The sequence below is a fragment of the Cololabis saira genome, chromosome 4 (genome assembly GCF_033807715.1).
Source record: "Cololabis saira isolate AMF1-May2022 chromosome 4, fColSai1.1, whole genome shotgun sequence".
Taxonomy (NCBI): Eukaryota; Metazoa; Chordata; class Actinopteri; order Beloniformes; family Belonidae; genus Cololabis; species Cololabis saira.
The window spans coordinates 815648-887736 of NC_084590.1; the positions used below are offsets into that span (position 1 = coordinate 815648).

Here is a 72089-nt window from a genome sequence, read left to right on the forward strand (position 1 = left end):
CATGTCCACTTCAAGTTTTATAAATGCTTTACGGAGATTCTTTGCAATTCGTGGGCCTTCAAAACAGCTTCGCTCTGACAGAGGCACGAACTTTATTGGAGCATGCAAAGAATTAAAAATCAACACCAGCGACCCAGAGCTGTCAAGTTACCTTGACAACCAGGGCTGCACCTGGTCCTTCAACGCCCCTCATTCATCCCACATGGGAGGATGTTGGGAAAGACTGATAGGAGTAGCACGTCGTATTCTGGATGGAATGTTGCTACGACCTGACACCAACCGACTCACACACGAAGTGCTGGTAACACTGATGGCAGAAGTCATGGCCATTCTAAATGCCAGGCCGTTGACCCCAGTGTCAACTGACCCAGACAATCCCACAATATTGACACCTGCAATGATTCTCACTCAAAAGATAATTCCTGTTACAGCTCCTCCAGGTGACTTTGATCAAAAAGATCTTCACAAAATTCAATGGAAACAAGTGCAGTCTCTGGCAGAGAGCTTCTGGAAAAGATGGAGACAGGAGTATCTGGTGACACTCCAGAAACGTCACAAATGGACTGACGACAAGCCAAACATTCAAGTGGATGATGTGGTTCTGATGAAGGACGGTCAGGTTAAAAGGAACGACTGGCCAATTGGACTTGTGGTGAAAACATTCCCTAGCAAAGACAACAAGGTCCGCAAGGTTGAAGTTAAAGTTGTGAGACAAGGAACAACAAAAACCTTCATCAGGCCCATCTCAGAGCTAGTGTTTCTTATGTCTAAGAGCTCATAAAGTGTTAGACATTTTGATGAGTAACAGAAGTGTTTTTACATATTGATTGATTGTATGCTATGCAGATATGTTTAATCTGACAGTTTGGTTGATTAGCATTTAAGTAACTGAGATGTTTATTGTGGTATGATAATATACCAGGCGAGGAGTGTTCCGCCCTCTGGCGTTTGTTTTAGTTCCTAGCCGGACCCGTTTAGTGACGGACCAAAATAACGGCAACAGCTGGCAGTTAGAAAGTCTAACTAACGGGTCTAACGGGTCTGCTTCATAACAGCGCTGGTGAAATCTTTGTGTGTTTTTTCTCGCCAAGCATTAAGATATTTGTGTTATTTATTTGTTTACCTTTGGTAATGCAGTTTATTACATTTGGAACTGAGTTTTGTTTATGAGCAGAAGTTGCGGTAATTCACCTGTTGTCCTGCCGACGCTATTTTCCGTTTGTCCAGTAGAGGGCAGTGGCGCTATGCCATACATCTGTTTTATTTATACATGTTTTTGACTGTGAAACAGATTTTATTGTTGTAAACAGCAACACATTACTACATTTTGTAATGTCTATTTCCTTTTGTCATTTCAGTTTTACAGAAAAGATTGTAATAGAAGAATTAAGAAATAAAACTGAGGAAAGCAAAACAAAACACTATCCTCAACGCAACTCTTGGATTCTTCATCATTATTATCTGGCTGTTGACTATCTGTCTAGTTATTCAGAACATAGCGAGGGCAGAATAACATCTATCATTACCGGTCTGAAGGACTCATGAGCGCGCAGCGCTTGTCCAGAGCGCGCAGCGCTCGTTCACATTGCCCCGGGGCATGATGGGAGGCCCCAGAGCATCATGGGAGGTGACTCAACTGCGCATGCTCTATGGGCCCGTGTACCAGGAAGTAAACCAGGAAGTCAGAAATTTTTTCGGCGGATGCGCTGGCTGAGCAAACTCCATTGAAATGAATGGGCGGCCATTTTCGATCCTGTATCCAGTTATATAATACATCCATGGTCCGAACCCGGGGGCTCCGGGGGGCCGGTGTTGTGCCGGATTCAGCCCCCCTGCCGTGAAAAGCCCCCCCTCGTCATACTTTCCCACAATCACAGTCACAGATAACAAAAATCGGATAAATGGTTATTGATGTCATTAATTAATAGCCTGCTTATTGTGTTGTCTTCCATAATATTTGTAAATATATACTTAGGAGTTTATATTCAATGATAAGTAGACCAAGAAAAAAAACACACTGACACTTCAATATATTTATATATACACACTCACATGAACACATACTTAGGAGTTTATATTATATGTATTTACAAATGTTATGGTTGGTTTGCGCGCGCAGCTCTCGCGGGGGGAGGGGCTGATGTTCAGCGCGGCCGCCATCTTGGTCGAGGCGCCGCATTGACTGCCTGAGAACGTCGGGCGTGGCCGCCATCTTGGATCGGTATCACTTTCACTCTAGTGCGTTCAGTTCTATTGTGGAAGGAGGTGTCTGCATAAGTAAAATAACTATAACTTGCTTAATTTTCAACCGATTTTCACGCGGTTTGCTTTGTTACAAACGGCAGACATGTAGCTATGATACAGGATGCTTGATGTACGTTAAATATGCAAGCTTTCATGCTAAAATACGTTCTGCAGGTAGTCACACTTCAGGTATACACACACACATATATATATATATATATATATATATATATATATATATATATATATATATATATATATTTATATATATATATTTATATATATATATATATATATATATATATATATATATATATATATATATATATATATATATATATATATATATATATGTATGTATGTGTATATATATATATATATATATATATATATATATATATATATATATATATATATATATATATATATATATACATGCACACACACACACACACACAATATACAAAATACAGTATAGCATATTAATGAATGTATTAATATATTTGAATAACAGACATAACAAACTTTAAAACAAAAACATAACGGAAAAAAAAGAAAAATTTGGAAGGAGTGTGTGTGTGAGGAATTGTATATTAGTGTTATAAATTATATAATAATGCAATCGCTATGATATATAATTTTACAATATAATACAGTCAAAAATATATGAAATGAAGCAACATACAATATAATAATACAATATGCTATATTACTGGGTATGCTAATATGATATAACAACATGTAATATAATATGGTATACTAGATTAATATAATATCATACATTCTGGACCATGAGATACAGCTGTACTGTATGATCGTCGTTCATTTGAGTGATCTGATTTTAACTACTATCCTCTCATCTGTACCGCCATGATTGTCTCTGTATGTGTCTTTCTTTCTTTCTTTCTTTCTTTCTTTCTTTCTTTCTTTCTTTCTTTCTTTCTTTCTTTCTTTCTTTCTTTCTTTCTTTCTTTCTTTCTTTCTTTCTTTCTTCCTTCCTTCCTTCTGACGAAAGGAGGTCCTTTTTGCCCCCCTAAACGGCCCAAAAAGTCACCAAATCTTGCACACAAGCCAGGCCTGGCGAAAAATGTGATATTTCATGGTTTGCATTAATGGGTGTGGTAAAATGGCTCAACAGCGCCCCCTTGAAAACTTTGTGCCTCAAGCCCCACAATACGGTTTGACGTACATGCACGAAAATCGCTACACACCTGTATCATGGCGCAACTTAAACAAAAGTCTCTTGGGGTCATGCCCGAAACCGAACAGGATGTCGGCCATTTTCAATTAATCGTGTCACTTTGGCCTAATTTATGCCATTCCTTCGGCAGTTAATACCGCCCGAACCGTAACGTGCACCCAGGTGTGTTGTACATCAAAATGTGCGTCTCCATTTTCCGACACCACGCATTACTTTTCTCTTTCAAAAGCATTACCGTGGCGACGCTAGACGGCAAAAAGCGCGCCCACCCTTCATCTGATTGGTTCAGACAGAAAAAACGTTGCGCCTCAAGCCCCATAATACGGTTTGACGTACATGAACAAAAATCGGTACACACCTGTATCATGTCGCAACTTAAAGAAAAGCCAGGCCTGTCGATACATTTGATATTTCATGGTTTGCATTAATGGCTCAACGGCTCAACAGCGCCCACTAGAATACTTTTCTCTGCCATAACTTTTGAATGGTTTGACATAAAGAGTTGTGGGTTGTGTCATGGGACTCGGTATAGAGTCCTTGACCATAATTGGCGAAAATTAGCCCCGCCCCTTCTTCTGATTGGTTGTCCCGATTTTCTGCTATGACTTTTGAATGGTTTGACATAGAGAGTCGTGGGTGGTGTCATCAGATTCTGTATGGAGTCCTTGACCTTCATTGGCCTGAATTAGCCCCGCCCCTTCTTCTGATTGGTTGTCCCTTTTTTCTGCTATAACTTTTGAATGGTTTTACATAGGAAGTCGTGGGTGGTGTCATTTCTGATATGCTTATGGGGGCGGTGGCCATGAGTGCGAGGGCCCGTTCATCGCTGCTTGCAGCTTTAATTATTATTATTATTATTATTATTATTATTCTCACCGTAAATAAATTGCCTTTTTGGAGGCCTTAAAATGCTCGATAACTCACCAAATTTTGCACACGCTTCCAGAGTCGCGTAAAATTACGTATTTTATGGGCGACAGGCATGGGTCCACAAGAATGGGCTCTATAGCGCCACCTATTTTATGTTTTTTGACGAGCCCCACAATATGGTTTGACTTACAGCAATGACCTTTATGTGAGTATTATATTAGACAAAGAGCTACAAAAAAGTCTTTTGGACCCATGGTCTAAGTTACACAGGAAGTCCGGCATTTTGAACAGAAAATGTCATTTTTCATGAATTCTGATCATTTCTAGGCCTCGTACTTTAACGAACTCCTCCTAGAGATTTTATCGAATTGGCTCACAACTTGGTTTGTACAATCTATACACATGGCCGACGCTAAATTGCGAAGCTTTTAAGTTTCTGCCAGAGGGCGTGACCGTAGTGATCCGGCGAAGTTTGAAGTAATTTTTAAGCTTCGCCATCAAACATCAATTGGCTGTAATTCAGCAATACATGATTTGATGTGGTCGAAAACGTATGTGCATGATTGTAGGTTGAGCCTGAACCCATCTATGGTGGAATATTCAGGATCGGTTGTAGCGCCACCTGTTGGCACCAGGAATTGTCATGTCTTCTAGTTTGCATCTGTGCTCCAAACGAGATCAGTTTCTTGATCTCAAAGTTGGTGAGATAATAGGTAAGGCATTGACGATGAGTGACAGAGAAAACTGTAAGTTTGTGTCAAAGGGCGTTGCCGTTGGAGGTTGTCAAATTTCGGGGTCTCGCCATGAACATAAAAGTTGTTGTAACTTAAACATAATTGGTCAGAATGAACCCAAATTCAATACATTTAATCGGGCTTGCATTCTGAACAAGTGGATATGACAATCTTAGATGAACTCCATAGCGCCACCTTTTGGTCAGGTATACATTTTTCATCAAATTATGTGCTTTAGTTGCTGTTTGGTTTATCCAATCTTAATAAAATTGACACATTTGATTGGCAGTAGGTTCCTTGTTGACCGTGTCGCGTATCGTGGTCGTAATTTGAAAGGAATTGGCATTTTTATGTCACTCTGTATTTCTGGTAAAATATTAATTAAAAATCTGAGATTTTGTGTAAGGAAAATTAAATGGCAGTTTCAGATAGCTTACAACAGGACTAAAAAATCATACACTGGAACATATTATTTTCGAACAACTTCGTCACTCTAAAAATTAAAAAAATGAACTAATAACATAAAAAGCTATGTCTTTGTCACAAAATGTCAAAATTGACATCCGACTTCATAGATATGTTGTTTACTATAATGAGAAAATATATTGTGAATTTCATAAGCCTGAGTGGGACCGGTGATTTTCTATTAATATTTATGTTAAATTCACTGGATTCTTAACTCTGACTGACTGCCTGCAGCGGGTGACAGCCAGAGGAGCAGAGTAGAGAAAGGAGGGGTGCTCCCGCGGGGGACGGAGGGAGGGGTGGGGGGTGGGGGGGGGTGGGGCTTGTTATGCGCGCGCATCTCCCGCGGGGGGGCGGGGCATTGGAGCTGACGTTCAGCGCGGCCGCCATCTTGGATAAGGTACCGACGGCCATCTTGGAGAGGCTGGCAGAGATTTAGTTATGAAACAGGACGCTGTCACACATTAAAAATACGTACTTTTATGCTGAAAGACTTTGTATTATGCTCTTTTACAAAGACATGGTATGGAATATTGATAAATGTATAAATTAATTAATTGTATAAAGAAACAAGTTTGATTGTTCATTTGAATTTATTTGAAGGAGAGAGGGGTGTGTTGTTGTATTTATTTATATATATTTATTTATTTATTTGAGAGTGAGAGTGAACTTTGTAATATTATAAGTCCTCTTGGCTTACTATTCCTATCCATTTTTCATTGACTGTTTTTTGTTTTTTTTTATAGCAAAAGGTGCAAATAAAAATATACACCGTCGGAATTCGGAAACTGATGATTATTTCTTCATCCACTGCATCTTTCATCCACTGGTGCGTTCAGGGACAATTGGAATTTACTCAATTTGGCGAGAATTGACCATTGTGGTTTCTCCTGTTTACTGGTGTGATGAGTGATATCTAAATATTGTAATCTTTAAAGGAGCTTGAGGCTCCTTTTAAGAAATGAGACTCTATAGCGCCACTCTTCGCCACGACGGACGTTGGGGGTACTGCAGCCAACAGCGAAGCCGGCACGGGAGAACGGGGAGAACGCGCATGCAGCGTCATGTGACGTCACATCCGCAGGACAGCGCGGGAAATTCCGGGCACAATTGCAGCACATTTTGCAGCACACAGCCTGTTCAAGGCAACGGAGAGATACACTAGAGGGCTCATTCTTTTTGGTTTGGAACGCTTCATCTGACATTATTACTAGAAAACTCAAAACGTATACACATTTTTTTCATAAATCCTGCCTCAATCCTGCCTCATGCTCCTTTAATTACCAACTTCATCTAATTAATGTTTTTCATCTAACCTCAGTAGTGTGAGATATTGTTTCAATGGGAAACTGCACACAAACTCAGCGGCGGTTGGTGTTGTTTTTCCTATGGGCAAGCCAGGCCTGGTGATAAATTAGATTTTTCATGGTTTGCATTAATGGGCGTGGCCTAACGGCTCAACAGCGCCCACTAGAATACTTTTCTCTGCCATAACTTTTGAAAGGTTTGACATAAAGAGTCGTGGGTGGTATCATGGGACTCGGTATTGAGTCCTTGACCATAATTGGCGAAAATTAGCCCCGCCCCTTCTTCTGATTGGTTGTCCCGATTTTCTGCTATAACTTTTGAATGGTTTGACATAGGAAGTTGTGGGTGGTGTCATGGGACTCGGTATTGAGTCCTTGACCATAATTGGTGAAAATTAGCCCCGCCCCTTCTTCTGATTGGTTGTCCCGATTTTCTGCTATAACTTTTGAATGGTTTGACATAGAGAGTCGTGGGTGGTGTCATCACATTCTGTATGGAGTCCTTGACCTTCATTGGCCTGAATTAGCCCCGCCCCTTCTTCTGATTGGTTGTCCCTTTTTTCTGCTATAACTTTTGAATGGTTTGACATAGGAAGTCGTGGGTGGTGTCATTTTTGATATGCTTATGGGGGGCGGTGGCCGTGAGTGCGAGGGCCCGTTCATCGCTGCTTGCAGCTTTAATTATTATTATTATTATTATTATTATTCTCGCCGTAAATAAATTGCCTTTTTGGAGGCCTTAAAATGCTCAAAAACTCACCAAATCTTGCACACGCTTCCAGAGTCGCGTAAAATTACGTATTTTATGGGCGACAGGCATGGGTCCACAAGAATGGGCTCTATAGCGCCACCTATTTTATGTTTTTTGACGAGCCCCACAATATGGTTTGACTTACAGCAATGACCTTTATGTGTGTATTATATTAGACAAAGAGCTACAAAAAAGTCTTTTGGACCCATGGTCTAAGTTACACAGGAAGTCCGGCATTTTGAACAGAAAATGTCATTTTTCATGAATTCTGATCATTTCTAGGCCTCGTACTTTAACGAACTCCTCCTAGAGATTTTATCGAATTGGCTCACAACTTGGTTTGTACAATCTAGACACATGGCCGACGCTAAATTGCGAAGCTTTTAAGTTTTCACCAGAGGGCTTGACCGTAGTCATTCGGCGAAGTTTGAGGTCATTTTTAAGCCTCGCCATGAAACATCAATTGGCTGTAATTCAGCAATACATTATTTTATGTGGCCGAAAACGTATGTGCATGATTGTAGGCTGAGCCTGAAGACATATGTGGTGGAATATTCAGGATCGGTTGTAGCGCCACCTGTTGGCACCAGGAATTGTCATGTCTTCTAGTATGCATCTGTGCTCCAAGCGAGATGAGATTAATGATCTCAAAGTTGGTCAGATAATAGGTAAGACATTGACGATGACTGACAGAGAAAACTGTACGTTCTTATTGAAGGGCGTGGCCGTTAGAGGTAGTAAAATTTCGGTGTCTCGCCATGAACATAAAAGTTGTTGTAACTTAAACATAATTGGTCAGAATTAACCCAAAATCAATACATGTAATCAGGCTTCCATTCTGAACAAGTGGATATGACAATCTTGGATGAACTCCATAGCGCCACCTTTTGGTCAGGTATACATTTTTCATCAAATTATGTGCTGTAATGGCTGTTTCGTTCATCCAATCTTAATACAATCGACACATATGATTGTCAGTAGGTCCCTTGTTGACCTTGTCGCGTATCGTGGTCGTAATTTGAAAGGAATTGGCATTTTTATGTCACTCTGTATTTCTGGTAAAATATTAATTAAAAATCAGAGATTTTGTGTAAGGAAAATTAAATGGCAGTTTCAGATAGCTTACAACAGGACTAAAAAATCATACACTGGAACATATTGTTTTTGAAGAACTCTGTCACTGTAAAAATTTAAAAAATTAACTAATAACATAAAAAGCTATGTCTTTGTCACAAAATGTCAAAATTGACATCCGACTTCATAGATATGTTGTTTACTGTAATGTGAAAATATTGTGTGAATTTCAATAAAGTCCTTCAAATACGTGATTTTAAATGAATATTTATGTCGAATGAATCATTGCCACCCTGTCTCAGACTGTCACACACGTGAACGCGCAAACTTGCAGCTCTGAGTTGGGGAAGAGAAAGGGGAGGGGGCGCGCTCCCGCGCGGCTCGCGCAGGGGGACGGGGGGGGGCGGGGCGCTTATGCGCGCGCACCTCCCTGTGCATCAGTGTTGAGACGCCGTTAGTTTTGCGGCAACTAATACTCTAACCAGGCCCGGACTGGCCATAGGGAGAACCGGGAGTATTCCCGATGCGCCGGTCTAGGATGCCGCCTGCGTCTCTCTCTTTTTTTTTTTTTTTTTTTTTTTTTTACACAGGCGGCTGGTGCGCCGCAGCGCCGGCTATTTGACTTTTTTTCTAAGTTAGAGAGTCAGGCCAGGCCAATCAGAGGCCACTCAGGCCAGTAGCTTGTGAGTTGGGCAAGATAGTTGGTTTGTTTCAAATTAACACCCGCCCCAACAGTATCACCGAACAGACAGCGCGCCGTCGCCGCGTGTGCGTGTGCGTGTGCGCGAGTGGACCGGGAGACGAGTCCAGAGGCAAATAATGCACACCCAGCCGGGTAAAAAAGAAAAAGAGAAAAGGCGGCACCGAGAGGGAGAGAGAAAAAAAAGGCGCTGGAGGAAGACACGGCCAAATGTCAGCAAAGATGCGTCCGCACGTAAGTTGCAGTTCACTTTCAGGCTACACAGTGTAAATATGTAGCCTATAAGCCCTGGCCTTTAAATGAAAATAAGGATTGAGATTTTAAAATTATTGATTTATAAGACACTTAATTAATCAGTACTGGAGTTGAGGGGGGATGAGGGGGGGATGGCATCCCCCCCTGAAATAAAAACGGTCCAAATCATCCCCCCAGTAAAACTGCCGACATGCAGCTCGCTTTTTTCATATCTCTACCGACACAGAGACCACTTAAATAAAACCACACTGATTTTGAGTCAAACCCGTCTTTTTAAATTCAATTTTTATACAGAAAATAATTACAGTGCATGTATTACACCTTATTTCACAGCAGCTTTGCAATTGTATTATATTATTATCGGCTTTCAGCCGAGATCTGGTCGGGACCGCGCAGCGCCGCGGAGGAGGTGCATTCAGGGACCGGTCGGAATTCTAAATTTGACCGATTATCCTCCTGGTGCGTTCAGGGACAACTGGAATTTACTGTATTTGGCGAGAATTGCTTCATTTGCTTAAACATTATTTAAAGGTGACCTATTATGGCATTTAATGTATATTTTAAACAGGCATTGAATGTCTTAAAAACAAGCTTTTGAATGTTTTTTCTACATAAATGAGAAATTCAGCCTCTGGGCCATGTCTTTATTTTTACCGTTTCTAACCTTCTCTATGAGGGATTCTGAGGGGAGGGGGGGCTATGTTAATGAGGCTCTGTGCTGATTGGCTGCCTGAATGACGTGTAGGAGGGGAGCTTTAAGCCTGAATCACAGTTGTGGCTCAATGATGTATAAGGCCTTTGAGTTATTTATCTCAAAATTAATAGATTTCCTTAACAAAATTTATATTTTAATAAGTATCAGTAATTAAATTAACTTTTCAAGAAAGATAGACTCATATGTCCTTTACTTTTTGAAAACCATTTTGAAATACATTTTATCTATAATGGAAGTGTCACCCTCATAAAGCCATTTATGCATACTATACCAATGATTTATATTTCTTTTAGATTTATATTATACCAAAACTGATAGACATTAAATTTTGAATTTGGTACAAAATTGCGATTCGTTGGTTACCCCACATGACGGGTGGTCGGCCCAAATGATGAGAAACAGCAGACAGTTTGATTTGAGACAAATTTAAAGACAAATATTAAAGAATCAGCATAACTATGTCATTGTATGTTCCTATGTTTTTCATAATAGGTCTTCTTTAAAGAGGGATAACCTTCATTTATAGTTAGAAGGAGAACCATGAACATTTTCAATATTTTTTGCAAGACGTGGAACCACATTTATAAAGAAATCATGGAATTTATTAGCAATTTGTGTATGCTCTGTTATCTTATGCACCATCCTGAAATGTAGACTGGGCTGGAATAGATGATTTTTTTTCTTGTTGAGTGATTCTTTCAATATTATCCATAGATCATTTATTTATTTCTAATAAGGTGGTTGTATTTATTCCTATAATTTTTGTATGCAGCACAATTTAAAGGACTAGGACTTTGTAAATGCCTTTTATGAAGCTTGTTTTTCTTTAAAGCAGATTTCCTAAGTTCTATAGTAAACCATGGTTTGTTAAGGTTTTCAGAGCTTCCTTTATCGTCCTTTATCGGTACACACCTGTATCATAGCACAACTTAAAAAAAAAGTCTCCTGGCGCCATGGCCGAAACCCAACAGGAAGTCGGCCAGTTTGAATTAATCATGTCATTTTGGCGCAATTTATGCCATCCCTTCAGCCGCTTCTTCGCCCGAACCGTAACGTGCACCCAGGTGTGTTATACATCAAAATGTGCGTCTCCATCCTGCAATAACGTGCATAACTTTTCTCAGTCAAAAGCGTTACCGTGGCGATGATAGACGCCAAAAAGCGCGCCCCCACTTCATCTGATTGGTCCATACAGATAAAACTTCGTGCCTCAAGTCCCACAATACGGTTTGACGTACATGCACGAAAATCGGTACACACCTGTATCATGTCGCAACTTAAAGGAAAGTCTCTTGGCGCCATGGCCGAAACCGAACAGGAAGTCAGCCATTTTGAACATTTTGAATTAATCGTGTAATTTTGGCGCAATTTATGCCATTTCTTCGGTCATTAATACGGCCCGAACCGTAACGTGCACCCAGGTGTGTTATACATCAAAACGTGCGTCTCCATCCTCCGACACCACGCATTACTTTTCTCTTTCAAAAGCATTACCGTGGCGACGCTAGACGGCAAAAAGCGCGCCCACCCTTCATCTGATTGGTTCAGACAGAAAAAACTTTGCGCCTCAAGCCCCATAATACGGTTTGACGTACATGAACAAAAATCGGTACACACCTGTATCATGTCGCAACTTAAAGAAAAGCCAGGCCTGTCGATACATTTGATATTTCATGGTTTGCATTAATGAGCGTGGCCTAACGGCTCAACAGCGCCCACTAGAATACTTTTCTTTGCCATAACTTTTGAAAGGTTTGACATGTGGGTGGTGTCATGGGACTCGGTATTGAGTCCTTGACCATAATTGGCGAAGATTAGCCCCGCCCCTTCTTCTGATTGGTTGTCCCTATTTCCTGATATAACATTTGAATGTTTTGACATAGAGAGTCGTGGGTGGTGTCATGGGACTCTGTAATGAGTCCTTGAGCTTCTTTGGCCTTAATTAGCCCCGCCCCTTCTTCTGATTGGTTGTCCCTATTTCCTGCTATAACATTTGAATGTTTTGACATAGAGAGTCGTGGGTGGTGTCATGGGATTCTGTAATGAGTCCTTGAGCTTCTTTGACCTTAATTAGCCCCGCCCCTTCTTCTGATTGGTTGTCCCTTTTTTCTGCTATAACTTTGGAATGGTTTGACATAGAGAGTCGTGGGTGGTGTCATCAGATTCTGTATGGAGTCCTTGACCTTCATTGGCCTGAATTAGCCCCGCCCCTTCTTCTGATTGGTTGTCCCTTTTTTCTGCTATAACTTTTGAATGGTTTGACATAGGAAGTCGTGGGTGGTGTCATTTCTGATATGCTTATGGGGGGTGGTGGCCGTGAGTGCGAGGGCCCGTTCATCGCTGCTTGCAGCTTTAATTATTATTATTATTATTGTATTATTATACTATTATTAATAAAGTATCCCTATGGATGGATGGATGGATGGATGGATGAATGGGATGCCTGGGTCTGGGGCCCTCCGTTGTCGGACCCGTGCGGCTGTCGCCCTGTTGGGGGGTTCCCTCTCTCCAGGCCCATCTCCGCCCCCCCCCGCTGCCCTTGCAGCTGGGCGTGCCATTGGCTCCAGGGTTCCCGCTTTCGTTGGAGCTGGTGTCGGCCTGCCGGCGTCGACGGTCGGGGCGGTTCTGTCTCTCCAGGCAGGCTGGCCAGGTGGGGGTCGTTGGCCTGGGGGGTCATTGGCCTGGGGCGTGGGGGCCTCCTGGCCACATGGTCCCATGCCGGGTGGTTGGTGCTCGGCTGGGTCCTGGTCCACCACTGTGGGTTTCCTGGCTGCCTCTTCCCGTGGTCATGGGGGCCCCGACCGGGGCTTCCCTCTGCCGCCTGCTGGGAGCTTGCTGGCTGGGGGCCCTCTGTTGGCCCTCCGTGGGCGGCCAGTCTCTCAGGTGGCGGGGTTGTGCCCTCCCTCCTCCACTATAGTTACAGTTCAGGTAGAGCATCGTTTTGGCTTTACACACACACAGTTACACAGACATACACACCTGCTCACTCACCTACATACTCACTCCGTAGTTTTGGGGGACAGATAATTGCAGATAATCGTAGCTAGCTTTGATTCAGTCCCAGGGACCTGAAATTGTTGCTGTTTGTGTCTCTGCCTGTTCTCGTGTCTGTTTGTTTTTTCTCTTACAGATCTCCAAGGCTTGTGTGCTCGTTGTATAGTATATATATATATATAAGTATATGCCTTAGGTTCTTACAAACATGGTATTAACCATTAATATATATGCAGACAAAAAAAAACAACCTTGAACCAGGTCCAGCTAAATAGTAACATATACATATTACCTGTGTATATAAATATACATAAATGTTCATACATATGTGAGCATACCAATATGAACATTTATATAGGCAGTCAAGTATGCATACTTAATTGCATACCTATTTGTGTATATGCACACGGATGTATATAAATTAGATTTTGTGTTTGTTGTTTTTTTTTGTCTGCATACATATTAATGGTTGATACCAAGTTGGTAAAAACCTTAAGCATATATATGCATTTTAATATATCAAATTAATATATAACATAATTATTTTCCCTTTTTTTAAATATATGAATACATATTTATATATATATATATTTATATATTAATTCTAGTTAATATATTACTAATATACCCACACAGGTGGGTCTTTGTTGAAATCTAAAGTGTGGCTTCTCATCCTCTGGGATAGTGTTCTGAAAAAGTAAAACACATTTCAGTAACTCACATGCCTTCATTTTTGGGGATAAAAATTTAGCAATGGGATTCTGTTATGGACAAGCACGCACGCACGCACGCACGCACGCACGCACGCACGCACGCACGCACGCACGCACGCACGCACGCACGCACGCACGCACGCACGCACGCACGCACGCACGCACAGTGGTGACCCAGGAGGGATGGGGTAAATACCCTGGACTGCACAAGAGCAAAACAACAAGTTGTGGTCTCAGCAAATGGGCCGAGAGGCCATTTATTGAAAAAAATTAAACACATTTTTTCTTTTTTTTAAATCCAGATTCCCTGCAGGACAGCATTAAGTCCTTGTTCCTGGCTGGCTTGGGTTCCTCTGCCTGAGTGGCCAAATACGGGAGAAAATCAGTGGTTTGTCTATAAGAAGAAGCAAAAGCCACAATGACCAGTCTAAGCTTTTGTCTCACCACATTCTGAACTTTCCTTTTCTCCCTCCTGCTGATCCGGCCTGAATTCCCTCAGCTGGGTGTGGATACCAGCTTTTCCCCAACGATCATCTTTGATCCAGGTGCGTCTTTGTGTCTTGCTGCTTCCGAGAGCATATAGCTCTCCCTGGTAGCAAACTCTTCTCCTGTCTCACTCCCGTGACACCTAAATACATGTTTACACACTATACGTTTGTGTGTAAATATGTATGTATATGTGTAAATACCAGTAGACTGCAGAAGCACCAAAAGACTGTCCAGGTATGGAGTGAGGAGGCCACCACTGGTTTGAGGCCCCGGACTGGGATGTGTTCGCTGAGGGATCTGACCTGGAAGGCTACGTGGTAGCTGTACTGGACTAAATCAAGTTCTGCACAGAGGCAGCACAGGGGCCTCCAAAAACCTTTCATAGGGGGGCCAGATGGGGCCACTTACATTCTTGGGGTGGACACCAAATCTAAAAGCCGTCATTACAGGATTTTATTTTACTGTTGTAGTAGACAGGCTCAGAAATAAATAAATAAATAAATAAATAAATAAATATATATATATATATATATATATATATAAACGTATGTGTATGTTTATGTGCTGACCAGCTGGCCAGATATCTATCTGTATAATAAACCACAAGAATCTCCAGAAGGTCAGCCATCACCGGGATCTGGAAGTCCCAGGGTCTTTGCTCTTTCATTCACTGACACTTATAGCGGAATCTCGGTTGTAGCGCTTTATGGATCCTTTACCTGCCAGTATTGTCCACACTGGTGTGACATGGCTGGACTGTCTCTGGGGACAGTCTGTGGCTTTAATCTTGCCCAGTGTGGTAGCCTCTTGTTACTCTGCTGCTATGATTAACGCCTCCATCATGTTTTAATAAACCAACCTCTCCAGCCACTGGTAGAATGTTTCTGTCAGCCACATCTTCAGTTTGTCAATGATACATGCCATGCATATACTTCTCTTTCCATGATGGCTCCTCCTCCAAATCCTTTTCCTCCTGAGCGGATGGGCAGTGCCTGAGACATTCACTGAACTCCTTAGGGTCAATCTTCTTCATATGTTTCTAGATGTTTGTTTCTTACGGGATGGTGGCTTTGATGCCCATTCATTCCTGGACCTCCTCCTGCTTTCTCCTGCTGAAATCCTCCTTGCATTGAGGAGCTTGTCTAGATATCAGTGGCTTCCCTCTGTTCCTGTGGCAGGTTACTACACCAATGGAGTACCTGATTAGTAATAAGGTATTTTTGGTGATGGCCTGGACTTTGTTCTTCCTATTCAGTTTGCTCTTCAGGATCTGCCTCTCTCTTCAGGTACTTGGCTGTAGGTTTTACTGTTATTTCAGATGACTTACAAGGAAACATGCATATGGGACGAGCCCATTCCATTAAGAATGCAGTAAACCTCTAATGACAATCACCGTGTATACTGTATATGAATGTATGCACTCGTACTGAACTTCAGTGACAGATAGTCTGTACTAATCAAGAATTAACATAAACACAGTATATTACGTGTTTTTCCTATTCCTTGCAGGAAACACTGGTAAGGTTGAGGGCTAAGCGCAAAAAATAAAAACCTACCAGAAACATATTTTTCAAAAAGTGTATTTATTAATTTTGACTTTAATTACATCTCTATTTACAGTATTTCAATCGTAGTTGCTTCAACTAATTAAAAAAAAAAAAAAAAAATAATAATAATTTATTTCCTCAATAGGTGAAAGGTTAGCTCTGTAAATTTTTTCAACGCAAGTTACAACAATCATACCAAGACATTCAGCGAGTGTAGAATGTGTCAGAATCAAGGCTTCATTCTAGTTCTTACAGAAAGCTCAGATTAACGCAAGAACCTCACACAGTACATCGTTGTACTAGTGCTTCAACCAGGAGCATTCCATTTTGTCTGCCCACTTGCATCTTTTTAATGGTTGCAAAAAACGTTTCAGCTCCCTATGTTTTAATTAAAAAAAAAAAAAAAAAAAACGTACAAAAGACACCGACACCCCTGAGTTACAAGTTGAGTAGTTCATTCCAGTGACCTTTTTTACATGCGCTGCAAGTGTGGAATCAAATTTCAGGCATCAATATCTTCATGTACATAGAATCTGATGGTTGGTTTTTTCCCCCCCGCTCTTTTCTGTCAATGATGGTGTGATGAAAGAGGCGTTTTAGTAGACTACACATATGGGAGAAGATACAAACACATTTAACTCTTAACTTCGATGCTCTTATAAATGTTCAAAATACATGGCACGTCTGTGTGGAAAGAAGATTGGAACAGACCAGTGTGACCACATTCAAGCCATATGACAATTATGAGTGGGAAATGTGGTTCCTCAACACCCTGCGGTATCTGAAACACTTCTCTAATCACATTATTTTGAATCAAAGTCAATACAGTATTTGGTCAAAGCCTGTTGTACTGACACAGCTAACTCCAATCACATGACACTTCTGAATTGTTCAATGATGTTGCTAATGGTAAATAGTTGGGTTTTTTTTCCCCCCATGTCGTTAAAGAGGACATGAATGCAGCATCAAGAGTCAGCTGCTTCATCAACATCACCTTATTGTAACTATGTAACAGTTTGATGCTTCAATGGCTTGACTGGAGAAAGACTTCAGGGTACAAGTAATCTTCCTGTATCAATTTACATCATTTGGGAAGAGAATTTTGAGTTCACAAGAGGCTTACAATGAAGCTAAGCTGGAGTTGGTTTTGCTTTTTGTTATAATGAACCAAAGATTAGCAATACATGCTCCTTCTTTAAAGACAGCCTGGTTAATATTTGAGCTACTACCCATCAGAATCAATCACAAAACATTTGGTAGCATTAGTTCAACCTCCACTTCCCTGTACAAGTCATGCAAAAGAACAAAAAACAAAAAAAACATGGCATGAAGATACAAATACAACCAGAATGCCTACACTTTATCAGATAATCACATACTATTCTTGAGTGCATGTGGACAGAAAAAGGGAAAAATGTGCAAGCATTTGGATGATTTGCTATATGAAAGTTCTGCTTAACCTGCCTGAACGGTGAGGCCAGATTACACGGGGAAGATTCTAGAGAACACAGAGAGGGCCGAGTCTGGCAGGGAGTCCCAGAAGAAACACTTAGAACGTGTAGCCAGCAGGGGGGGCTTTGTCATCTTTATTGCTCTCCAAAGAGAAAGGAGGAATACGAACATCAAAGTGGGAGCCGTCGGTTCTTTCAATTCGGAATGTCCCCCTAAACAAAAGCAATAGGATTTTGCATTACATAGTATTACAAATGGTAAATGGCTTACACTTGTATAGTGCTCTCCAGCTGTACTCCTACTTTACACTGCAAACAGCCAACCAAGCACTCGTGCATTCACACAGCGGTGGTCAGCGGCGCTGCCGTACAACGGCCTGGACTGACGATCCGGGGCAACTGACGACCCAGGTATAAGGCTTTGTGTGTGATAGTAAACTCACCACATGTGCCCACTGGGAGCCTGCAGAGACACGTGGCTGCTGTACTGGAAGGCTGGCTGCTCTTTTGACAGCACTGGCTCCTGTGGTGATGTGGAAATGTACAAAGCACAAGGTGAAGCAAATTCACAATATACAGCAGAATATTTTACCAATGTGTTGGTGACTGCAAGTATGCTGAAAAATACAATTTAGTAAAGGCAGTCTTATGTTTGCCCAAATAAAGCTGGGATAGGCTAAAGCATACCACAATGGCCATGGTTACATGATGTTTTTTAATTCGGAATTAATTATTCCAAATTAAACAATTCAGAATTAAACTATTTTCCTTGGAGTTTACATGGAAATAGTAATTCTGAATTGAGGTTTACATGGAAAACATGTTTGATGGTCTTTCTCCAATTCCTCTACAGGTCTGGGGGTTGGGAAGGTTCTGATTGGATAGGGGGGCGGACCGGAAGTTAAACTACCGGAAGAAAAACTAACTTAGCCACTACAACTTTGTTTCCATCTGTTTCCATCTGTTCTTTTAATGATTTCTATTTTTTAAATAAATGGTCTCTGCTCTTGACCAGCGTTTACTGCTGCTGCATCTTGAAACTTTGTTAGGAAAACCAGCCCAGCGTGGAATATAAGCGTCATGGAGACAGACGGACGAGGGAACGAGCAGAAAGAAAGACCGGGATTAATTTAAAGAGGAATGAGTGTTTACATGATCGTGGAATTATTCTATTCTGATATAAAATCAGAATAAACCAGCCGCTTACAGTAATTTTTACTCATTTTAAATCAGATTTAATTTTAATTCTGAATTAAAGAAGAATTAAAATTCCCATGTAAACGCACTGTATGATCCTGAATAGGAATAAATGGTTATGGGTAATGGACAGATGGATGAAGGTGTTCTTTAATAGAATAATAATACCCCCCGCTCTCCCCAAAAAGAATCCCGAGACATGTTTTACTGCTTTAAATAAAACATTTTTTTCATAGAGGGGAAACAACAATGTTTTTTCTTTCCCATGTAAAAGCCATGTGGACGTAACGTATTTGTTCTGTCAGATACCAACCCTGCCAACGACGCCTCGTCCTCGCACCGTCTCCAGAGTCCCCGACAGGCTGAAGATCCTCCAGTGTCTCTCTCTCAGCTGAACCACCTCACTACCCATGTTCTCCAGACGGATACAGTACCGCCACTACGGGCACAAAACACGCACTCATTAATACTCCCTAACCTCAGCTCTATCACACACCTTCCTCTTGTTGTGTGCTACTCACCCAGTACACATGGGAGTTCTGGGCCTCCTATTAACAGAGAAGATTTCCAATTACATTACAAGTAAAATTAAGACATGTACACACCTGAAATAAAAAAATAAACATCCCTGCAACCTTGCTAGGGGTCGTGATAGGCAAAAACAGATGCCAGAAATACAATAGCAGCTGTGATCCAATGTGGTTTAGTTCTGGCAACAGAGGATATCAGGAAGTGAATGAAGATTGATCTACCCTCATTCCCATGTAGAAGGGGATGACTGTGACCCGGATGTTCTCCGTCGTCTCCCTGTGGACGTCTGACAGCTCCAGCCAGGGGTGGTTCTTCTCCTGCCACGCCTTCAGGGTGTCTCTGGCCGTGAATGGAGGAGCTGTGTTGCCAAGAGCACACCACAAAATTATACTCTGGAAAATTCTACCAAATTGAACCATAATCAAGAAAAGATGGCTGAGTTCCCCCATGACGTCAGACCACACCCTGGGTGGGGTTGGAGAAAGGGTCTTTATGTGTGGAGTTTGCATGTTCTCCCCATGTTCCCTTGGGTAGCAAATATGAGCTACTCTCACAAAAACATGCAGCAGTCCTGGGCTCTACTGCCCCCTCTGGCCAACCGGGAAACAGATGGGGTGGGGAAGATCTGGCAGGAATAACGTGATCCTTCCATGCGCTACGTCCGGCCGGAGAACCCCATCCTGTCTGGTGAAAAGAAGCTGCTCACTCCTCAGGTTAAGGAGGAGACCTGAGCTCAGTGTAGGGTAGAGGGGTTGGTAGAGGGAGCAATGCCCAGGACTGACTTAAGCCTGATTTAAGGCTCTGTGTTAAACAAACGCGTAGCCTACGGCGTAGGTTTAACGCAGAACCAGAATTCAGATTTAGGTGGGACCGTGCACGAGAGTCTCAGGTCAGCAGTGAAACTTCCTGTTGGCTGTTGTCCCTTATGAAACTTTCCGTCAAATCAGTTGTGATTTGCTTTTGCAGATGACTCTTTCGCAGGTTTGAACAATTTTAATGGAGATGACTGCATGACCATCTGGCCCCAGAAATCTTGCAGCTCCTTGTTTTTATTTTAAAAAAGTATTGCAGTTTCCTTTGTAACAAATTGATCACGTAAATCTGTGCTCTGATGAATAGTAGTGATCATCCGTGTATGATACATCAGAGAGGAACATATTTAAAAACAGCACAAACAAACTCGTCATTTTTAGCTCTCCTTATTGGCATTGATGTTAAGTTGCTTTTACAAGATTGTCCAACCTTGCTTGGTCTGTTTTTTTTGTCAGTCTCATTTTCTCGAGTTCTTTTCTTGCCTCTGTCATGATGTCCCCTGTCCCTTTGAGCTAGTTTCGTCTTAGTTGATGTGTGATATAGTGCCGGAAAGCAATACACACTTGTGACAAGACTAGGATGGTCCGAAGGTACTCTGGTTGATTTCTGCTGATAGTTGGGACTGGGCACTACATGAACTAGACAGTGTTTCCTAAAAGTAAGTAAATATTCTTTCAAATGAAACTGATATTTTAATATGAAAAACGTCATTTGTACGGCTTTACGTTACTGAACACTGCAGTCACAACACACTAAATGTTCTGCTTAAACACAAATAAATATTCTAAAGAAGCTGCGACTCCTTGTAAGAGTTTAGGACATATTCAGATAGGTCTCCCTTCTGTCTGAAAGGAATAAATGAATACTTTTGAAAAGTTTGTGCCTGCTCATCAGCAAAATGCAGGTGTCCTGTTTTATGAATAAGAACCAGGTGGTATTTTGTTTAAGGACTCAGAACATACTGCCCCTCTGGTGGATAAAGGCAAGTGAAAGCACTATTATAATCCATACTGGATGTATCAACCTGCTCTAAAATCACTTTTTATTCTGATCGTATTGTCTATGTAAAGCTAGCGACTGATGTTAATTATAATGCATTATAATTGGTTTGTGTGAAATATAGTGTAGAACAGAGTTTACATTTGGTTGGGTTGTACATGAGGAAGCGCTCGAACAGCTCGTGCTGGATTGGGACCTGCTCCGTAGAGTTGTAGGGAAGGATGTCTTCATGGCTCACATAGTCCAGACCTAGAAGAAGAAAAGCAAGTCACTATGGGAGGGAGAAAGAACATCGTAAAAACAGGAAGTTTAAGACAACTGAACTGCTTATTAGGCTCCAGATTAACTCTGCTGTCCAGATGTCAGACTGATGCTCAAGGTCAAAGATAAATGGAGCTTGCACAACTTGCATAGCTTTTCAGAGCGAAGAGTGACCTGCAGGGAACAGATCTCACCAAGACAGAGGTCAATAACAAAATGAATAACAAAGGAATAACAAAATTAATAATAAAATGACCTGAGCACCTCTGATGATGTCACAAAGAGCCAGTGGGGGCATTAAACCACACCCATCCAGATAGATCTCAAGACTGTATGAGAGTTCAAGCCTCAGCAGTTTAAATAAGGCAGAGGGAATTTTGTGTAAACAGTTACGTGGGATTGTCCCGCTGATTCAACTCCAAACCAGACCCGGCGAGTCCGAGACGGCAGCAGAGAGCTGACTGTCATCCAGCTACCGGACGGGGACGAGCTGTCGAGCTGCAGCAGCCGGTTACGAGCTTAGAGCTGCACGTACATGTCGTCAGGAGATTCATTTACCGAAATATCTGGAACAAAGTCGGTGTGGGTCGAGCGACGACTGAAGAACCTCTGAGTCCAGCTCAGACGATTGATCGGGGGACAGCACAGCGCACCAGCACCAGCACCGCTGCATCTTCCCAAGAGCACGGACATAACCAGCACGACTATCTGCACCAGTGTTGATCTGCCACCCGCTGTCTCTTCACAACAGTCCACAAGTTTCCCACCTCTGCGTCAAGTCCCCTGTGGTCAGCTGGTGCTCGGACCTGGACCAGCACCAGCACCACTGACCAGCACCACTGACCTGGACCACTGACCAGCACCACTGACCTGGACCACTGACCTGGACCACTGACCTGGACCACTGACCTGGACCACTGACCAGCACCACTGACCTGGACCACTGACCAGCACCACTGACCTGGACCACTGACCAGCACCACTGACCTGGACCACTGACCTGGACCACTGACCTGGACCACTGACCTGGACCACTGACCAGCACCACTGACCTGGACCACTGACCAGCACCACTGACCTGGACCACTGACCAGCACCACTGACCTGGACCACTGACCTGGACCACTGACCAGGATCACTGACCAGGATCACTGACCTGGACCACTGACCAGGATCACTGACCTGGACCACTGACCTGGACCACTGACCTGGACCACTGACCTGGACCAGCACCACTGACCTGGACCACTGACCTGGACCAGCACCAGCACCACTGACCTGGACCACTTACCTGGACCACTGACCTGGACCACTGACCTGGACCACTGACCTGGACCACTGACCTGGACCACTGACCTGGACCACTGACCTGGACCACTGACCTGGACCACTGACCTGGACCACTGACCTGGACCAGCACCAGCACCACTGACCTGGACCACTGACCAGGAGGTCCAAGAGGGGTAACTATAGCTGGGGGACACTGCACTTCCCTGCCCCCTCCCGCCCCCGCTGCCCTCGTGAACAAAACAAACATGTGGAAGCGGCCGCCTGAGAAACCAGCGCAGAAGCTGCAGAACTATGGGATTACTCCCAGGTACGGGGCAGAGCAGCTTCCCCAGGCCTATTCAGACTGGAATATACTTTCTGTTTGAGACAACCAGCTCCGTTGCACCACGCGAGGAGAGTGCGTCATACTGTAATACAAAATGACAAATCCACCTTTTACAGACGTCGCCGTTAAAGAACATGATCGTCAGCCTCTTTGTGTTGAAATATTTATGTTTTTCACTTTGTAAGTGTTCTTCTTAAATTTGCATAAAATGCTAAAAAACAAATTCTCAAAAAATAAAAACGGAATGTGGGAAAAAATAAAATCGATTGTGGTAGTGGTAGATAAAATCGATATATATATATATATATATATATATATACTGTATATATATGTATATACACACACACACACACACACACACACACACACACATATATATACACATACATATACATATATATACACATACATATACATATATATATATATATATATATATATATATATATATATATATATATATATATATATATATATATATATATATATATATTAGGGGTGTAACGATACACTAATCTCAGCTACGGCCTACCTTAACTGAGATTCATCCAGAGATACTCTCCCTCTTGACAGCTCCGCTCACCCAGTGAAAGACGCCTGGTGCTTCCACCACGTGGTGTGAAATAAGTATCAGACTCTTCTCCTCCATTGTTCCCCGATGGTGGAACAACCTAACAAACTGTCTGATCTGCAGGGTCTGTACCTACTTTTAGGAGCAAGCTAAAGACTCAGCTCTTTAAGGAGCCCTTCTGCATCTAGTAAACTAAAAAAAGAATTAGTTAGAAGATCCAGCTCTCTGCAGGACTCAGCACTGAGTATGCTGCATGCACTTATGCCAAGATGATTGCATGATGGTGTCTTTTTAGATGTAGCTTTCTTGTATAAAGGGACTGTTTGGTTGTGCAAACAAAAAAGAAAAAAAACTGCTAGTACTAGCATGGCAGCACGTGTGTCCAACTGGACTCTCCGCAGTCTGACCAGCACTGATCCGGCTATGGGATTCCCTGCTTGTGTTGTTGTCTCAGATGGAAGTGGCTTCAGATAAAAGCATCAGTAAATGACAGTAATAGTAGTAGTAGCAGCAGCATGCTTCTTCACAATGTCTACATACAGAGGATACAGCCTAGCATGAGGCTGGGAGTTTGCATACCTGGGATGGCGTACAAAGCTCTACTGTCATCGTGGTTGGCCAGAAACGTCACTGCTTCTGTCTGAGACCTCTGAGACTGTCAAAAGAAAAAGTCAATCACAAATCTAAAGCTTCGGATAGCAATGAAGAGTAAAGTTCTACCACATTCATGGTAGGGTTTTCACCCAGTAACACTCCTATATGAATGCCATATAAATATAATGTGAATTTGCAGGATATTTTCATTATGTAATTACCCATATGCTATATAAAGATCCTTATGAAGAATCAATTGGCATCAGCTGCACAACTGCTAAGATTTCTCAAATATCAGATAGAAACTATAAATAAAAGGAACTATGATTTATTCATTCAAATTCAAAAACATATGAGTGGCTTTTAACCCATACATACTAAAGCATGAGATGGAAGCAAAAAAGGGTTGAGTTCATATATATTGCTTAAGAATTTAATGGAGCCATTTAACATAAGACTAGGTGCTTACATACGGGAGTTCTGTATTATTTTCATAAAAGTGGCCCACCAACTTTACCCCACTGCCCTTTACATACTGGCCCGAGGAAGACAGAAAAATACCACAACCATGTGTCCTTACACACATGAAACCAGCATTCCAGAACCAAAGTGTGACTCCACATCTAATGTGAAACGAGACAGAAGGCGTTAATTGCCTTCAGTGCGCTCATATTAATAAAAATAAAAACAGCAGGAGAAGAACATGCTGTCTGCTTTCTTCATATTGTTACTTTTAACAGGAGGCTGTGGAAGCGGGATGTGCGAAGAGAGTAATAGTGTGTGCGTGGCGTGCTGATGTGGACAACGTGACTGTGAAGGTTTGAACAATGCAACTATGCGGATGAAAGAAGCTCAACGGCTAAGTACGTCGTATAATATTCTACGTTTGTTCCGTTTCAAAGTGAGGAAACGTAACACAAGTCCCTCCGGTCGCTCGCCTGATGCTGCTGTTTGCTTGTTAATGTTAATGTTGAAACAAATTCTGAATTTCTTTATAATTTATTGTTCCGACAGCTCTGGGCCTTCAATTAACAAAAATGCCTCTTTTCTTTTGCATTTTGTAAAAAAAAAAAAAAAGAAGTATTTATAGCCAGTGCAGGTCTAACATATTTTGCAGGTATATAGCATAAGCGTAAGTATTTTTGTGTACATTTATTTTTTTTAACCAAAGTTATTTGACAAAAATGTATATATTTTTGGTTATTATACATTATTGTAAAAGAACATTTGAGCAGCAACCAGTTTCCTGTGTGCTTATTTGCTCTATAAGTTCAAATGTTCTAAAAATGAACATTTTTCTTTTGTTTTTTTTTTTTCATTAGGGCTGCAAGAATAGTTACTTGCAGCTCTAGTTAGTTGAAACAAAGATAATATCTGAACGGTTGCAGATCATTCAGTTTAAGTCGCACGACCACAAGCCGTTTGTTAATCAGGTTTATTTGTGTGTGAATCTGAAATACATTTGTGAATATCTTGTCCTACGCATCTGTGAAGTGTCCTGTGCATTTGTGAATCTTGAGACTATTTTAGCTCCATACCCTCCTTACAACAAGCTGAGAGTTGATATTTGGATCGTTATGGGATTGATAAATGAATAAATAAATAAATCAATAAATAAATAAATAAATAAATAAAGCCCTATATTATTGAAAAATTCCAAAATGAAAATTATGAAAAACGGGAAGACAAAAAATAGAATGAAAGCAGTCTTGTCTAAAGATGGTTTGAAAGGTTCTAGAGTTAATAATAAAAGTGTAAAAGTATAACTTACTATGTGGGGGCAGTCTCTGGTGTCGATCAGGACTTGGTAATAGGTGTGAGTCTTCCCCTTCACCTCTTTGGAGCCATGTGCTCCAGGAGAATCGGGTTTTCTGTAGAATTTGGGCATTTTCATAAATAAAACTATCACAAAGTTCCAATTAGGGTGGGTTTGTTTTGTTGAAGGGAGGGTTTACCTGTCAGACATGGGCGGTGTGATATCTCGGTCATACAGACGGGCATGCCAAGGAAACAAGACGATGCCTCTGTAGCCAAACACACTGTGGAGAAACAGCTGAGGAGACAAAAACAAAAAGGGATAAATTGAATAAAAGTTAGACAAGATTACATTTGTTGGACCACACCCAGTGATCATGTGGACTGTTATAAATGTATATGAACATTTCAGGATTAAGAATTCCAAGTGAAAGCAAGACTTTGGTTTCGTCCTGGGGCCAGAGTTTTATGACGGCATGACTCCAGACCAGAGAACAGACTCCCCGGGGGTTTACGACACCTAAGAGGGGGGTCAGACGCAGTATAGCCCCCACAAACACAGCAGGGTTCCCGCCAGACCTGGAGGAACAAAGGAAAAGACAACGCAAAGGGACCAGGAACAGACTCCCTGGGGTTACGACACCAGGGGGGGTTCAGACGCAGTGGAGCCCCCAGGAAGCGAGCCCTGAAGGGGGGGACTGTCCCTCACAGTAAAACCGCCCCCAAGCCCAAAAGCGGGAAGCACCCAATCACTTGCCAGGGGCTGGTGACGTCACGCAGCCCGCGGAACTCAAACTCTCTCCCTCAGCCAGCGCTCACTCTCTCTCCTTCAGCCAGCGGACCGAACGGACGTTCCTGCCGATGGTGCAGCCGCTGCCGCATCTACTCCCCGAGAGCCTGGGGCGGGGAGGGAGCCGTTCAGGACCTGCATTAACAGGCCGGGCGTAAAATCCGATACCAGAGCGCTGCACTTTCAACTCTCTCTGTCTGCTAACTCCTTTCTTCCTTTGAGCACTTTCCCCACACCAGGGACCGTGCCGTCCAGGACGACTGCTCCGCCAGAACCCGCCGTAGAAGCTCCAGCCTTGGACCCGCGAACCCCTCCCGCAGCCCGGCGACACACACGGGACGAGAGCCGACGTTCCGAGGGAGGAACCGGCCCCCCGTGCGCAACGAGGCCGTTGTTGAGGCCGCGGTCAGGACCAGAGAGCCGGCGTGAGGCGCCGCTGCAGCAACTGTTGCCCTTTTCTTTTTGAAGCAGGAGCAGGACAGAGACTGAGGGACCGCTCGCTATCGGAGCATCCCCGCCAGAAGCGATCGGCGGTGGGATCAAAGCTGAACCGGAACTCCCCGACACCGGGAACCCCCGGCAGGAACCCGGTCACCACAGACAGAGCCCGCAGCCCAGATCCAGAATCCAGAGGAGACGTGAGGTGGTGTTTGGGCGATCAGTCAGTTAGAACGGTGTAAAAGCTGAATTTATGTTTAATGAGATTACCGTATGCGTATTACTGTACATTATCATTATTGTGTTCGTTATTGTGTTTATTATTGCTTTGATTTATTTATTTTTTTTATTCCATGCATTTAACTTTCATTTCATTTCTATTGATGTTTTTCTAGTTAATTAATGGTTTTATAATAAGTAATGTGCCATCAGGTTTATTTGGGTATTTATTTACACCTGCTTGATACCCGTATGTAAATAAATTCTGATTGATTTTTAATGAGTGGTTTCTGTTATTTCATACAAGATTTGGTCACGAACTGATTGTTTGAGAGAGCCAGAGCTCGAATTGCACTCCTTCAATTGTTATTCTGGAAGTGATAGTAAGATTTGCTGTTATGCAGGATAATCCTAATCATATGAGACTGATTTTCTGCTGTTTAGTTGTCATTTGTCCCCGGATTAAGGCCCCGGGGTGGTGCCCCTATGAGAATTATTATCATTTTGATAATTCAATTTGATAAATAGTCGACTTTATTAATTATTAATAATTCGTTAATAGAATTATCATTAGCCTTCAATAACTGATCAGCTTAGCTACCTGTGTGGCACAACACATTCATCTGACAATATACATCTTAGAGTATCAATACTATGCAACATATTTATCATAATTACAAGACATCTTAGAAAAAGTAAACACTCTACAGTAACATTAAAATTAGGTTTAAAAAGTAAATAATTTGCTCAAGAAAAAACAGGGATCCTGTTTCTTACCTGTCCAGTTTCATATTTGCCATGTTGCTTCACAGCTTCAAACATCCCAACAGTCTCCAAAATCTTTCCTTCAGGTCTGTTCCTGCCAAATGAGGACAATGCCATTGGACAATTGACTACATGAAATTTAAATTACTGTGAAAATCATGGGGACTAGCATCAAAACCATGTGATACACCAACCATTACAAAAGCCTCTTTTACATTGGTGTTTAACACTCGACTCTAGCATGTCCCCTGGCCACGGGGTGGCATGTCCAGCTGGTAGGTATTTGGAATTTACAGAACCGTAATCTGCAACTGGCTACTAAAATGACACACAGCTTAGCAGGACAAGAAGCTCGGGTAATTCAAAAACTGAAGAGCCTCAGAAATAAATTATTGGCATTCAACGAACAGCAGCAGGAACGGCAACGGGAAAATACTGGTTATTAATCGAGTAATCGGATAAAACATATTTTTGTTTAGTTAAAGAGCAATTATAAATATACATAAGATGTTAAATGTTAATTGACATTACTAAGACTAAATTATATAATACAGTAGGTTCATGGCTGTGCATTTAAAAACCCTGAACTTACACCAGTTGACCAAATTCACTGCCTTCACTCAAAAAACTAAGGATCTTACCAAGAAATGTTCTTATTTCTAACCTAAAAATGCCATTACACCTGATAACACATAACTTAAAAGGTTAGGTGTTTTTACCACGTGTTTCAATTGAACTTTCATTTGTGTCAAGCAAATTTTAAGTGCTAGTTAAGTTTTAAGTTAAAGTATAAGATTTTAAGTTTTGGCAGTGTTCAAAATAAAATCATGAGACCTGCTGTATTGGAACACATTAGGCACCAGTGCTGCTTGTTTTATCCATGAATGACTACAAAGATAAAATTGAAAATTACCCAGTTAGCTTTATTAAGTTTTTATTCTGACATTTTCTGCCTTTTCTTTTAGTTAAAACTGTAGCGGGAGCAGATGTTTAGAGGAACCTATGTAGGACCGGGTTAGTGGGGGAACATATAGGAGAACGGACCAGAAGAATATAGCGTGGATTAAAAATAAAAGTTAAGCACTGAGCTACATGCGTCTCCCGCCTGAGCACGGCATGTTACAAAACAAACATATCCTCCGCCTCTTTCTTCTTCCTTTACGTGCTGTACCAGCGCGCTGTACCGTCAGCGCACCGTGCCGCATTAAATGTAGTTAAATGTGAGCACGGATCTGCCACCCGCTCCATCAGCCTACTTTTCTGATGTGGTAAAGCCAATGAGGACAAGCAGACAGCGGGCCGTCATGTTACATAGAAGTACCACTTGATAATACCTCCCGAGTTCCCGATTAGTGGGGCTTATGTCTGGGAGTTACCAACTAAATTTCGTTGTGTCTGACCCAATGAAAATTAAGTATTATCTTATCTCTTGTATGTGCAGGTCTTGGTTTGCATACATGTCCTCACAAAAATTGGTATAACATGTCACATTGAGTTTATGGCTGCAGCCTTAAAACCACTCCAATCAGTAAAGTCAAAGTAAACATGTTGACTCCAGTCTCAGCTAAGACTATTCTCTACAGGGCAGTTCTCACCACAGGCTTAGAGCCTTTACTTTCTGCCTGCAAGTTGGAGAGAGATTAGTCAGAGATTGACCAGAGTCCCAAAACTCCAGAGAGCAATGAGCACCCTTTAGGACTACATGACCAGAAAATATAATGCTGGAGGGAAACGCGAGATTTGCTATGTTAAAATCCTCAGGGATGAGCAAGGAGTCTGGTTGTCTTGTTTGTAAAACCGGTGATCTGGTCAGCCAGGTCATGGATGGCTTCTGTTGTGGAAATCTGGGGTGAACCAGAACCAGAACAAACAAGGAGAACTCCCATGGTGCATAAAGCAGTTTCCAGTTGATGAACAGATTCTTAGGCCCAATCCCAATACACCCCCTACTTTCTACCACTAGCCCTAAAAAAGAAGGGACAGATTTTAGGGCACTTGAAATCTTCCCAGGGGCCTGTCCCAATACTCCCACTACTCCTAGCTGAGAGCCAAAAGCTGTTTTAATTTCAGCTGTAGCGCTGTTAATATGCCAATTACGTTTTAATATTTTTTCAGGTGTAAAAGTAACCGTTAAGATCCCCAACCTGGGCTCAGTTTATCCAAATAACGCCTGTTAAGAAATTTGACCCGATGTTTTCGGAGATGAGGTCCGGGGCGCAGCAGCAGCAGCCGGAGTACAGACGTGATCGCCGGGTCAACCTGCGCCGTCGTCCCGGGGGAGAAATCTGCAGCTTTGTGGAGAATTACCGCTGGCTGAAATAAATCATTTAGGAAGATAAATGTTGGTTTAGATGAAATCTAACAGTTGTAGCTACGCCTGGTAAGACATTTGCTCCGAAAATTTGGAGATTTCTGCCTGCTGGCTCGGGAGCTGATTTATGGTTCCGCGTTAAATCGACGCAGAGCCTACGGCATAGCCTACGGCGTACAGTGTGCGTCGCCGCGTAACCTACGCCGTAGGCTCTGCGTTGATGTAATGCAGAACCATAAATCAGCCTTTATTCTGGCGAGGTTTGAAAAAGACTTTGCAACAACGGGCAAAAGCGAGTGATTATATACATTCACTGAGTGAATATTATGAAAGTAAAATATATATTTCTCGCTAGAAATGTAATCAAAACGCATTTTTATGCAGAAATTAACTCAAAATATTGATTTTATTCACTAAAAAATAAGAAATGTCCGCCCTGTTTTTTTTTTTGATTCAGTCCGCAAATGACGACGAAAAGCATTCTGGGAAATGTTTCTGTCCCTAGTTCAGCTAGTGAGCATCGGAAAACACTCGATCCGTAGGGACAGATTCATAGCCAATACACTAGTTTTCCCCACTCCCCCTAGATGAAAAGAGGAATTGGGACACCACTACCCTCACGGGAACACGCAAAATTTAGGGGGAGGGATGAAAAGTAGGGGTAGTGGGAGGATTGGGCCTTAAAGTGGGGACTGCATAGGGCTGGGGAATTATGACATCATGTCAACATCATAAATAATTGAACATTTTAAATTGGTTACAATTAACAATTATTTTGAGTGCGGATCCAATTGTAACATCTGTAAACCAAGCTTAAATTTTGAAATTGAGTGCCTCATCTTTCCCAAGAACTCTGTGATTCAGTCCAGTTGGAAAAGCTGGAGTCCAGACAGCTGCATTGAATTGTCTGGTGAGTGACTTTATAAAAGGTTGTGTCGTAAATAGTAGTTCCATTTTTGAACTATGCAGACTGGTGTTTCCAAATTTTGCCTGCCATTTATGAATGCTAACAAAATTGATTTATTCCTGCTGTTATGATTCCTGCAGAGATCCATAAACATCCATAGTGAGACATCCAACAGTGTTAATTATGCAACACAATAATTTACAACTATGAATACTTTTTTATGTAACATCGACATTCAATTCTAAATCATCAGCTCATCCTCTGTTTCCAGTTCACTTTTAAGCACATATTTTATTTTTCTGTTGAATCAAGCAAACTAGCACCTTCAAGCACCTTATCGCTGGGGTAAAATATCTACAGGAATATATATACTCATAATTATTTTTTCTGCTTTTTATCACAATTATGTACATTGTATCGTGCTGTAAACATCTAGTTATGTTTCATCTTACTGATTTTATTTCTCCTTGTAATAACTAAACTATACAGTCTGATCCCAATTTTGTGAAAGACAGTTATAATTTCAAGGACTTAAACTAAAATTCAAGCACTTTTCAGGCCTTGAAAATACAACATTGAAATTCAAGCACTTTCAGGGATTTCAAGACCCCGTAGGAACCCTGTAGTTTACTGTAGTAGTTAGGGTTGCCACCTTTAAGAAATAGAAATAAGGGACGCCCCGATTTCAGCAGTGCAGGCTCCAAAAAAAAGGGACATCGCCAAAACTTCTAAACTGCTTAGAAATGTATTTACTTTATATGAAAAAACAAAATGCTTTGATTTAAAGTGCTTTAATAGCATTGAAGTTGCATGACTGTACAGACAGCCAACCATACTAGCAACTGAAATAGCCTCCTATGATATGTATGTCCACATCAGCCAATATGTAGAATATAACCTACAGGTGAAGAATATGGTGTAAAAGTTAGTTTATTTCAATAATTCAACTTAAAAGGTGAAACTAATACATTACGTAGTCCCATTACATGCAAAGCAAGATATGTTAAACCTTTATTTGTCATAATTTTGATGATTGAATTGTTTATTGATTTTTATAAAATATTCTAATTTTTTTAGATTTTTTCATTTGGGGTTTTCATAAACTGAGCCATAATCATCAAAATTATAACAAATAAAGGCTTGAAATATCTCACTTTGCATGTAGTGGGAAATAATATATTTGTTTCAACTTTAGTTAATGAAGTTTTGCAATATATTCAAATTTTCGGACCTTCACCTGTATTATATTATGACATCAATAAATAAGAGCGTACTAATATATGTCTGTATTCGTTCAATACGGAACGTTTAATTCCCAATTACGTAAATTGTATTTCATTCTGTATTTCAAGGGACGGGTGGCAAGCCCAGTAGTAGTGCAGCAAAACGGTAACTATGAACCGTCCACTCACTCACATACATGACAGGAACCGTCCACTGACTCATACATAACAGGACAGGAGGAGCTGCTGCTGATCCATCGTGACTGCTGGGACTTTAGCATGTTAGCTCTTACCGTGACGACATGAACCTTCTCTGTTGAACACCGACAAGCAGCCCACAGGCTCGGCATTGTAATCGTGCTTTAAACGCCTCAATCCCCCTGGTAGTGTCAGAGATCCCGAGTATTCTGTGTGTGTGTTTCCTGTTGTATTTAGTGACTGTGCTGAACAGGCCTCGGCGTAAAGCGCAGGCCGCCATCTTCAGTTCCTGCTCCGACACACGCTGGATGTCTGGGCCGGTGCTGCGTTCACGGCCTGCTCCGACACACGCTGGATGTCTGGACCGGCGCTGCGTTCACGGCTCAGCTGTAGTGTTGGATCGTTTGGTTTTTTGATTTGATTTGATTTATTTTGTACATGTAAAAGATAACAATCAAAGAGAAGATAAGACAACATACAAAGCAAACAAAAAACAACAACAAAGAATTTCATACTTTAACACTTAATATCTTAATTTACATGTGCAAAAAGGAGTAGGAAGAAGTGTAAATTTATTTAATCTACCCCCATTCACTAATCATTTATTAACACGTATTTACAATAACTAACTATACTATAATTATACTCACACAGTTACCTATACATACATACACATGGTTGAGTATTTCTATATTTTTGTACACACATGCCCATATAAATATTTATATAAATATACTTATTTACACCATACTATCGCTATATTAACTCAATCTGCTCTGTATCTATATATATCGACATACACCCATATACACATACATATTCACACACATACACACATATATACATATACATACACATACACCTATACATACATACATACATACATGCATGCATGCATGCATGCATGCATGCATGCATGCATGCATGCATGCATGCATGCATACATACATACATACATACATACATACATACATACATACATACATACATACATACATACATACATACATACATACATACATACATACATACATACATACATACATACTGTTGTAGTGGCTATTTGTCCTCCAGGTGAATAATAACAAAATAAATAAATAAATCAAAATATTCAACTCAAAGTATCAAACTATAATAATCAAACGGCCACTGAGACACCTAGGGAGTGGATTTACGCAGGATACAGAAAGTCCATTGTCCAGGCAAAATTCAAAGTTTCCAATGGTTTATTTTCCTGGCAAACAAACGAGCAAAGATCTCTGACGCCTCTCTTGCCCTGGTAAAAAACCATCTGCCCTCCCAGGTGCCCGGCTCACCTGTGTCTGCCAACCCATATAAGTAATCTCACCTGGTGCGCTCCAGCTACCCAGTACTTTCAAAATAAAACATGGTTAAGTAACAAAATAAACTTAATCAATACTAAATATCATAAACAAATTAAAAGTGTATTCCCAAAACTAGACCACAAAAACTAACTAAATAATAAATGAATTAAATAATACAAAAGTGACAAATAGCTCCTACACATACATACATACATACATACATACATACATACATACATACATACATACATACATACATACATACATACATACATACATACATACATACATACATACATACATACATACATACATACATACATACATACATACATACATACATACATACATACATACTTCCTCTTTGTACCTTGTGAAAATCATGTTTTTATATTTGTTTTTAAACTGGTTAATGTTTGGACATTGTTTTAATTTTGAATCTATTCTGTTCCATAGTTTAACTCCAGTGACTGATATAGAAAATCTTTTCATTGTTGTTCGTGTTCTACGAGTCCTAAAATTTAGAGTACCCCCTAAATTATACCTCCCCTCTCTCAAGACGAATTTCAATATTCAATCTTCAGTCCCAACATACATGTTCTTATACGCACATATATAGTACTGCTACATTTGGGATTCGGGAAAGTAATGCACTTTGAATCACCTTGTTGTTGAATTCTGCTTTATAAACAAACTTGCCTAGTTTAATAACACACTGACGAAAAATCAAGGACTAACTTCACTGAGGTCAAAGCTAATTTCTGTACAAATTTATAATTCCATCATACAGCTACACACATTTTGATTGGTGCTAACAGTAGTTTAAAAGGTAGTTCAGATTATATCAGGGAAACAACAATTTCCTTTGAAAATCCAGAAAAAACAGTTTACATGGGGGCCGTGAAGGCAACACGAGTGTTTTTTTTGTTTTTTTTCCTCTTTATTGATTTGACAAAAAAACAAGGCACATTATGCATTCCAGAAGAACATTAGCATCATAGAACACTGAGCGACCAATGAGTAAAAACAAAGAAGATACAGAGCGAAAAAGAAAAAAAAGGAATAAACAATAAAATAAAAAAAATAAAATAAAATACACAAGTGATGAGTCAGGAATTAGGGAACAAAGATACTTCTGAAGATGCTGGGCTTTTTGAATCATGCAAGATTTTAAATATTTTTTGTACGGAATTATTTAGTTTAGATATGCAATAAAGATTGGATTAATTTTCAAAAAGCGACATTTATGAATAAGAATTTAGCCAATATAATTAAATTATTAATTCCAAAGTCTATTTTTTTGTCCTCCACTTGTAAACCAACTTTAATGCTTTCAAATGTAAGAATAGGAATGGTTTGATCATTATAGGTTATCCAGTATTGGAAAGCATCCCAAAAGGTCCTGGTTAAGCTACAAGAGAAAAAAAGATGCTCTAAGGTTTCGATGTCTGCGTTACAAAAAGTACAATTATTCAAAATCTAAATTAAACCTTTTATGTAAAAAAGTCATTACATGGATAAACCTCATTCATTATTTTAAAATGAACCTCTTTAGCCTTAGGTGGAAGTAGAAAGGAGAGGTAACTGGTTCTCATCTTAATTAAAAACTAATAGTATAATGTTGAAACATATGTTTCCTCTTCAAAGGTGAAGAGAAACACACCAAAGTAAAATTAGTTCTCAAGAATTTCTGATTGCATTCTTATCTAAAAAAATACAACCATCTATAACTAAAGAAGGCATTTGTGAACTAACCACAGAATAAGTCATCATGCCTTTAAGTTGGAGAATCATTGCTTGTGGAACTGCCTTAATTACTGTATTATATTGTCTATTTGTACAAACAAGGTTGTATTTTGTAATGAAAGCATTATATGTTAAAAAATCACCTCCAGTATCCAACAGATGCATAATGGACCAGATACCTTTCTCCTTCCAGTCTTTGTAAAATAAGGATTTTCTCTTGATTAATATACACCTATTATTCCATATTGGGACTGTGTGTGGAGTAAAGTTATGTTTATAACCTAGTTTCCAATAACGGAGAACTTGTTGATGATAATCAGACAACTTCATTGGTAATTTAGGAATATTAAAATCACATCTCAATAAGAAATCTATGCCTCCAAAATTCCTGAAGATTTTCAACGGAAAATCAAACCAAAAGCTTTCACATTGTTTAACAAAACTTTGTAACCATTTTAATTTGATGATACCATTCATTGGATCAAAGTCAATAGCATTTAGACCCCCTTCCTCAATAGATTTCACAATGTCACCTCTCCTTAAATAATGATGCTTATTTTTCCAAATAAAGTTGAAATTATTTTGATTAATTCTCTTGATTAATTTGTCAGGTATATCCAATGAATAGGCTGGATACATAAGCCATAGACTCTCCATCTTAGTAAGCAATATTCGACCAAAAATGGACAAGTCTCTTTGGAGCCAACTATTAAGAATAGTCCTACAGTGCTGTGTGTTATTTACTATATTAGAAGTTTGTCTGACAGTTTTATTTTTTGTGACTATGATCCCTAAATACTTAACTTCACTCTTTACTGGAATATTATACACATTAATCAGAGGGTGATCATGAATAGCCAATAATTCACACTTCTTCATATTCAAATGTAAACCGGAGGCTTTCGAAAACAGAGATACTTCATTCAATACTACCGGTGTTGTGCCAAAAAGTGATTGCCTGCCAGAATCTGATTTCTTCTGATTTCTGGCCGCGGGAGCACGCACAGCAGCCCGTTGAGCGATAGCGCTAAAACGTCAGATTTTCAGATTATGAAGCTCAAGAATGAGATCAAGTCATATTTAGTAGAAACAACCTTTTATTAACTATATTTGGCGTTCAATCAATTTTTGGCAGGTGAAAATGCCTATTTTGTGTTGTAATGGTCCTTTAAAAGAGTTAAAAGCAATCCTGTGAGCTCTAGTGTTTATATTATGAAGCTCAAGAATGAGATCAAATCATATTTAGGTAGAAACAACCTTTCATTAACTGTATTTGGCCTTCAATCAATTTTTGGCAGGAAAAAAGACCCATTTTCAGGGGAGAAATCAGATTCTGGCAGGCAATCACTTTTTGGCACGACACCGGAATCTGTAGGCAACACGAGTGGTCACATGCACAAAGTCGAGAAATATCCAAATTTAACGAGACATGTAATACTGTTCTCAACGTTTTGAGTGAAATTGTGGCTATTGAAAGCATCATAATTGGCGTTTGAGAAGTTTTGAAAGCTTATCCAGAAACTGTTTTGGCTTTGTTCTTACACAAAAACATTTTGGGCAGACCTCTGTAGATTTATTATTGATTATCTCACCGACGATTTTTCTTTGTTTTGGGAAAATCTTGTGTTTGGCTTCCTAATATGTCCTAGAGAAGAAGAAAAATTTTACCTTTTTAATAAATCTATTTTTAATTTTGGCAAAAAATTTTATACATAAAAGTAAATTCATTAACAAAAAACCTTGTTTTGTTGTGTTTCAGAAGGAAATGGAAATGTATTTTAAATCACTTATTGATTCTTCTAATCAAAAGGCTATTGATTAATATTTTCACCCTTTACAAAGTTTTATATAATCCACTGTAACCCCTGGCTCTTCTGTTCTCTGTTCCACCTGTTTACTGTTCACTGGATGTTCTGATCTTTATACTGGATATTGTGATCTTTGGCAATAAAGATTTATAAAAAAAAAAAGAAAACAAGAAAACTAAAACGGCTACCGGTCACGTGCCTATGGTCACGTGAGCCAATCGTCTCACGAGACACAATATGGCCGCTCACATTCGTAGCATAGAGAGTAATGTCTGTTAAGATTGCTCTTTTCGTAAAACATCGATTATAATTACACTCCGAAGTCATGGTTTCCGAAGACCGGAGAAGACAGGGTTAATTTAAATATCTTTATTTGTGAGAGTGGTGTGAGCTGCAACAACATCATGGCATCTTCATTTGTTGTCGGGGATAAAGCCAGGGAGAAGATGGAAGAACTGCTGCAAAACACTCACTCATCTCTGCTGGAGGAATTTAGAGAAACATCCCAATCAACAAACATGTGCTTCAGCACAGCGAGGAAACTGAAGAAACACCTTAAGGATACAGGTGAAATCCGTTTATAAAAACAAGTGTAGTTGTGAGTAATGACTGTGTTTTCTGTGAGTGAGCGTGTGTTTTGTGAAGATTATCCACACACTTGCGTTTATCCTGAAAAGCTCAAGTAGAAGGCAACACTGGATTTCATACGCTGGTTCTGTAAGGTATTTGTAATTTCGTATGCGTTCGTATTTCAGCCTTTACTACAAATGAATGAATGTGGCTCAAATACAACTTCCGGTTTTCAAAATAATATTGAAGTCCAAAATAAACACACACGGTGCGTCCGAAATGCCATACTAAACGGTATATACTCAAAAAGTATACTTTAGTTCGGCAAAGTTTTGAGTAAATATTCGTACAGGACTGTCTCAGAAAATTAGAATATTGTGATTTTCTGTAATGCAATTACAAAAACAAAAATGTCATACATTCTGGATTCATTACAAATCAACTGAAATATTGCAAGCCTTTTATTATTTTAATATTGCTGATCATGGCTTAAGAAAACTCAAATATACTATCTCAAAAAATTAGAATATTCTGGGAATCTTAATCTTAAACTGTAAGCCATAATCAGCAATATTAAAATAATAAAAGGCTTGCAATATATCAGTTGATTTGTAATGAATCCAGAATGTATGACATTTTTGTTTTTTTAATTGCATTACAGAAAATAAAGAACTTTATCACAATATTCCAATTTTCTGAGACAGTCCTGTAGTATGCATTAATTCGGACGTACTGCTCAGAGCCACGTCTGGAGGGGGAGTTGTTACCATGGTAACAACTCCTGTCACAGCAGCAGTAGCAGCTCCGCTCCGCTCTTTCCCGTTTATACTGGCCCAAACAAGATGACATTATATAATATTATTATATAGGAATATTATGATATTAATATTATGTAATAATATTATTATACTTAATATTATACTCATGACATCTATGTATCTACGCAGCACTTAGCAACCAAACACTGCTGCATTGCATTGTGGGAAGTTTATGCTTAGCTAGTGTCCATCAATCCATACCATGCATACTAACGGTGCGTCCGAAATGCCAAACTAAACAGTACAGGAAGTGACGTGTCACAGGCTAGCAGCAGTAGCAGCTCCGCTCCGCTTTTTCCAGCCCCCGGATCTCGCACTCAGAAGGCACGCCGATTTTTTCCAGTGGCCTGCCGCGGTACTGCAACAAAAAATCCCATGGAGCCCAGAAAGCTTTTTTCCCATAGACCGCAATAGTAAAAGAGAAGCCTCTAAAACTGTTCACAAAAAATTTCTGACTTCCGCGTTAACGGGCCCATAGAGCATGCGCACTTGAGTCACCTCCCATGATGCTCTCGGGCGTTTTTAAATATTCTTTAAAAACGGTATTATATCATCTACCAATGAAATGAAATTCCACACTCTACGGTTGAATATTGAGGTTTTGTTATATAAATATTGCTAATAATTCAGCCACATTAAAAAAGAGCAGAGGGGAAGTTGGACAGCCTTGCCGGACACCTATTTTGAAGTCAAATAATTTAGTCATCCCAAAAGGCAAATAAATAGAACTGTTAATACCACAATACAATGAAGAAATAGGATTCATAAACTTTTCTCCAAATCCAAAACAACCCAAAGCATCCAATGTTTAACAATATCAAATGTCATAAGTATAATATTAAGTATAATAATATTATTATATAATATTAATATTATAATATTCGTATAGTTCCCGGTGCATGTTGGACTCCGGCAGGGCTGCCCTTTGTCACCGGTCCTGTTCATAATTTTTATGGACAGGATTTCTAGGCGCAGCCAGGGGCCGGAGGGGATCCGGTTTGGGAACCTCAGGATTTCATCTCTGCTTTTTGCAGATGATGTTGTCCTGTTGGCTTCATCAGACCGGGACCTCCAGCATGTGCTGGGGCGGTTTGCGGCCGAGTGCGACGCGGCAGGGATGAGAATCAGCACCTCCAAGACCGAGGCCATGGTTCTCGACCGGAAAAGGGTGGCATGCCTTCTCCGGGTGGGTGGAGAAGTCCTGCCTCAGGTGGAGGAGTTCAAGTATCTCGGGATCTTGTTCACGAGTGAGGGAACAATGGAGCGTGAGATTGACAGGCGGATCGGTGCAGCGTCCGCAGTAATGCGGTCGATGTACTGGACCGTCGTGGTAAAGAGGGAGCTGAGTCGAAAGGCGAAGCTCTCGATTTACCGGTCAATCTACGCCCCTACCCTCACCTATGGTCATGAACTTTGGGTAGTGACCGAAAGGACAAGATCGCGGATACAAGCGGCCGAGATGAGTTTCCTCCGCAGGGTGGCTGGACGCTCCCTTAGAGATAGGGTGAGGAGTTCGGTCACCCGGGAGGAGCTCGGAGTCGAGCCGCTACTCCTCCACATTGAGAGGAGTCAGCTGAGGTGGCTTGGGCATCTGTACCGGATGCCTCCTGGACGCCTCCCTAGGGAGGTGTTCCAGGCATGTCCCACCGGGAGGAGACCCCGGGGAAGACCCAGGACACGCTGGAGAGACTATGTCTCTCGGCTGCCCTGGGAACGCCTCGGACTCCCCCCGGAAGAGCTGGAGGAGGTGTCTGGGGTGAGGGAAGTCTGGGCATCCCTGCTGAGGCTGCTGCCCCCGCGACCCGGTAACGGATAAAGCGGGAGAAGATGAGATGAGAATATTCGTATATAATAATATTATATAATGTCATCTTTTTTCGGCCAGAATAAACCATGGATCTATTAATGAAAACTGGATGGGACATCGAAAATGGCCGTCCATTCATTTCAATGCAATTTGCTCACTCAGCGCTGTCACTACCTGATTTGAGTCCCTACCCTATTTGAATCACACATGCGCAGTCGCGTCCAACATCGTCGGCCATCTTGGGAAGCAAAATACGGCAACACCACTTGGACAAACTGTATACATAAAAATAAATCGAAAAAAAATACTACTCACAATAAATTAGGGATATTGTGAGAGACTATTTTTATTGTCTACATTTTTGGGGTAATATTAAACTAATGAAAATGGTGTTTCTTCTCATTCATCATTGGTAATATCAAAGGCAACTTTTACTTATTTCATTAAAATTCAGACCAAATAGGAAAAGCAATCATGTACTGTAAATAATAATATCCCGCAACTGAAACATAACAAGTTCATAACACACAAGCGAATAAGTATACCTATACATTTTTTCCAAGATAATCTTCTAAGATTAAATAAAAAAATTAAAATAAAATAAACACAAAATAAAATAATCACAGGGGTTGACATTTCAACAAAAGTGTTTAAGCGTAGCAAAATTGTAACTTAGACTGATTTTCTTTTGATAGTACCTTTATAGGTGTTATAGAATTTTTTATTTCGTTTTTAAAAACATACTATGGAGGGTTTGCTGTTTTTTCCATTTATTTTTATGTATACAGATTGTCCAAGTGGTGTTGCCGTATTTTGCTTTCCAAGATGCATCTATTTGATATAATACCGTTTTTAAAGAATATTTCACTGATTCCTGCAGTGTTATCCGAAATTTCAATATTTTCTAAAGCTACTGGTCTGAATTTTTTTAATTCAAGATCTTTTTATTGAAATTTTCACAAAGTAAAAAAGGTGAAATGCTGAATGTTAATTACAAATATTTTGAGTAGGCATGGGCATGTTGATCATAGCATACACCAGTGTACAAAATATAAAAAACAATTAAACAGTATGAAAAAAAATAAAACAGTAACAAAAACAAACTACAGACCAAACTAATCCCTCCCCTGTCTCTGCCAGAATACTAATCACAATATGAGGTCATTCTAACATCAAAAGCCTGCACTAGGAATACAAAAGAAATATGAAGTATAGTTCACAGGGTCTGGAATGCTTCTAGAAAAGGTCCCCACACTTTCTGGAACTTATTTGATTGCTGAAGCGAGTATCTAATTTTCTCCAGTTTTAAGCAGGACATGATGTCTTCCAGCCATTGTGCACGAGTAGGAGGGAAGGGATCCTTCCACCTGAACAGAATTGCCCGATGAGCCAAAAGGGAGGCAAAAGACAAAGTGTGCCCCTGTGCAGTGGTTAACTTCCTTCCTCCCTCCATGACCCCAAACAGGGCAGTCAGTGGGTTTGGTTCCAATTTGATTTTAAGCACCAGAGAGAGAGTATGAAATACTTCCCTCCAGTACTTGTTTAGACATGGGCAGGACCAGTATATGTGGATGAGAGAGGCTTCTGCTACTTTACATTTTACACAGTATGGACTAATATCTGGGTACATGGAGGATAACTTTGCTTTGGAAATATGAGCCCTGTGTACCACTTTAAACTGAATTAAGCAGTGACGTGCGCACAGGGAGGTTGTATTAACCAGTTTGAGTATGGACTCCCAGGTATCCTCCGATAAGGGAAGCCCTAAGTCCTTCTCCCATGCTGCTTTGAGTTTATCTGTAGGGGCACTCCTAAGATCCAGCAACATGCCATAGAAAGATGAAATGAGCCCCTTTTTGAATGGGTCTGTGGCAAGAACTTTGTCAACTGTGGTCAAGCCTATCGATGCACCAGGGCTGGGTGTCTGGGAAAGAACAAAATGTCTAGCCTGAAGATGCCTAAAGAAATGTGATTTTTGGAAGGCTGAATTTACTACTTAACTGCTCAAAAGATGCCACGGTGCCGTCTATGAACATATCTCTAAAACGAATTATACCCCTCCTGTGCCATTCCTGGAAGGTGGGGTCCTCACGGGATGGTTTGAAAAAGTGATTTGATGCAATGGGGCTAAGAAGAGAGAAGCTGTGAAAACCAAAAAACTTCCTAAATTGGGCCCAAATTCTAAGAGAATGTTTAACCACTGGGTTTTTGATTGATTTAAGTGAAGGAAGTGGAAGTGAGGAGCCGAGTAGGGCAGGAATTGACAGGTCATCAGTTGGATGTAACTCCATCGCCACCCAGTCAGGGCGGTCAGCGCCGTCGCAGTAGAAGGACCAGAATGCAGAGCGCAGGTCAGCAGCCCAATAATAATAACGAAAGTTTGGGAGGGCCAGACCACCTGCAGACTTTATTTTTTGAAGGTGAGTCTTGTTCAAACGTGGCCGTTTACCCCGCCATAAGTATGAAGATATAACTGAGTCAAGGGACTGAAAAAAAGAACCAGGAATAAAGAGTGGTAAGGTCTGGAAAAGGTACAAAAATTTAGGTAAAATGGTCATTTTAACTGAATTGATGCGACACACAAGAGACATTGACAGGGGTGACCATTGTGTAAGGATTTGTTTGGTCTCATTTAACAATGAGATAAGATTCTCTTGGAGCAGGTCTTTGTGTTTCCTTGTCACAGATATGCCTAAATAGGAGAATTTGTCATTTACGATTTTAAAGGGAAAATTGGAAAGGTCTAAAGCATGCGATTCAATATTGGTAGGGAAAAGCTCACTTTTGCTGAGATTCAGTTTATAGCCTGAGAGTTTCCCAAACTGACTGAGAAGTGACAGCGCAGGGGGTAATGAGGCCAGAGGGTGAGAGATGAAAAGCAAGAGGTCATCGGCATAAAGCGAGACCTTATGTTCCCTGCCACCTCTCCAGATACCGGACACATCCTCACAAGATCGGAGCGCTGTGGCAAGCGGTTCGATAGCCATGTCAAAAAGCATGGGACTAAGGGGGCACCCCTGACGGGTTCCACGATGCAGATTAAATGGTTTTGACCGTTGAGAGTTAGTACGAATTGAGGCTGTGGGGTACAAATAGAGAAGCTTAATCCACAGAGCAAAGTTCGGACCAAAACCAAACCTGTCCAGCACAGCAAAGAGATAATCTCATTCGACGCGGTCGAATGCTTTCTCCGCATCCAGAGAGACAACGCATTCAGGGATAGCCTCAGAGGCAGAGTAGATAATATTGAACAGTCGCCTTGTGTTGAAGTAAGACTGCCTACCTTTAATGAAGCCAGTTTGGTCTTCAGATATAATTGTGGGGAGGGCATTCTCCAGCCTATGGGCTAGGACTTTAGCTAAGATTTTAGCATCTGTGTTTAAGAGGGAGATGGGCCTGTAGGAGGCGCATTCAGTAGGATCCTTCCCTTTTTTAGCTATGAGGGTGATACATGCCTCTGAAAAAGAAGGAGGGAGGGAACCGTGGCTGAAGGATTCTGAAAGAAGTAGATAGCAATGGGGAAAGCAGAGTAGAAAATTTCTTTAGAAATTCCGCCGGGAAGCCATCAGGGCCAGGACATTTACCCGACTGCGGTGAAGAAATGGCTCGAGTTATCTCCATCAGGGATATCGGTTCTTCTAATGTCTTCCTTAGATCTGGTGAAAGACTGGGAATACTGAGACTATTTAAAAAGTCTGCAATCTCATCTCGATCAGTCTGAGATTCCGAGGTGTATAGCTGGGTATAAAAGTCCCTGAATGCTTCATTTATGAGTAAGTGATCTGTAGTTACATGGCCATTTGGTAATCGAATCTTAGAAATATTTTGTTTAGCCTTAGAGCCTTTGAGTTGGTTGGCTAATAATTTGTCAGATTTGTCTCCATAAACATAAAACCTGGTTTTACTTTTCAGAAGTGACTGTTCAATTGGGTGAGTGGTAAGCAGGTCAAATTTGGTTTTAAGTTCTGGCCGCTTTTTGTAAAGATCTGGGGATTTAGTCCGAGCATATTCTTCATCGACCTCTTTGATTTGGCGGGCAAGGTCTGATCGCTCCCTATAAGATTTTTGCCTCACCCTAGCAGTGTAGGATATAATCTGTCCCCGGAGATAAGCCTTGAGAGAATCCCAGACAGTTAGACTAGACATTCCTGGAGTCATATTCGTGGATAGGAATAAGGCTATTTCCGTTTCCATTGATTTAACAAAATTTCTGTCCGACAGCAGAGTCGAATTGAATCGCCACTGTCTGTCTCTTTGAGGTAGGTCAGGAAGGGACATGGTTAGGACCACAGGAGCGTGGTCGGAAATGACAATGCTCTGATAAGCACAGGAATGAACCAGGGGAATCAGTTGATTATCAATAAAAAAATAATCAATCCTCGAGTATGTGTGATGCACTTGTGAGAAATAGGAGTATTCTCTGTCACATGGATGTAAAGAACGCCACACATCACAAACACCGTAGTCAGAAAGGAACGCCTGAATAAGACGGGCTGACTTACTCGCTGTGCCGGGGTTGGTAGAGGATCGGTCTAGGACTGGGTCGAGCCAGCAATTAAAATCACCACCAAGTATGAGAGAATATGTATTAAGGTCAGGGAGCAGTGAAAACAGTCGTTCAAAAAAGACTGCATCATCTGAATTAGGGGCATAAACATTCACAAGTACGACCAATGTATTGAATAATTTCCCAGAGACGATCACGTAGCGACCAAACTTGTCAGAAATCACATTGTGCTGCTCAAATGAAACATCCTGACTGATAAGAACTGAAACTCCTCGGGCCTTAGCTTGAAAGGAGGAGTGAAATCCCTGCCCTGACCACCTCGGGAACAGGCGGCTATTATCAGAACTGCAAATATGAGTTTCTTGTAGAAAGGCTATTTCGGTTTTAAGATGTTTTAGATGTGAGAAGACCCTTTTCCTTTTAACAGGGTGATTCAGACCCTTAACATTCCAGCTCACCAGCTTCAAGTATCTATTCATAATATTTAAGAAGAAAAATTAGGAGGTGAGCACAATGACCTAGGCAAAAAAAAAGAAAATGGAAAGGAGGTTGAATGTGACCCACATTAAGTAATGGGTTGAAAAGAGTTAATGCAAAGTTTCTGGCAGTGACATATCCCCCCAACCCACCCACCCCAACTAAGACAGCTGCTATAGAAAAAGAAAAAAAAAGCAGCAAGCTCTTTAAAACAAACAAAGTGCAATAACGCATCTTCCTGTCCTACACACTAATAGCTTTTGCTCCCGTATCATGGATATATACATATATGAAATTAGCACCTTAAAACGTGTAGATATAAATAAAAAAAAAGAAATACCCTCTCAAATCTTGACTTGGAAGTCCCGATATGAGCCCAGAAATATTTTTACAAAAATATAAAATATAAAACTTCCGACTTAAGCAGCGTAAAAGTAAGATTTACAGCTTACAATTATTACAAAACTTATAGATAAATTGGAAAAGCTTTTATTTTTTTCGTTTTTTTCTCTCCCTCTCCACTACTTTTTTTTTTCTCCTTTTTTTAAACAGCCAAAAAGAACTGCAAATTAATAACATTTGCAAAGGGGCAGTCAAACTAACAACAGAGAAAATAAGGTTCTAAACACACTAACCCCGAAAAGAATTCAGGCAAAAAAAGACTGAAAAAACAAAAACAGTTGTCGCGGGGGTACTCACCCACCCCTCAGGATTATTATAATGACTCATGTAAAAAAAGAGAGAGAAAAAAAAAAAGTCAGTGAACGCCAGTGAACCATACTGAGCTGCAGAGTGGAGCTGTGAAAGCGTTCAACAGTCCCATTACAGCGGGTTTGGAGACTTGCTGCGACTCGTGATGAATTTGCGCGTCTCATCCACGGAGCCGATCCACTTTCTGGCTCCCCCGGACAGCGTGAGCCGGAGCCGGCCGGGGAAGAGCAGAGCCGGCTTCAGACCCAGATTATAAAGTTCGGACATAACTCCGCTGTATTCCGCTCGTTGGCTGGCAACTTCGGGGCTGTAATCCTCCACGACCCGGATCGGGTGGCCGTGATATTCCAGTTTCCCTCTCCGCCGCGCCTCCCTGATGAGGAGATCCTTGGTCTGGTACCGGTGCAGGCGGAGGATGACGGGACGCGGTCTCTGTCCCGGGGCCGGCTTGGCGGCGAGAGAGCGATGCGCTCTGTCGATTTCTGGCGGTGACGGCAGCGTATCATTCCCGAACACCTCACACAGCAGCTTGGAGAAGAAAGCCGTAGGAGACCCGCACTCAGTCGACTCCGGTAAACCCAGGATACGTACGTTCTGCCTCCTGCTTCGGCTTTCCAAATCTACGACCTTGGCCTTTAGCCGAGCATTATCATCTCGTAGAGTCGAGCAGATGCCTTCAAGGTCCATAACTCGCTGGCTGAGGTCTTCAGTGGCGAGTTCAAGGGATGAAACACGTTGGCCATGGTCCTCGACCGCGAGCCGCGTTTGGTCGAGTTTGGAGTCGAGCTGACTGAAAGTATTTTTGAACTCTGTGGCCGTGGTAATGGCCGCCAGGGTTAAGACAGCGCCAGCATCGTCTTTTTTGCCCGACTTGCCGCTTTTCGAAGCCATCTCGGAGGTAAGAGGGCTCGTTCAAGACAAAAAAAAATACAGGGAATCCTTTTTAAAGGAAAAAGTTTGAAAGTTTGGGGCTTGGTGGTTTAAAAAGTTTGGCACTCACGGGAGCACTCGCAAAACACGTCTACTCCATCTGCTCACCAACCGGAAGTCCCCCTGGTCTGAATTTAAATATAAAAAATTGTGAGCGACTTAGAATTCATGACTATCCACGTGTGAATTTCTCTTAACATTCCAATAAAGAATGAGATTAAGTATTTAGAAATAATAATGTATAATGAAAGAAATAAAAGAGAACTTTGAAATATTGAAAACAAAAAAAATCCCCCAAAATATTAAACAATTTAAGCCAATTGGTGTGTGTGTGTGTGTGTGTGTGTGTGTGTGTGTGTGTGTGTGTGTGTGTGTGTGTGTGTGTGTGTGTGTGTGTGTGTGTGTGTGTGTGTGTGTGTGTGTGTGTGTGTGTGTGTGTGTGTGTGTGTGTGTGTGTGTGTGTGTGTGTGTGTGTGTGTGTGTATGTGTATGTGTGTGTGTGTGTGTGTGTGTGTGTCAAGAGTAACAACAGACACATCTTTAGGCTCCATGATACTGATATTTAATGTAACGGTGAGTAACACTTTCTTACAACTTTTATTCAGGGCACCCTTTCTACCTGCATGACTTCCTCGGGGACAGCTCATTGTACTTGCCAGAGGTTGAGAAACTTCCCAGAGTAAGTGTAATTATACATATTTGGATGTTATACAATTTTAGACTGTTACATCGTGGTTTCTATTGTTATTATTCTATGTATGTAGGCAGGAAACAATAATCTAATAATCTATCTGTGTACATATACATATATATTTATAAGTGTGTGTGTATATGTATGTATGTATATATATATATATATATATATATATATATATATATATATATATATACACACGTACACCTACCGGCCACTTTATTAGGTACACCTTTTCAGTACCGGGTTGGACCCCCTTTTTCCTTCAGAACTGCCTTAATCCTTCGTAGCGTAGATTCAACAAGGTTCTGGAAACATTCCTCAGAGACTTTGGTCCATATTGACTTGACGGCATCATGCAGTTGCTGCAGATTTGTCGGCTGCACATCCATGATGTGAATCTCCTGTTCCACCAAATCCCTAAGGTTCTATTGGACTGAGATCTGGTGACTGTGGAGCCGTTTCAGTTCAGTGAACTCATCGTCATGTTCAAGAAACCAGTCTGAAATAATTCCTGCTTTATGACATGGCTGTTATCCTGGTGGAAGTAGCATCAGAAGATGGTCCACTGAGGTCATAAAGGGATGGACATGGTCAGCAACAATACTCAGGTAGGCTGTGGCGTTGACACGATGCTCAGTTGGTACTGATGGGTCCAAAGTGTGGCAGGAAAATACCCCCCACCATTACACCACCACCACCACCAGCCTGAACCGTTGGTACAAGGCAGGATGGATCCATGCTTATTTGAGTCACTGTTGCCTTTCTGTCAGCTTCTTTCTATCTCCTCTGACCTCTGGCATCAACAAGGCATTCGCTCCCACAGAACTGCCGCTCACTGTCTACGTATGTTCTCTTTTTCAGACCATTCTCTTTAAACCCTAGAGATGGTTGTGCATGAAAATCCCAGTAAATCAGCAGCTTCTGAAATACTCAGACCAGCCAGTCTGGCACCAACAACCATGCCACGTTCAAAGTTACTTAAATCCCCTTTCTTCCCTATTCTGATGCTGGTTTGAACTGCAGCAGATCATCTTGTCCATGTCTACATGCCTACATGGATTGAGTTGCTGCCATGTGATTGGCTGATTAAAAATGTGTGTTAACGAGCCGTTGGCCAGGTGTATCTAATAAAGTGGCCTGTGAATGTACATATATTAGATTAGATTAGATCTTTATTAGTCATTGTTATACAACAACGGAATTAAAAGTGCCATCAGTCAGTGCTAAAAAAACAAACAGATAAATACCATAGTATATAAAACATTTACACAGGGCAACGGTGCAAACTGAGAGTGTCCAGGGGGAAAAGTGTCCTTGTGATCTGTTTTCCTTTTTAATCCAGTGGTTGTTGTGCGAGTCCTCCAGTGAGGGGAGAGAGCGGCCCATGGTTTTTTTGGGCTCTATTCTATTCTTCCTTTGAGCCACCGTGCTACTGGTGAAGCAGTGCGTCAGTATGCTCTCCATGGAGTAGGGCTGGGCGATATATCGAGATTTTAATATATATCGATATATTTTCAAACGCGATATGGTACGAAACAATATTGTTTATATCAATTATTAAAAAAACCTTTTTTTTTATGATTTTGATATAGCTTATTTTGTGACAAATTGACTTGAATGTTTTATTTGAGACTTGCACAAATGTTTTGTTATTTGCACAACTGTCAACCTCAGTGGAAAGGTCTGCCTGTTACTGTCTACATTGTATTAATTGCATAGTGTATTTTAATTTAATTGTTATGCAGGAAAGGGATATTTGTTTTATTTTATTCAAGAATAGAATAGAATAGAATATCCTTTATATTCTCCCTCAGTGGGGAAACTTATTTGTTGACAGCAGTACACACATATAGGGGAGGGGTAAAAAGACTGAAAAGTCAGAAATAAAAAATATATGAAAAATACAAAAGATACGTATAAAATATGTATAAACAGGATATGAACAGTGGCACAAGAAGCATTTTTATTCTATATATGCAGGCAGTTTATTTTTATTTCATTTGTTTTATACATTTTGATATTGTGCAGACCTCTGTTAATAAAGGAACCTGTGTGACAATTGGCACGAGGCTTTGTATTAAAACTGACTGTTTTTTTTAAGGGTTTGCCTCAGAAAAAAATGAAGCTAACAGAGATGCTATGCTATAATGCCTCGGGGGAAACCCCAATTATGTCACAGAAAAAATATCGATATATATCGAGTATCAACATTCAGCTAGAAAATATCGAGATATGACTTTTGGTCCATATCGCCCAGCCCTACCATGGAGCACTTGGAGAAACCAGCAGATTTTCCTTGATATTGTACAGTCTCTGCTGGGCCTCAGAGAGCTCAATATAAAATCAATATCATAACCCGCTGAAATAGAAAAGTAATCTCTGACTTCTCTCATTTTAGAATCCTGAACTAGTTGCACGTCTTAAGCGGATCAAAGCAAAACTAGCCAATGAGGAGTACAACAGAATGACGCGTGATGTCAACGCTCAGGTACATTATCAGCTGCTGTTATTAAATCAAGATGCATGACTTGTCATATTTCACCAACTGAATGGATCTATATTGACTACTGTACTTATGTCGAGAAGACATTTGTTTTGCTTTGTAATGTAAAACGGAATTGTAAAAAGTAGTGAATCTAGCATGCTTAAAAGAACATGCTGCTTTTTCAGTCATACTGTGGTATGAAACTTTAAACCCTGTTGGAAATTAGATTATGGGATATTCACAGGTTTCACAGATTTATGTAGTGGGCTTTGGAAAGATTTGTAATTTCTTGCCATATCTAACTATTTAGAACAAAGCATTCTTTGTTTTTAGGAAATCAACCGAAATGGAACTCTGTCAGATTTTGGAGGACAAGGTCAGTGCTTTGTGTCCTGTTGGATGTCTCCTAAAAGGGACAGAACTGTATCATCTGACTTGTTTGAATGTTTCTTGTCCTCAGTGCGGTCAGTCAGAGCCGTGGTGGTGACTGTTTTCAACTTCTTTGTGACTGTGGTTGCTGCTTTTGCCTGTTCCTATATGGGCAGCCAGTATTTATTCACCGAGACTCCAGCGGTAAGCACATTTACCATCTTAAATGAATGTCTGACATTAGATAATCACTTGATTATAATTATTTGAACTAATCACAATTATTCTGCACAGTTGTGAAGAACTTATTTTTGTTTCTAAGAAAAGCTGGATAAAAACAATGTGTTATATCATCATGATTCTCACTTTGTTTTTTTCTGATGTGGTTTAATGTCACCAATTTCAAGAAGGTTTACTCCTGATAGACAGTTCAATGACATAAATGCAATCAATTTAGCCGTTCAAACACTATTAAACTGCACCACGGTGGTCACATTTTAAGCCATTATGCTGACAGATCAACACATAGATCGAGGTAGAGAGTTGGTTGACATGAAGAAAGAGGAGGAAGGCTATACTGTGTGTCCAGGAGACCAGGTGGAAAGGTAGCAAGCAGTGCCGATCCTGGCTCCCAGGGGGCCCTAAGCAGGAATCGTGGCAGCCGGCAAAGCCGGCTGCCCATCCTGTGGCCGCCGCGGCGATTTGGGCCAATTTGGGCACAATTTGGGCCGATTTGGACTGATTTTGGCCAGTGTTTTTGAAGGGTTTCTCTCACCTTAAAAACAATTAAAATCCATATTCAGAGTAGGTAGACAAACACATCAGAATGAGGTAGAAACATTTATTGAATATTACACCAAAACTCCAGAGAATGTGGTGCCCATCTTTCTCAGCAAACTTTCTTTTTTTTTTTTTTTTTTGCTTCTGAGGAGGTTCCAACATATTCTGAAATTGGAGTATGTGGCCAAATACAGATATATGTAATACTGAGGCTCTTGGTCATAGTTTGAGAACCACTGACACTGACATAAATAATAAACTGTTAATAATATAATAATAATAATAATAATCATTCATACCTCCATGGTGTCCCCCCACAGGCTCGGTCGCCGGCTCGTAAACGTAAACAAACAGCTGCTGGCTGCTGCACCGTGCACGCATGAGATTGAACGCCAAGTTAGGTTTTTGGATTCACAACGCACCACTGCGCAAATACCGTAGCAGCAGCTGTGGCGAGGGGTCTGTCTGTAGTACTCAGATAGTGGGAGGATCCTATAGTACGTTCTTGGCCTAAACTCCGCAAATTCGCTCAGGCAATTGGGGGCCCTTGGCCGTCGGGGGCCTTACGCAATGTGCATACTCTGCGTATAGGAAGGGGCGGGGCTGGTAGCAAGGCTTGAAGTTTAGGAGCAGGGTTCAAGTTGTTCTATCATGGTGTAGATGGGAAGAGGAATGGAGTAGGAGTTATCTTGAAGGAGGAGTTTGTTAGGAATAAATAGGAGGTTAAAAGAGTGTCAGATAGAGTACTGAGTCTCAAGCTAGAAATGGAAGGTGTGATGTTCAATGTTGTTAGTGGGTATGCTCCACAAGTAGGATGTGAGCTAGAAGAGAAGTTATGGCGGGACCTTGATGAAGTACTGCAGAACATCCCTAGAAGTGAGAGAGTTTTCATTGGTGCAGACTTTAATGGACATGTTGGTGCAGGAAACAGAGATGATGAGGAGGTGAGGGGCAGGTTTGGGATCCAGGAGAGGAATGCAGAAGGACAGATGGTGGTGGACTATGCAAAAAGGATGGAAATGGCTGTAGTGAATATTTTCTTCCAGAATAGACAGGAACATAGGGTGACCTATAAGAGTGGAGGTAGGAGTACGCAGGTAGACTACAGCTTGTGTAAACGGTGTAACCTGAAGGAGATCAGTGACTGCAAGTAGTGGTAGGTGACAGTGTAGGCAGACAGCATAGGATGGTGGTGTGTACTGTAGGATGACTCTGGCGGTGAGGAAGATGAAGAGGGGGAAGACAGAGTGAGGAGGGCATTGAAGAGGATGAAGAGTGGAAAGGTGCTCGGCCCTGATGATATACCTGTGGAGGTCTGGAAGTGTCTAGGAGAGGTAGCAGTAGAGCTTCTGACAGGGTTGTTCAACACGATCTTAGATAGTGACAAGATGCCTGAGGAAGGGAGGAAAGCGTGCTGGTGCACATTTTTAAGAACAAGAGAGATGTGCAGAGTTGTGGCAACTACAGAGGAATAAAGCTGAGGAGCCATACACTGAAGTTATGGGAAAGAGTAGTTGAAGCTAGACTAAGGGCAGGAGTGAGCATTTGTGAGCAGCAGTATGGTTTCATGCCTAAAAGGAGTACTACAGATGCAGTATTTGGTCCGAGGATGTTGATAGAGAAGTATAGAGAAGTTCAGAGGGAGCTGCATCGTATCTTTGTAGATCTGGAGAAAGCTTATGACAGGGTGCCCAGAGAGGAACTGTGGTATTGTATGAGGAAGTCTGGCGTGGCAGAGAAGTATGTGAGAGCGGTGCAGGACATGTAGAGGACTGTAAGACAGTGGTGAAGTGTGCTGTAGGTGTGACAGAGGAGTTCAAGGTGGAGGTGGGACTACAGCAGGAATCAGCCCTGAGCCCCTTCTTGTTGCTATGGTGATGGACAGGCTGACAGACAAGGTTAGACAGGGATCACCATGGACTATGATGTTTGCAGATGAAGATCTGTAGTGAGAGCAGGGAACAGGTGGAGGAGAAGCTAGAGTGGTGGAGGTTTGCCCTGGAAAGGAGAGCAATGAAGGTTAGCCGCAGCAAGACGGAGTTTATGTGTGTTGAGAAGAACCCAAGTGGAAGAGTGAGGTTACAGGGAGAAGAGATAGAGAAGGTGGAGGATTTTAAGTACTTGGGGCCAAAAGTTCAGAGCAATGGAGAGTGTGGAAAAGAGGTGAAGAAACATGTGCAGCAAGCGAGTGGAGAAAAGTGTGATGTGTGATAAAGGAGTTTCAGCTAAAATGAAAGGAAAGGTGTAGAAAACTGTGGTGAGAGCAGCGATGTTGTTTGGTCTAGAAACAGTGTCACCAGGGCTTGAAATTAGCAGTCGCCACTCGCCATTTGCGACCTAGATTTTGCTGTGGCGAGACATATTTTTGGCTGTCTCGCCACTTGGCGACCTAGAAAAATTATACCACTCTAATCCAGAGGGTGGCGGTAATGCTCATTTTCGTTGGTTGCCAAGCGCCGCTAACGGGTCAGAAGAAGAAAAGTAAACGAGGGAACATAACAACTACAAAACTAAGAAGAAAGAAGCTAAACTAAAGCTAAAGAAGAAGCTAAAGAAAACTAAACTGAACAAAAAAACGACATGTGGAGATATATATCAGGGTGCCAGCCACCACCCAAAAAGACAAATGTGTGTGAGGTGAGGAGGGAGGAGGAGGAGGAGGAGGAGGAGGGGGGAACAGCGCTGAAGGCGCTATTTAATAAATAGTTTGTATATTTTAGGCTGACCAAACGTCCTCTTTTCCCCGGACATGTCCACCTTTTACGTCCTGTCAAGATGCCGAAGCGAAAATGCAGCTTCACAGATGCACTGAAAAAAAAAATCCGGTCGGGACATATGTGCCAAAGCTGGCACTTATGTTTCTGTGTCCAATAAAGGTGCCGGAGACATGCAGCTCACATCGACATCCGACACAGAAACACATAAGAAGGCAGTGCGAGTGAGAGTAGCTCTTCAAAGTTGACCGAGTTCTTAGACCCGGAAAAACAGAGGATGCTGTAAATGCAGCGGAGGGTGCATTGGCATTTCATACTGTGAAACACCACCACAACAGTTACTGTACCCAGTACTGGAGTTGAGGGGGGATGAGGGGGGGTGAAATAAAAACGGTCCAAATCATCCCCCCTGAAATAAAAACGGTCCAAATCATCCCCCCTGTAAAACTGCCATCCTCCCTTTCCATCCCTTATGTCATTTCATCAATGAATGTGGTTTTACTGCTATTTCAACATTTAGAGTCATCACCAGAAAAATAACTTATTTGACAATTTTCACCTGTTTCAAGTAAACTTTCACTTGAAATAAGTAGAAAAATCTGCCAGTGGGACAAGATTTATCTTCTCATTACAAGCAAAAAAATCTTGTTCCACTGGCAGATTTTTCTACTTATTTCAAGTGAAAATCTACTTGAAACAGGTGAAAATTGTTGTTTTTTCCAGTGATGAGTCTTGTTTTAAGTGTAATCAGATTTTTTTTTACTAAAATGAGACATTTTAACTAGAAATAAGACAAATATTCTTGTTCAGATTTTGAGTTTTTGCAGTGATCCATTTTACTTATCCTGTGAAGGACAGAGTCATGTCAGTGTTATTATTTGTAATATATTATATTATTTGTAATCAGCACAAATTATCTGTCCCTATATGATAAAATCCACCATCCCCCCTGATTTTTTTTTACAATTCGAATACTGACTGTAACTGTTATTATTTTAGACATAATAAAAAAGTTGAGTAACTTCTGAGAAGCCTATCTGAATTTCCGTCTTTGAGAGATATTATTTTGTAATATAACTGAATATTATATCCATACATATAAACTTTAAATATATTAAAATTATAAGGAATCTTTGTGTAAACTGCGAGTATCATTTAAGTAGGCTATCTCGTGGCCGGGCCGAGTGTCCTCTTTTTTGAAAATCAAAATATGGTCAGCCTAGTATATTTGAATCTAATGTACTTCATGCGTCTTCTTACTGCTGCATAGGGATTTATACTGTTCTTCCAGAATAGTTGAAAGGTCCTTTTACACAGCACATTTGATTGAGAAGAACGGGATGACTGTTATATGGTACTAGTATGACTGCTATATAAGTAGTGATGACGAAATACTTTAGTGAAGCAACTTTTTGGTTTTGGCGAGTAAAAAATCTGTTTGGCGAGTAACTTTTTTGACCTACTAGCTACTTGGCTAGTAGGTCAAAAAGTTAATTTCAAGCCCTGAGTGTCACTGAGGAAAAGACAGGAGGCAGAGCTGGAGGAGCAGAGATGAAGATGCTGAGGTTCTCTAGCAGAGATGAAGATGCTGAGGTTCTCTAGCAGAGATGAAGATGCTGAGGTTCTCTAGCAGAGATGAAGATGCTGAGGTTCTCTAGCAGAGATGAAGATGCTGAGGTTCTCTAGCAGAGGTGAAGATGCTGAGGTTCTCTAGCAGAGGTGAAGATGCTGAGGTTCTCTAGCAGAGGTGAAGATGCTGAGGTTCTCTAGCAGAGGTGAAGATGCTGAGGTTCTCTAGCAGAGGTGAAGATGCTGAGGTTCTCTAGCAGAGGTGAAGATGCTGAGGTTCTCTAGCAGAGATGAAGATGCTGAGGTTCTCTAGCAGAGATGAAGATGCTGAGGTTCTCTAGCAGAGATGAAGATGCTGAGGTTCTCTATAGCAGTGGTCCCCAACCCCCGGGCCCCGGCCCGGTACCGGGCCGTGGGTCATCTGGTACCGGGCCGCACAGAGAAAAAATAATTTCTGTAGCATTCCCTGATGATGGATGACTCTCAAACTGATGGTTCACAATGTTTTTATTCCTTGGATGTACAATAAATACACTGCAAACACACCGTAAGAGCTATAAAGGAATAAAATAAAATAGAGGTAGTCTTTCTACATTCATATAAGTTTCATTTAACTTAAATACAGACCGACGCAGCTGCTGCTCGCTCGGTAATAACAGCTACACAGGCTGATTTATGGTTCCGCGTTACACCTACGCAGGGCCTACGGCGTAGGGTGCGCGGCGACACCGTACGCTACGTCGTCGATTTAACGCGGAACCATAAATCAGGCCTACCGCTGACAGCAAAACTCAATATGTACATAAATAAGGCATAACATTTGCAAAGAAAACAAATCCTTATCAGAAGGTGCTTTTTGTGTCAGTTGGGCACCACTTTAGCTTTCAAGACACTAGTTTAGTCTTTCAGACATACTTTCTACTGCCGTTAAACTTTTACCATCAAAGTCCGAAGCTCAGGATGTTTACAATTTCTCGGCGAGACGCCTTCAAAATAAAAGCACTAAATAGCTGGTTTAACTGCAGATCAGCTTGAACAAGTTCTGACATTGCAGTCAGATTCCACTTTGAGTTTAGCTCTGGTTGAAATTTGCAATCTTGTGGCTTTGGGGGTATCATGTTAAACCGTAGCTCTGTGTCCCCCTGATACAGTTGGCCAGTTGGAGAATGAGACTGTGCACAAGTCACAAGATGATTACACATATGCACACCTTCTAGTTTTTCATTGTTTTGACAGGCTCTCTCGATTAACACAAATTAGTGTAATGATAAGCAGCGACTGGCAGGATCATGCTAAAGAACTCCAAGAGTAATACCAAACTGTAGATTTGATTGAAATCAACATTCATCTCTACATTTCAGCAAGGAAACTTCTAAAATATACATTTTTTTATAAAATAACCATTACTGGAAGATGTGAATCCTGATTAAAATCAGTAACTGGCCGATCGTGTTTCAGTTGAAGGAGTCGGTTTGAGAAGGAAAAAAGGTTCACACAGTAGAAGAAAGGAAGAAACTGTTGAGAGGTTCTAAAATCTTTTTGCATTTTGATTACTCAATTCATGATGCCACGAATTTATGAACCATTTAAAACCAGCAAAAACATAATATGGGGTTTTAAAGCCAAATAATAAGAAAACACACACACCACACACGCCAACTCGGAGGAAATGATTTGCCCTAAGTGATATTTTCACCTATAGGTGGAAGTCAAGGTAGTATTACTAATAATCCAAAACAAATGGGGTTGTTAAATGAAGAAAATAACTTAAAATTGTGTGGCTTGGTTGCCTTACGCATAGGCACATATGGTGGCAAGTCACTGCAGCCCAGCTGTCCTGCAACAAACCTAATCTTTCACCATTTCTTTAGTGTGGATACAAAGTTGATCAAATTGGAGACGGTGATTAAGTGGTTTCTTTTTGTTTTTCTTAATGACACTGCTCAAATGTTCTTTTTGTCCTAATAAACATTGCCTGAACCATCTTTGTTTCAGCGGGTGAGTTCAGCGGTGATTGCTGCGTCTGTGGTCGGGCTGGCTGAGCTGTACGTCCTGGTCCGGACCATGGAGGGAGAACTAGGGGAACCATAGAACACTTTTTTCTTTCTTGTTCTTTCTTCTTTGTTGCTGTCGAAGACTCCAAAACAGCTGGTCAAGGCTTGTACGAATATCACCTTTTCCATACTTTTGCATATTGCCTGAACTTTGTTATTGTTTTAATCCAGGTAATGTATGTATTGTCTGAGAACACTAGCTCTTGATGACACTAGTGTTGGAGTTGAATTGTCATTAAATCTGAAACTTGGAACTGGTCTCCAACCCTGAATGTTATGTATTTGTGATGCTTAGCCTTTAACTACAGTTATTGTCCAAGACTAGTGGCTATCACTCAACAATGCACCCTGTTTACCATAAATACTGCTCAGTAAGACAGTGAGGGACATAGACATATCAGTTCTATAACTTCTATATGCTTTAGTTGTAGATGAATAAGTCCTCTTTAATAAGTGGGAAATGTAATGCAAAATGATCCAGTGTGATAGCCTTTTCTTGTGTAATCTACAAATAAACAGACGGTGATAAATGCAGTATATAGTCAAAATAAATATGAGTCCATGTATTCTTTTTTTTTTTTTTTTTTAATTTGCTAACTGGTGTACAAAGTCTTGCCGAGTGCAACAGTCAAACACTTTCACTCAAAATTTTACTCATGTTCATATTGTCAAAAATGTTGCTGTTGCATCATATAAGGGACATTTTACATTTAGCTGGACAGTTATGGTGTTTTAGAGCGGTCTCTCAAACTTCCCGCAGTGATGTACCATTTGTGAAATATGTTTTTCAGCCAAATACCCCCTAATTAAGACAGAGCTTATTTTGGTTGAGGCAAAATACTCTGCCATCAGTGTGATATTTATTATATATGCTGGTTTCATGGTACTGATGACTCATTTCTCACTGCAAAAAAAAATGCTTAGGGCAGGTTGCCACTAATTGACGTAAATCCCATTAAAACATATAGAGTGAGGCAAAAAAGTATTTAGTCAGCCACCAATTGTGCAAGTTCTCCCACTTCAAAAGATGAGAGAGGCCTGTAATTTTCATCATAGGTAACTTCAACTATGAGAGACAGAATGGGGGGAAAGCATCCAGGAAATCACATTGTAGGATTTTTACTGAATTAATTGGTAAATTCCTCGGTAAAATAAGTATTTGGTCACAGACAAACAAGCATATATATATATATATATATATATATATATATATATATATATATATATATATATATATATATATATATATATATATATATATATGAAGTTTGCTAGAGATTTGGATGATGCAGAAGAGGATTGGGACAATGTTATATGGTCAGATGAAACCAAAATAGAACTTTTTGGTGGAAACACAACTAATACTAGGTTTAATCATCACTATACTAATATAATGAGTTAAAACAGGTACCATTAACAGGTAACAGAGGAGTCAGAAGAAGTTACAGGTCTGTGAAAGCCAGAAATCTTGCTTGTTTGTAGGTGAACAAATACTTATTTTACCAATTTCATAGATGTCTTTATTGTCTCTGCTTTAATGCTTTTACTTCTGGTTTCTTATGTGTCTTAATTTTATTCCTTTTTGTTTGTTGGATTCTGTAGCCCTTTTTTTAAGAAAAGTGCTTTACAAATAAAATGTATTATTATTATTATTATTAATAATAATTGATTTGGTAAAAATCCTACAATGTGATTTCCTACATACAATATATTTATATATATATATATATATATATATATATATATATATATATATATTATATTTATTTTCTAAATTGCTCCTACATTGACTGACCTGAATAGCCTCCCATCTTTGGCACAGTCACTAAAACTGTTTATAGACTTTGACTCTGACCTTATCTGTTTTGAAGTGAAAATTCAGACCATCAAAAAACATTTTTCTTCTTGGGGTTAGATTTTTATTGCCCTGAACAATAACACCACATATATTGTTTCAAACCCAATCACATACAACACAGATCCCTTTTCACTTATCTCCTCTTCAGATATGATTTATACATTGCCTTACTCTTGTCAAGTCCAGTTATATTAAAGGATGGATTAAAAGATGGAACAACATCTGGAATGCAAAAAGTATCATCCTAAAATCTGAGATTTGACACTCGGATTAAAGGTTTATTGAAAGATTATTTGGTATTAGAGATGATTATGATATGCAGAGATCTCTGTCTGATGCTGGACAAACACTGGGCAATCATGTCTGCTATATCTGCCTGTATTATACCTTTCATGTAATATTTCAAAAACTTAAATCCGGCACAAATTACAGAGCCAGTAAGCTGATAGAACCTGAGCCCTAGCTTTAATTTAGTTCCCATTTTTTGTCTGTTTTTCATTCCCTTCTGTCAGTCTAACCTCCTGATATTTACAATGTAGATAGATATGGAAAAATATTTTGACTCAAAAAATAAAAAATCTCTCACGATATCGTACTAAAAATTATCATTTTAATCAGGATTTTTTGAAAAGTAATACTCGAGGGATCATGAAACATGTCATGGCTCATCTTAGATCAAGAAACTATGCAGATACAACAGACACAACAGATTCCTACTGTTGGATGCAACTTCTTTTATGACATAACTATTAACAGGTAATTTGTCCAAATTTCCACAGCCATTTTTGTTTTCTTAATATATATATTTTTAAATGAAATTAGATTTAAAAACATTCTCATGCAACAAAGTACCAACTAGTTATGAAACCACCAGCAAATTTATATCAAATAACAGTAATTGCTACATTTTTGAAAACTGATTACTAAGTATTATTGAGATCCTGGCTCTGGGTAGAGACTTGGCTGAGAAGATCTCAGAGTAAAGGATACATTTCTAAAGATAACCTAATCCATAACTTGTAGGAGTTTGCATGTTCAACGTCTGCTTGCATGGGTTTTTTCTGGGTACCCGGCTTAAAGTACAAAAACATGTATGTCAGGTAAATTGGTGATTCCACGTTGTTTATAGGAGAGAGTGTTTGTCTAAACGTGGCCCTGCAGCCGACTGGCAACCTGTCCAGGCTATAGCCCTGCCTTCTGCAGAATAGAGGCAAATAATATCCCCATGATCCTATAGAAATAAGCAGGTATTGATGATGGAGGGATTTAAAACAAAAAAGCCTCATTTGTTCTTTGGACAAACTAATGGAAACAATAGTACTGAAGAAAGAAACCGCTCATGATCATACGTACCTATATATTCAACCCAGTCTCACAGGAAAACGTGGTACAGGCTACGTTGGTCCACAATGCAAAACGTGGCAATGTTTACGATTTGCCCTCCTAAAACGTGAGATGAGAACGCATTCCGTGGCCCATTATATTTTAATGGTTTCTTAGGTTTCGTTTCTGTCACGTGACTTTCAAGCTTTCGGCTGTGGAGGAAAAATAAAATTGCTGCCATTTCTTTGATTCTCGGTCTAAATTGCAATATTTTAAGATAGTTTCGCATTGAAAAGCAGATTTTATCATATTCATAGCAAGAAATATTGAAATTTCACAATATTTTTGTGTCTGCTTACCTCACGTCGAGCAACTTTTTTTTTTTTTTTTTTTTTTTTTAAACTTACTCCTCTTCCGTGGGTCTCTCGCGGTAAAAACTTCTTATAATTACCCGCGGCCCAGCCTCTGGCTGCCATGGCAACAACAACTGACGCTTTGAGCTGGCGTGCTGCTGAAGCTACTGCGCATGTGCTAAGCACCTAGGGCATGCTGGGTAATGGAGTTCCTACACAGTAATCCATACAAAACAGAAACCAAGTGGCTTATATGCTATTTTAATTACTTTTAATATTAGGTAGTTGTGTGAACTGTTAAGATATTATATTTTGTATAACTTTAGATGATATTATTTCAACATAGAACAACATAAAACGGCTTTTAGTGTCCCCAGGGTGAAACATTTCTTTGAACTTTGAATTTCAGCACCCCAGTGTTTTTGTGAGACAACCCGGAAATTATTGCTGGCTCCAAAAAAAAGCATGTTGTTTTTTTATTATACCTTTTATTTGACAAGGCAATCACTAAATTAATTAATTTTATGCTGCGTAAATGCAACCTATAAATAATTATCCATACATATATGTTCCTTAGAATATATTGGACACTGGACAATGTAAACCTTTTTTTTGGTAAGGAATTATCTCTGGCTTGACAGCTCGCCAGATCGTTTAGTGTATGTGGTGGTTTTATTTTGGAGGGGTGCAGCGTAAGCAATAATATTAAGACTTATTATTTTATCTGAAAACAATTGCATTTTTGAGGCGCATAACTTACTCGAAAAGTTGTGAAACTTGGCACGCACGTCCCATGTGGCGAAAAATTACGTATTCTAATAGTGTCAAAAAGGGGCGTGACCTAATGGCTCACCAGCGCCCCCTAGAAAACTTTGTGCCTCAAGCCCCACGATACGGTTTGACGTAGATGCACGAAAATCGGTACATACTTGTATCATGTCGCAACTTAAAAAAAAGTCTCTTGGCGCCATGGCCGAAACCCAACAGGAAGTCGGCCATTTTGAATTAATCGTGTAATTTTGGCGCAATTTATGCCATTTTCACGTGTCATACTTTAACGAACTCCTAGCAGGATCGTCCGTTCAACATAAAACTCGCTCAGGAGACACAAAAGACGTTAACCATGAAAAGTTATCAAAATCGTGATATTTCGTGAAATGGCGTGGCCGTGGTGCCGCGTCAAACTTCAACACTAAACAGGAAGTGATACTAGTAGCCGATTGGCCGATATGTGATCATCATCATCATCATCATCATCATCATCACCACCATCACCATCATCCTCATCACCACCACCATCACCTTCATCATCATCATCATCACCACCACCATCACCTTCATCATCACCTTCATCATCATCATCACCATCACCTTCATCATCATCACCATCATCATCGTCGTCATCGTCGTCATATTCATCATCATCATCATCGTCATATTCATCATCATCGTCATATTCATCATCATCGTCATCATCGTCATATTCCTCATCATCATCATCATCATCATCATCATCACCTTCATCATCATCATCAACACCATCATCATCATCATCATCGTCATCCTCATTACCTTCATCCTCATCATCATCAACACCATTATCATCATCATCATCCTCATCACCTTCATCATCATCATCATCATCATCGTCATATTCATCATCACCTTCATCATCATCATCACCATCACCTTCATCATCATCACCATCATCATCATCATGGTCGTCGTCGTCATCGTCATCGTCATTGTCGTCATATTCATCATCATCATCATCGTCATATTCATCATCATCGTCATCATCATCATCATCATCATCATCATCCTCATCACCTTTATCATCACCATCATCAACATCATCATCATCAACATCATCATCATCATCATCACCATCATCATCATCCTCATCATCCTCATCACCTTCATCATCATCATCATCATCATCATCATCATCATCATCATCATCAATTGGTGGAAATTGCACGCGCGAGGTCCCGTTCATTGCTGCCTGCAGCTTTAATTTCACTTATGTTTACAACATGTAGAGTAATTAATTGGGCAGCGAAGCCTCTGTGTTTTTATATAGGTTTGTCGAGTTGTTAATAAAGTCGATCACATCGAAAAGTACAGGTCCGATCTGCACCAAACTAACGTCTGTCTGTTCAGGGGATGCCCCCAAACAACATATAAAAAATTCAGACTCCTAGCTAAAAGCGTTAGTGAATAGGCCCCATTCCATTAGTCAGGAGGCTCTCAGACCTATACGATTCTAAACCCTCCTAACCAGCCAGGACGTTTTGGAGGAAACACTGTTGCAGAAGTCATAGAAGTCTGAATTTTCTATATGTTGTTTGGGGGGATCCCCTGATCAGACAGACGTTAGTTTGGTGCAGATCGGACCTGTACTTTTCGATGGGCGGGGCTTTGAAACTTCACCTGTTCCAACATTTGAACGGACGCCGTTGCCACAACATTTGACCAAACCAAGTAAAACTTGACCTGTGGCCTCCATATGGGGCCTTGATTGGGCTTGCCAAGTCTCAACTCTGTGAACCCTCTGCAACGCCAACTATCTCTGTGGAAGTCGTACAGCCACGGGACCAAAATATCCTAGCAAAGGGCCTTCTGCATTGCAACATAGTCAAAAATCAGCCTCCTAGCTCAAAGCGCTAGTGAATTATTCAAAAAACACACAAAAAAGGCCCAAAAAAGTCACCACACACGGTGACCTTTGGCACTTCCGAAGGTCGCACGGGTCTGGACCTCGGCAAAGTGGATGAGAGTCACCTCCTGATACAGAGTCTAGAATTTCAGACTCCTAGCTCAAAGCGTTAGTGAACTGTGCAAAAATAGACACGAAATATGCTTTGCAGGCCCGAAAAAGCAACACATGCGGTGACCTTTGACACTTCCGAAGGTCACACAGATCTGAAACTCGGCACAGTGGATGAGAGTCACCTCCTGATACAGAGTCTAGAATTTCAGACTCCTAGCTCAAAGCGTTAGTGAACTGTGCAAATTTAGCCACTATAACAAAGAATAATATATAAATAATAATAATGTCATAATCCGTGTATATATCACGACAACGGATCACATTGACTTTGCATGGTACAATATCTGTGGTGCTCACACGGAATTATACCATTTTCCGTGTATATACAGTACCACGGAAAATAGTGGTGAGAGGTCATGGGCATTTCACAGATTTTTGTGAGATCAGGTTGCCTGGCAGCTTTTCAAGCTGGGGGCTGGGCCTTTTAAATCTGTTTTTATTTTTTTTTACTTTATTAACAACTCGACAAACCTATATAAAAACACAGAGGCTTCGCTGCCCAATTAATTACTCTACATGTTGTAAACATAAGTGAAATTAAAGCTGCAGGCAGCGATGAACGGAACCTCGCGCATGCAATTTCCACCAATTGATGATGATGAAGGTGATGAGGATGAGGATGAGGATGATGATGATGATGGTGTTGATGATGATGAATATGACGATGATGATGATGATGGTGTTGATGATGATGATGATGATGATGAAGGTTATGAGGATGATGATGATGATGATGATGAATATGACGATGATGACGATGACGATGATGATGAATATGACGATGATGATGATGAATATGACGACGATGACGACGATGACGATGATGATGATGAAGGTGATGATGAAGGTGATGGTGGTGGTGATGATGATGATGGTGATGATGATGAGGATCACATATCGGCCAATCAGCTACTAGTATCACTTCCTGTTTAGTGTTGAAGTTTGATGCGGCGCCACGGCCACGCCATTTCACGAAAAATCACGATTTTGATAACTTTTCATGGTTAACGTCTTTTGTGTCTCCTGAGCGAGTTTTATGTCGAACGGACGATCCTGCTAGGAGGAGTTCGTTAAAGTACGACACGTAAAAAAATGGCATAAATTGCGCCAAAATTACACGATTAATTCAAAATGGCCGACTTCCTGTTGGGTTTCGGCCATGGCGCCAAGAGACTTTTTTTTAAGTTGCGACATGATACAAGTGTGTACCGATTTTCGTGCATCTACGTCAAACCGTATCGTGGTGCTTGAGGCACAAAGTTTTCTAGGGGGCGCTGGTGAGCCATTAGGTCACGCCCCTTTTTGACACTATTAGAATACGTAATTTTTCGCCACATGGGACGTGCTTTTCGAGTAAGTTATGCGCCTCAAAAATGCAATTGTTTTCGGATAAAATAATAAGTCTTAATATTATTGCTTACGCTGCACCCCTCCAAAATAAAACCACCACATACACTAAACGATCTGGCGAGCTGTCAAGCCAGAGATAATTCATTACCAAAAAAAAGGTTTACATTGTCCAGTGTCCAATATATTCTAAGGAACATATATGTATGGATAATTATTTATAGGTTGCATTTACGCAGCATAAAATTAATTAATTTAGTGATTGCCTTGTCAAATAAAAGGTATAATAAAAAAACAACATGCTTTTTTTTGGAGCCAGCAATAATTTCCGGGTTGTCTCACAAAAACACTGGGGTGCTGAAATTCAAAGTTCAAAGAAATGTTTCACCCTGGGGACACTAAAAGCCGTTTTATGTTGAAATAATATCATCTAAAGTTATACAAAATATAATATCTTAACAGTTCACACAACTACCTAATATTAAAAGTAATTAAAATAGCATATAAGCCACTTGGTTTCCTGTTTTGTATGGATTACTGTGTAGGAACTCCATTACCCAGCATGCCCTAGGTGCTTAGCACATGCGCAGTAGCTTCAGCAGCACGCCAGCTCAAAGCGTCAGTTGTTGTTGCCATGGCAGCCAGATAAACGTCTTGATGAGACCAGCTACACGCCTCGTCTGCTATATATATTAAGACAGACAACACATGGTGTCAGAATGGGCCGCGGGTAATTATAAGAAGAAGTTTTTACCGCGAGAGACCCACGGAAGAAGTTTAAAAAAAAAAAAAAAAAAAAAAAAAGTTGCTCGACGTGAGGTAAGCAGACACACAAATATTGTGAAATTTCAATATTTCTTGCTATGAATCTGCTTTTCATGGCGAAACTATCTTAAAATATTGCAATTTAGACCGAGAATCAAAGAAATGGCAGCAATTTTATTTTTCCTTCACAGCCGAAAGCTTGAAAGTCACGTGACAGAAACGAAACCTAAGAAACCATTAAAATGAATGGGCCACGGAATGCGTTCTCATCTCACGTTTTAGGAGGGCAAATCGTAAACATTGCCACGTTTTGCAATGTGGACCAACGTAGCCTGTACCACGTTTTCCTGTGAGACTGGGTTGATATATTGTGTGTCAAATACAGTGGAGCTGCAAAGGATTGATTCAGATCATCAAATATGGTTGTATTTACATGTCAGTTTGTCAAAATAAATTTGAGCTCCCTGAAAATGGAGGTTCTTTGCTTAAAATGGCTTTAATTCCTAAATTGTTGATTCCATTGTAGCAGATTCCATCTACTCAGGGTCTCTCTCCGGCAGACAAACAGATTCAACAAGGTTAGTTTATTTAATGACTTGCAGCAACAGCTCTAGTGTCTGGTGTTTCCCTGGTCCCAGCGTGTTACTGTTTAGACAGACAGTTGGTTTACTCTCTTCTGGAACTGTTCCCTTAATTGCTGCTCCACATTTCCCCCGGCCACTCAGCTGATACCACACCCACAGCTATATTTTTGTGATACCTCTTAAATTAAAGTTAAGAGTCTGCATTGTAAACCAATTGAGGTGGGATATAAAGGCAAACATGGTAAAACTCTCCCAGAAACCTTGAGCAGGACCTGGATGATGAGGGGGGACCCCCAGTTAAGTAGAGCAGGAAAAGGGAGATGAAGAACAGAGTCATTATTGGTTAGGACAAAGAGGGGAAGCTTGGTCTACGTCAGCTGCTATGCATCCTGGGAACTTCCCTCTCATTCATAAAGAGGTTTGTTGTCATGAAGGCTAACATGAGACCATCAATCTCACTATCAAAACACATTTGGATCATGTAACCCGACAAAAAAGACCAGCAGTTCTACATCAGAATTGCTGAAAATGTAAGAATTAAAACTTTGGATTGGCCCAGTAGAAGTCCAGACTTCAACCTCAGTTACAGCTGTGGTGTATAATGCCAGGACACCCTGAGTCCCAGTACAGTGATTAACTTTATATAAACTGTCCAAGCTGAACTAGCTCAAGCTATCTCTTCGATGCAGTCTGGGAAGACGCCTGGACCAGACGGATTCCCTGCTGAATTTTTTAAGCAGTTCTTGAAGCCCCTTTCAACGCAACTTGCCGCCGCCCTACTTGAATCACACCACCGTAGTTCACTTCCACCATCGCTGACAGAGGCATTCATAACGTTCATTGCGAAAAAAGGGAAGGACCCCACCGACCCTGCCTCTTATCGTCCTATCTCGTTGCTCAACACTGATGCTAAAATTCTGGACTGGACGAAGCCCTTCCTCATATAATATCCACTGATCAAACAGGTTTTATCAAAAACCGCCATTCATTCTTCAATGGCCGACGCCAACTGGATGTGCTATATACACCTTCTCACGACCGAACCCCAGAGTGTATTGTTTCTATTGACGCTGAGAAGGCGTTCGATCGTGTAGAATGAAGATATTTGTTTTTAGTTTTGGGTAAGTTTGGCTTTGGCCCTATGTTTATAGGCTGGGTCAAACTGCTCTATGCTGCCCCCACTGCATCGGTTCAGACTAATGGCATAACTTCCCAACCTTTTAAACTAGGCCGTGGAACACGTCAAGGCTGCCCACTGAGCCCGATTCTTTTTGATATGGCTATAGAGCCGCTTGCAGTCGCACTCAGAGATAATGCCAGCATTGCTGGCATCCGTAGGGGCGGCGTAGAACACAAAGTTTCTCTATATGCTGACGACCTCTTGCTGTATGTCTCGGACCCAACAAATTCATTATCTGCGGCGATGTCTCTATTTGGTGAATTTGGGCCTCTTTCAGGTTACAAGATTAACTCGCATAAAACGAAGATATTAAACGGTAAACGATGAGGCCCTAGGTGCGGATTATAGTAACATTCCATTTACAACGGAGAGACGACAGTTCACGTATCTGGGAATAGAGATCACCCGTAAATTTGACAACCTTTTCAAAGAAAACTTCATTCCTTTGCAAACTCAGGTTCGAACTTCTCTACAGCAGTGGTCACCCCTTACTCTCACCCTGACTGGCCGTATAAACTCTATAAAAATGAATATATTACCAAAGTTTACATATTTATTTCAATGTTTGCCCGTATTGGTTCCTAAATCCTTTTTTGCTTCACTAGACTCGACTGTCTCCACATACATTGGCAGAATAAGAGACCCAGAATAAACAAAACGGTACTTCAACGATCAAAAAAAGACGGAGGTATGGGACTCCCCAATATGCGCTATTACTACTGGGCGGCAAACATCCGCTCTCTCGCTTTCTGGCACCGATACAACCTTCGGTCCGATGGCCCGGAATGGACAACTGTGGAGCTTAACTCTGTCCAGAACATGTCACTTTCTGCACTACTCGGTGCGCCACTTAATCATCCAATACCCCAACAAATACGAAATCCAGTCATATGTTCCACTCTGAGGGTGTGGACTCAATTTAGGAGAACATTTGGGTATGCAGATTTTTCGATTCTTAGTCCTATTGCCTCCAACCATTTCTTTACTCCTTCTCAGTATGATACTTCCTTTATAGACTGGCATAGGAAAGGCATCACTTCATTCTCGGCCTTGTTCAAAGATGATAGTTTTTCCTCCTTTAAAGCGACACTACGTAACTTTTCCACCTTAATATCATATTTCCAGAGTCATTGTGATGGTACATCAACTTCCAACAGGTTTAATGACACCTCTGTCATGGTCTGAGGGGTCTGCATCGCCTTCACTGGCACTATGTAACTTTGAGGAGCATGGTAGGAACCCTGCCACACTAAAAAACTACAAATCGTTACGACTTTGACTGCTTTACGGCATACGTCACTTCCCCCTCCTTCCCGATTCGCAGTCGAGACGAAAATGGGCGGGGCGTGGAGCGCAGAGCTCCACAGAAGCTGGTAACCCGTTGCTGCTGCAGCAGCTCCACACAACAGACGTGGGGAAAAGATCCTAATGGTTTAACTTTTCAACGGTTTCCTGCTCGGAGGCAGAACCACGCAGGCCAAGTATCTGATATAACAAAGTAAAAGAGTGAAAGAGTCGTCGGCTCGCTTTGGATCGCGGCTGTAACGACCAAACACACAGTAAAGCATGATTTATGGTTCTGCGTTAAATCGACGCAGACCTACGGCGTAGGGTACGTGGCGACACGCAACGTACGGTGCGTGTCGCCGCGTACCCTACGCCGTAGGCTCTGCGTCGATTTAACGCAGAACCATAAACAGCCTTAAACCACAAACACTCACACAGACGGGTCGGATCAAAACACAGGTTTTATTCCCCACTTCGCCAGCTAAACGCAGTTGCTGGCCAGCTCTCTGCGGTGCAATGAACCCCAATCTTCAGATAAAACTAGTTTGTTGAGGAAAAAATATTAACTCTTATTTGTAGCTGCAGAGGAAAAAAATAATCTCACGAGGAAAACAAAAATATTGCTCACGCCTCGGAGTCTATTCACCATAATATAGCAGTCAAAAAAAAGAAAAGAGAAGTAAGAGGGATACAAAACATGTACTGTATGTTGTACTATTATACAAATTTATTGAAACACATGGCTCTTCAGTAGGGATTAATTATTATTATAATTAATAATAATTAATAATCATTATTTTCTCCATATACCGCTCCCTGGGTTCCTTGTTTAAGGTATCCCGGTAAATTCCAGTTCCTTTCCAGCAGTTTAACATCTTTTTTTTTGCGTTCTGTCTGTTCACTTGGTGAAACAGAAAAGTGTCCCGTCTCCTCTCATCAAAACACATGCAGCGACGGGACAGGAGTTTTCTGGCAGTACGCGTTGGTGCTCATGGGAAACGTAGTGTTCTTTCTGGTAAAACAATACCGCTTTTGTCCAAAAGATGCCGCCAAACTCAGAAAAGCTGAAAGTTACGTTGTGCTGCTTTAAGGACCTCTCAGAGAAATTTAATTTGCCCAAAACACAATTTTTCCGTTACTTACAGGTCAGGGATTTTATCCGTCACTCTCTGCCAGGTTTCCCCAAAAAACCTGGCCCCAACCCAATTGACACTTTTCTATCATTTAATCCTGTAGCGAAGGGCGCCCTCTCTACTGTTGTGCTCGCCCATATGCCCATGTGAACTCTGAACTTATAAAATGTATGAACACTTTGTGAATGTGTATATTCAACTTTGAAACGGCTCAGCTGAGAATCGGCTGTAATGTGCCTCCAAAAATGGCCGCCTGGCCATGAACTACAACCCCCAGCATGCCTTGCGTGGGGGGGGTGGCGCCTACAAGCGGCGCGCATCCAATCGCAATGAGGCACCGATGACGTCACCGCAGCGCGCGTAGGATCAAAACGCCGCGCTGTGCGTTCATCTGTCTCTTTTTCCTTCTTTCAACTGGCGGGTCAACACGTCTTTTTGGCTCCGGGCCAAAGGGACCACAACCCCCCCCCCCCCTAAAGGGGGGGACAAGAGGAGAGGTCTGCAGCGTGGTCTGGCCGGAGGATCAGCGAGGACCCGCGGCGCAGACAGCGCCGGCTGCATCTCTCTCTCTCCTTTTCCTCTCTCTTCCGATCAACCTCTCTTCCTGAGCAGCAGGACGTTTGGCTCCGGGCCAAGGTCCCATCTTCCTTTCTCCCCCCGGCTGGGGGGAGGTGTAAGGCCCCCCCATCGGATCGGGCCGCTCGGTTGGACCTGCAGCCCGTTGAAGCCGCGGAGCCGCTCCCATTAACTCGGTCTCAACTTTTCATCCGGAGCTCCGACTCCTGCTTCACGTGTCCCCGGTCCCTGGGAGCTGGAAAGGGGGGGGAAGCCGCTTCGAAGCTCGGCCCCGGCCCAGGGTGAGACCCGTTCCCCTTTCCTAACTTCTCTCTCTCTGCTCTTGAGTTCACCTGAAAGGACCTGTGGACAGCCTGCCCCGCGCAGAACCGAGACGCATCCCGCCGCCCCGTCCGGGGCCACGCGCTCAGGACCGTCAGGCAAGTTCCGTTTGAATAGGAAGCTTTTCGCCAGGTTCCCTTCCTTCCCGGGCCCCTGGCCAGACGCGCGATGACTAGCCCAGGTAACCATGAAGGGGGGGCCGAGGCTTCCCCCAGCGTCACTTTTACCGACACTCAAGAAGTAATTGCACGTATTATGGAAATACCCAGAGATGAGCTGAGCATAATAAATAACTATGACCTCCAGACCTGCGAAGGGAGGATAGCAGAGCTCACTAGCTTCGCCAAGAAACCGTATAAAAAAGCCCGTGTAGCCAACGTTCCGGGTAAACTGCCGTTGCTATGGCAACGTAAGGCAGAACTCCATGCTGGGGAAAACAAACACAGGTGGCGACAAAAATACGAG

General features: G+C 41.1%; 2 protein-coding genes across 3 annotated transcripts; one reads left to right on the forward strand and one right to left on the reverse strand.

Moving 5' to 3' along the window:
• Positions 1-16497: 16497 nt before the first annotated feature.
• Positions 16498-33052, reverse strand: poldip2 (polymerase (DNA-directed), delta interacting protein 2). 2 transcript variants are annotated; one of them, XM_061718644.1, is made up of 11 exons: positions 32793-33052; positions 28071-28152; positions 26047-26144; positions 25863-25962; positions 24077-24152; positions 21192-21299; positions 19460-19596; positions 19229-19255; positions 19021-19146; positions 17954-18033; positions 16498-17723 (listed from the first exon to the last, which is right to left on the reverse strand). In XM_061718644.1, exons 1-11 carry the CDS (start codon positions 32975-32977, stop codon positions 17609-17611), a joined length of 1134 nt encoding a protein of 377 aa, XP_061574628.1. In that variant the 5' UTR covers positions 32978-33052; the 3' UTR covers positions 16498-17608. The 2 variants fall into 2 exon arrangements, with proteins under 2 accessions (XP_061574628.1, XP_061574629.1); XM_061718645.1 differs by having other exon boundaries at positions 28071-28146; positions 32793-33051.
• Positions 33053-37797: 4745 nt separating this feature from the next.
• Positions 37798-58630, forward strand: tmem199 (transmembrane protein 199). Its single transcript, XM_061718646.1, has 6 exons — positions 37798-38143; positions 48002-48075; positions 50492-50581; positions 50912-50954; positions 51039-51151; positions 58006-58630. Exons 1-6 carry the CDS (start codon positions 37981-37983, stop codon positions 58099-58101), a joined length of 579 nt encoding a protein of 192 aa, XP_061574630.1. The 5' UTR covers positions 37798-37980; the 3' UTR covers positions 58102-58630.
• Positions 58631-72089: the final 13459 nt, after the last annotated feature.

What these genes read in the sequence shown, in the direction of transcription:
- tmem199 (XM_061718646.1), top strand. Translation starts at nt 37,981, where the DNA reads ATGGCATCTTCATTTGTTGTCGGGGATAAAGCCAGGGAGAAGATGGAA. An exon ending in AGGTTGAGAAACTTCCCAGA is followed by an intron (nt 48,076 to 50,491) that starts GTAAGTGTAATT and finishes CTCTCATTTTAG; the next exon opens with AATCCTGAACTAGTTGCACG. An exon ending in GTCAGATTTTGGAGGACAAG is followed by an intron (nt 50,955 to 51,038) that starts GTCAGTGCTTTG and finishes TCTTGTCCTCAG; the next exon opens with TGCGGTCAGTCAGAGCCGTG.
- poldip2 (XM_061718644.1), bottom strand. Translation starts at nt 32,977, where the DNA reads ATGGCGGCCTGCGCTTTACGCCGAGGCCTGTTCAGCACAGTCACTAAA. An exon ending in ACACCGCCCATGTCTGACAG is followed by an intron (nt 25,963 to 26,046) that starts GTAAACCCTCCC and finishes CAAATTCTACAG; the next exon opens with AAAACCCGATTCTCCTGGAG. An exon ending in GACGAGGCGTCGTTGGCAGG is followed by an intron (nt 18,034 to 19,020) that starts GTTGGTATCTGA and finishes ACATCACCACAG; the next exon opens with GAGCCAGTGCTGTCAAAAGA.